General features: G+C 37.8%; 1 long non-coding RNA gene across 1 annotated transcript; it reads left to right on the top strand.

The window, feature by feature from the left end:
- Positions 1-41,541: 41,541 nt before the first annotated feature.
- Positions 41,542-62,166, top strand: LOC122230499. The gene is made up of 3 exons (XR_006207485.1): positions 41,542-41,929; positions 57,001-57,051; positions 61,900-62,166. It is a non-coding gene; the product is annotated as an uncharacterized LOC122230499 (long non-coding RNA).
- Positions 62,167-72,089: the final 9,923 nt, after the last annotated feature.

Raw genomic sequence — 72,089 nt, 5'->3', positions numbered from 1 at the left:
GGTATTGGACTTCACCTAGGTGGTTTCTCAGAAGGTGATGGGCAGAAGACAGTGAAGGATGCTGGTGAGAGATTAGTTCATATGGTTAACCTTGAGGTATACACACTATGAAAGGGAAAGAAGCAATGATAGTGCCCATGGTCTAGAAGAACTTGAAGGAGTCACGGCACTGAAAGCATTGGTAAGTTGGAAGTAAAAAAGGTATTTATCTTGAAGTCATGAGTGAGTTGGAAGTCATTAAAAATTTGGGGTCAGAAGCTAAGATGGAGTAGATGGACCAGAAGCTTCCGTGGAACCAGTTATTTGCTACCAAACCTTACTAGCACTTTCAGATATGGCATAATGAAGAACATTCAGTTTAATGGATTATAGGGGAAACTGGAATATCCATGTGATTAAAAAGAGTCATAACAGACAGTGGAATCAAGTTCTAGAATTTGATTACTTAGGTTTTACTTCCTGTTTTCCTTTCACAAATTGGTAAAAATTACAAAAACAAATAAAGAGCCAAACAGTTTATTCTCCAGCCTCATAGTTAACTGTATAGTCTTCCTCTTTGACCTATCAGGGAGGATGCAATGGCCTATTGCACCCCTTGGGATCTATTTCTTTGACCCCCATGGCTCTTACTGCAGTGGGCACCCTGGAAATGAGAAACTGTGAAAATAAGATTTGGACCATGATGAAATGATTAATCTTGTTAGGAATTTTGACAAGATAGCCATTTAAAAAAATAAAATGTCTTAGAATAGCATAACTTGAAGAGATTATTTTAGTATTCCGCCCCTCAAAAGTGTTTCTTTTTTAAAAGCTGGCTCATTGTAAGTAGTATTTGGCATCCAAATAAGTAGTTAATTTAATCCATTTGACTCAATTGTTTATCATCAAGACCTCTCCCCCGGCTCTATTTTTTATCATTCAACAAGCTGTCATAGCATGAATAGGTATAGCTGTGGGAGGGGGGACAGATAGGTCTCCTGTACTATATACTTGGTGTTTAATTCATTTTCTACACTTGTTGTTGGTTCTTCTAGCCAAGGGAATCTGTAAGAAGGTATATGAAGCAAAGTTGTAGAACTAACAGGTGATTTTTTTTTTCCTTAGAAAAAATACTTGGTTTGTCATTTACGAGCTTGATCAATGGCTCCATAATGAATTCAGGCTTTAGAAATTTTGATTCTGATTATTTGAGTTTTTAGAAAAAAATTTTAAAAAATTTAAATTAAAAATTTTTAAATCTGTTTTTTAAATGATTTTTATGGCAACTAGTTTAATTATGGATCATTAATTATCTCACTTCCATTCTAGTTTCATCAGAGTTTCTTTATTTTTCATTTGGGACATTTTCAAAGGGAACAAACGTCTCTTGAGAGATTCTCACTGTACCCATCATGGCTTCTGATGGTGGGACTGAAGAGTAACCACAAAAGCTGACCATGAAGTGTCAATTATTTATTTACTTACTTATTTATTCATCTCTTTACCTCTTTAACAACTGATGAAATAGTTTCATAAAAAAAGTATGTTTTCTAAGGCATCCATTTAAAAATAATTAAATTACTTATTATTTACACACCCGAGCACGCACACGCACACACACAGGCACACGCACACACACCATAAAAGTCATGGATGTTTTGTAAGAGAATAATTAAAATTTTCATTTTGTTAGTTTGAAGCATGTATTTGCAAGACTGCAGTGAAAATGGAGCTTCAAAAGTGTGTGTGTTTGTGTACATTTAATTAACACTTAGAATTATATGAACCATATCCTTCCACCCTTAAGTAGAAGATTTCTTAATCATCCTCATCTCAGAAACATCATTTCTTAGTTCATTATCATGTGGAATTTTGATGCCATTTGCTTACCTCCATAATTGCCAGATTCAAGGATAACATTTCTTCCTAGTGTTAGAAATTCAAACTCAAATAAGACACGTACTAGCAGTTCAAACTTCTATTTTTGTGATAAAGAAGTAATTCTCTATTTCATAAGCTCCATGGCTTGGTGCAGTCAGCCCCAGGACCATCCTTGGTGATCCTTACCCCAGGAAGCCCTTAGTAATGGACCTGCCAATCTGCCCTACACGTGCTAGCCCAAGGATTGTGGAAGGCAACATCAATATCTTGCCCTTGAAATCATCTTCCCTCAGTCTCTTCCCAGATCTTTTTAATTAATGTGTAAACTTCTTATTTTGTGCTGTGCCCTATCAATCTTGGAATGATTTACAACTTCCCCATGTAATTTTCATTGTGGTTCTTTCCAGCAGTGAAATTCCTGTCTCTCCTTAGGGAAACAACTTCTCCACTCCTCATTTTTAACCTTGAGAAATGTACTGACTTCTATATGCTTTTGCTGTGTTTGAGGAGACCTGTCTCATAGTTTTCATACTTTCTTAACCTGATTGAATGCATTTCAATTCTATTTTATTCTGTAACCGTAATCGGGGGGTACCAACAGGATGCAGGCTATGGAGAGAATCTTTCTCACTAATATGTTTCACTGTGGACAATGAGACTTTTAAATGTACATAGATAACTTATTTTATTTAGATTTATTTTTCAGGATATTCACAGTGACTGTGGTAGATAAATATTCCCTTCAGGATAGTGTCTCTCTGTACTTTGTGTGGAGCTTCAAGGAGAGATAAAGATGGGTTATTCCTATCATTAACAAAGAAAGGCCCCTTCCGTAGAGTGCTAAGTAAGAATACCGGGATTTGATTTGAGAGAAATGCATATTACCTAGTTCAGATTACAAGAAGAAAACAGACATGTTGCCTAAGATTTTCCTTCAGTCAAGAGCTCTTTCTTCTGCAAAATAGCGGGATTGGATTTGATCCATGATTTTTTTTTAAATTTTGGTTTGAACTTTGGAACCATTTCCTAAATGTAAATACTCTCCTTGAACTTAATGGGTATGTGGAAGTTTTAAAATATTGCCTCAAATTCTTTGATAATGTTTCCATTAAGGTTAGGGTCTATGTTCCTTCCCCTTGGGTCTAGGTAGGTTTGTGACTGTTTCAGCTGATAGGGTATAGTGGAATAGACACTAACTTCTAAGGTTGAGTTGTAAAAGGCCATAAAACTTCTGCCTTGTCTGGAACACTTACTCTGAAGGCTGGGAACTTACCAAAGTAAGCAGTTTGACTACCCCGAAGCCACCAGACTGAGGGAAAGTCCAAACCACAAGGAGAGGCCATGTATCAAGATTCTGGTCAACAGTCTCAGTCAGATATCCCAGTCCAAACTCTGGGATTTCATTCCTCATCCACTTGAATTGCCCTCTAGCTGTGTGAGACTTCTCAGCAGAGGCTTCAAACGTCAGAGACCAGAGACAAACCATGCCTTCTATGCCTTATCTGAATTTCTGAGACTCACAGAATTTGTGAGAATAATAAAATGAGTGCTTAAAAATACCATTGGGGTTTGGAGTAGGTAGTTAAGCAACAATATATGACCAGAACAAAATTATAAAGAGAATATTGGAGTTACTTAAGCTGAAGTAAAGGATCTATGGAATTCTGGCAATTACCATTCTGAAAACAGCTTATGATACCTGGCAACCATAAGAAATAGTGGGCCAATGATGGTCTTTTGCCGATGAGAGACCTACTACAAATCTTTCAAAATGTTCATTCTTAATAGTAAACACTCCATGGAAATATAGCGTGGCTGTAAAAGACCTTTGATGAGAAAGGTCACCATTTAAAATTACTTCCTGTGATCTGAGGTTATGGAGGATCCACTTCTGAAAATGACATTTCTTTTGAAAATGTGGGTGTTATGAACCAGGTGGATACCGATTATTTTATTTTATATAAAAATTCAAGGTAGTAGCTCTATGCAGACACAATCTGAAAATTTGCGTGGCACTTTTCCTTTAGCTATGTATTTCACGATCAAGAGCATTCTTCCCAGGTAATTAAAAAAAATTGGTTATGCTTCTTCCTGACTAATTATATTTTGAAAGTTAAGTCATCGATTTAAAAATTCAGTACAGACATAGTTTTAAATTTTTATTTTCGAAGATAATTCAAAGTGGCAGATACCATCCTTGGATGGACTATCAAAGGAATATTCACCCAATAAAATCTTCCAATGTGGTAAAACTATAAGCTTACATAAAGGTTTGTAGATCATAGAAATAGTGTTCTGAACCAGTGTAATTTTTTTCTTCCTCAAAGAAGGTGAGGTGTGTTTGACAATTTTGATTGATAGAATATGAATGGATAGCATTTGAAAAGTAGTTATATTTCATAGATGCTTATTTTTTTTCTGAAACACAATGATTAAAGGGATGTGAAATAGGATTTTGATAATCTAATTTCCAGAAAAGTTAGTATGCATGCTAGCAAAATAGTGGGTTTTTTTGTTTATTATTTTTCATGAATCTACACATGCATGCACTGCATATAATCTTTGTAACAGGAGGTGGAAGGAGAATGATTAAAAAAATTAAATGTCTGAAATGTCTGGGGTGTTGAGCAACAAATGAGTCCCACAGCTAACCTGCTTTCTGAAATAATCTCATGTAGTTAAGCAAGGCTCTAATTAATAGTTACAGATGTTTTTGATGTCTTTGAACTCTCTTTCAGAGACACAGTTACAGCCCATTAATAATGTACCTGTAGATAAAAATATTTTAGATAGTTATCTGTGTAGTGTGACAAGTTGGGGAAAGGGACAAATTGGTTTAAGAACTGATGCTGCGTTACATCTCCAGCTGTGACTCTAAGGCTAATCTCACACTTTATTACTGAAAAGAGAAGGGAAGTAATAGGGTTCACAAAAGGCTGCCACACAGGATGCCGATGGCCACAGAATCACCACCAATAGGCATCTGCCCTAACACTGCCCTGCAGCAGGTAGCAGGGGGATTAATGGGATAATGTATGTAGAGGGCTTTGATTCTTTGGGAGAAGTGGCTGTACAAACCCAAAGCTTTATATTATTGTTATGACTTTTCCTCTAACCTATGATTTTTCCACATTATGCAGGCTTGTCAGTTACCCACCTGTGCCCTGTTCATGCCACCATGATTTTATTTCTCATTTTTAAGGTTTATGATTCTAATTGAGAGACATTGATGTTTCCATATTCATCCTGGCAGATTAATACCCAGCAAGAAAGACCTGCTGTCAATGGGCATTTTGAATTATGTGTTTAAAATTGCTTTTTATAGCAAGGATGTCAAATTATGCGCTTCACTAAAACGGTTTTGTGCTTCTTTGCTAGGTATGTGATTGAAAATCGCAGATGTTTGATATCACATTTTACTGCATTTGTTTGGTAAGTGAAATCTTAAACATATTATACTTCTTTGAAATCCATCTTCTGATGCCATTTAGAGAACATTAAGAGAAAATTAAAAAAAAAAGACTTCATATCTCTGAGATTTAGCTTCTAGAAAAGTCAACCTTTTAAGTCCCACTCTGTTTTGGAGTACTTGTTTAGGATGCAGAACATTCTAATGTCATAGCAGGAGCAGATGACAGAGTGGAGCTGTATCATGCATTCGTGGGGAGTCCTTTGCCCCCTCAAGCATTCTTTTACTGAAAAGGTTTACCAGATGATGAATCAGATCAGAAGCTCCCAATAGAACACACAGCATTTTTCTTTCTGGGGTTATTAATGACTTCAAAAATGAAAGTCTGCCTGTTTCTTGAGTTTCTTCTTAAAATGGCTAGAATGGTTCAGTGGATAATGGTCTTTGATGAAGAATGTTCCAGTGTTAATTTCTTACTATGGATTATTCACAGTTTTAGATGCAGATGTAACAGGCATACCTTTCACAGTTCTCTCCGCTTATGGAAAAGCAATAGGGACAAAGAAGTAAGAATGAATAAATACCTGGAACTGTCAGATCCGGATTCAAGGAACATACTTGAAATGTGAATTGCTCTGGGTCATAGTCTTCTGTATGCATTTTCCTCTCGAAACTCTTGATATCTCTGAGGCAGGGTTATTATCCCAACATCAAATGAGGAGAGAGGTGCTAATAGTAAGTGATCTACATCCACACAGTAATGAATGATGAAGCTTCAGTTCAAATTCTTAGATCTTCCAACTTAGAAATCTAGGACATTTAACAATGTAACATAACTGTTAGAAAAACTGGTATTTAACACTGTATTCTGGCTGTTTATTTCTGTATAACCACCCCAGAATTCTGTGGCTTAAAACAACAGTAACAGTTTTGTTCATAATTCTCCAATTTGGGTTGAGTTAGTTTGGTGGGAACAACCTGTTTCTCCTCCATTCAGCATCACTTGAGCTTCAATCATCTAGACTCCTTCACTAACATGTCTCATGATGGGTTCTTGCTGCTGGCTGACATCTCAGCTAGGACTGTTAGCTGGGACACCTACACATGGCCTCTCTGACTCTATGACTTTGGAGAGTCAGTAGACACACACACACACACACACACACACACACGTGTGCAGTTAGGAGGTGGGTCTCCATCTGGAAGGGAGTTACATCACCTTTCCTTCTAAACTAGCCTTGGAAGTCCACAGAGTCCCTTGTGTGACATTATTTTTTTATTAGAACTGAGTCACTGTGATAGAACCATATTCAAGAGGAGAGGAATTAGACTTGACCTTTTGATGGAAGATACTGTGAATTGAATGTTTGTGATCTCTCAAAACTCCTATGTTGAGATCCTAACCCCCATTGCAATGGGTTTTGGAGATTGGGCCTTCAGGAGGTGATTTAATGAGCGAGGCTTTCATGAACGATTTTGCACTCTTATTAAAGAGGTGCCAGAGAGTTCTCTCACCCTTCTACCATGTGAGGACACAGTGAAAAGATGCTGCCTATGAACCAAGAAGCAGGCTTTCCCTAGACACTGAATACGCCAGCCCCTTGATCTTGGATTTTCGAGGCTTTTTCTGCGGGTGTAGCATGTTTTAATTTTCAAATATTTAGATACATGGTACACAGCCCTTCATTTGTGTGCTTACTTTGGACTCCACATGCTAAATGTGAGCCTGATGTAAAACAAAACCACGCCCAAGAGGAATCAAATGGAACCATTCTAGCCATAGAAGTTTAGGTTTATCACTAACTCTGTAGTAATGGGGAACTGAAGATTTGAGTCCTGCTGCATATTCTTTAGAATTTGTTAGAAATACTTCATACTTCAAACTTGTCCTCAATACAAAATAAATAATTCTCAATTAATGGTTTTTTAATGTGAATTCCCAAGGTAAATAACCCCTCTAGGTATTTGTATGCTTTCATGCTTTTGGATCACACCTGACTATTAAAGTTAGTATCTTAAATCTTGAAGTAGGGGAAACCAGACAAGTAAATTCATTGCAAAAAAAAAAACAAAAAAACAAAAAAAAACAGTGCCTCCAAAAGGCACAATGATATTCCCGTGTCTGAATATCCTATGCTTTATAGTAATTTCTACCAAGTGTTTACTCATGCAATGATGGAGAGACCTGTCTACAATACTGCTTCTTACTGATTATGTGGAAACATTTTTCATATCAAAATTTCTTATAGTGTTCTTCAGTGAAAAACCTACTTCATGATAACAAAGCAAAACAAAATGAAAACAAGTTTTCAGGAAATGCTTTGATAAGAAATTCTGAACGAATAGCTTCAAGCAGATACTTCTCTGACGTCTTGTGTGTTATCTTAAAAAATATTGAATATTTTTGATCTATCCAATAAAATAACTGTGGTTGATAGATATATGTATATTGATATACATATGATATACATTGATATATCTATCAGTGTATGTACATGATATACATATGTATATATATGGATACATATATGTTATGTATGTATATCAATATACATATGTATGTACATATGTATGTATATTGATATATATTGATATATAATTAAATATATTTATACTAAAATATATTTATATTTTATATTTATGTAAAAACATTTATATTTATAAAATGTATCTATATTTTATTATAGATGTATCTTATATGATCTTCTGTGTTAAATATATTTATTACATAAATATATTGGATATGTGACATGCATATAATAAATATATATTTATTATAATATATACATATATAAATAAATAAAATAATAAAATAGAAGTATTAGCTCAGGAGTTAGACTCAGGGTTAAATTCCATTTTTGCCATCTACCATTGTGAAGAGAAAGTTTCAAAGTCGCTCTTTGCCTCAGTTTCCTACCTTGAAATAGAATAAATGTACTTACCTCATGGGTTTTTGAAAGAATTAAGTGAATTAATACAAGAAATTTTCTTTAAACATTACCTGGCACATGAATATTATATGCTTGATAAATAAAATATGTACTCAATATTATTATAGCTCAATAAATACTTGCTTTTAGCTATTACTGTGTAACAAGGCACTGCAAAACCTAGTGACTTAGAATAACAACCACCATTTCACTTTCTCACGTAGTTTCTGTAGGCCATGGATTTGGGAAGGGTTCGGTTGATTGGTTCTGGTTTGAGGGGTTGTAGCTGAAACAATAAAGGGCTGGAGTAAACTGGGAGTTGACTGGACAGTTCTTTTCAAGAAGTCATGAGTTGTCCTTTTGTTCTCACGTGTGGGCTATTTTGGGCTTCCTCACAGCATGGCTGCTTCAGGGCAGTTAGCTTACAAGCATAGAGACTCAGGGCTCCAATTGTGATTATTCAGCAGCAAGGTGGAAACTAAATTGTCCTTCATTACCTGGTCTCCAAAGTCAGGCAGCATCACTTCCACTGTACTCTTTTTGTTGAACCTGTCACAAAAGCCCAGCTGGTTTCAAAGGGAAGGGTTATAAATTTTACCTTTCAATAGATAAAGTTGCATTGTAAAAGGATTATGTGGGTTAGGAGACACTATCTAGGCCATCTTTAGAAGACACAATCTGCCACAGCTATTACTATTATCTAGTGCTTTCTTGACAGTCACAAACCTCAAGAGGCTATAAACAATTGAAGAAACATAGTTCGAGCATATTTCTCTCATGAAATGAAATGAAAATTGCCTCAATAAGGCTATTGCCTGGTGCTAAGGAGCAGTCAACTCCGTGGAATTTTCTCACAAATGGAGATAATTCTATGTTGTTGTTGAAAGAAGATAACATAGTTTGTCGATATCAGATGCAAATGTGTCCTACTTCATATTCTGGTAATATTGGAGTCTAATGTGAATTATTGTTTAAAAGGAGAGTCATTTTTCCTTCCTAAGATGGTATGCTCTGGAAATGTCTTTGGACATTGTATTCATCTACAAAGAAGGAAATGCATTTTCTTCCAACATTAAAGACCCAAAACTATCATTTCTTCTGGATGCCAGACATTCAAGAAATCTGGCACTTTTAACCCAAGAAATCTCTCTATAGAATGAAGTTATTAGTTTTCCCAAAGTCAACTGAAGAATCTGAACACAGACATTATTCATGAATACTGAGCACAAAGAAATTTCTAGGGAAAAAAAAATTTCTATACATTGTCATGTCTTTCTAATTCTCCTCTTTCCAAGCTCAGATAAGTGATATAGTTTTGAGGCAGTAAAGGTTTATTAGTGCTCTGATAATTTTTGTTGCCAATAAGCTGTTGATGACTGTCAATATAAGAGCTTTACCCTTTCAGCATCATTTTTTCTTAATTAAAGACTATTGGGAAACAGTTGACCTTGAACAATATAGGTTTGAACTGTGCGGGTTCCAATTAGATGCAGATTTTTTTCCATATAGACAGTACAGTACTGTAAATGTATTTTCTCTTCCTTATGATTTTCTTAATATTTTTTCTCTAGTTTACCTTATAAAAATACAGTAGATAACATACAAAATATGTGTTAATTGGCTGTTCTGGTAAACAGTAGGCTATTAATAGTTAAGTTTTGCGGGAGTCAAAAGTTATACACTTAATTCTGACTGCACAGGAGGTTAGTCTCCCAACCTCCATGTTCAAGGATCAACTGTAGTTAAAACAGAAATGTGAAAAATAAGTATTCATGTAATGAAAATGCCTCAGAATCAAAGAAATGAGAAACTGCTCTGTGGGAAAAATAGTCTTCTGTGTCTCGTAAACTCTTGTCGTTATACAGTATGCTTAAATCAAAGGACGGAAGTAGTTGGTGACACATTCTTGTTGCTAGAGGAGAAATCTAAATTTGAACTTAACAAAAAGAAAACACATATGTAAAAACTAAATCCGTTGATAGTCAGTAATAGCATATTTGTTTCCTCAAAAATGAATTATATGGATTGCAAAATGACATATACAACTGACTCCCATCACATTCAAATATAGAAAATGGCACACATGCACAAACACAAAGATTGCATAGAAAACTCTGGAGGACTAAAACATAGGAAGTTGAAATGTCCTCAGTAGTTGCCTTTGGGAGAGGAAGTAGAATTGCAGTCATGAAAGAATCATGAAAGGGAAGTTTTCACTTTTCATTTTCCCATATAAGTTGACCCTTTTGTGGGGGAGGGGTGTAAAAATATATTCATGTTTTATTTTAAAAATAGTAAGAATTTTGTGTGTATTACAGCTTTGGTTTGTGTCAAGATCAGGGCATATTTGAGGCACCTGGGTGGCTCACTCACCTGGTTGAGCATTCCACTCTTGGTTTCACTTCATGATCTCAAGATTTGATTCGTGAGTTTGAGCCCTGCGTTGAGCTACGTGCTTGGATTCTCTCTCATTCCATCCCTCTCTCTGCCCTCCCCCTGTGTGTGCTCTCTCTCTGTCTCTCTCTCTCAAAATGAATAAAGAAACTTTTAAAAATCAGGGTATATTTGTTACTAGGTAAAGATGTCTATTTGGCATTTATTTCACAGGAGAACACAATACTATTTTAAAAGGTAAAAGGATATAATTATTTCTAATTGGAATTCCACAACCGAAAGCAAAACAATGAAACCATTACTTCTCAGGCTATTTCCTCCTCCAAACTCCTTTGTTTTTCTTTTTCTTTCTCTCTTTCTTTCTTTCTTTCTTTCTTTCTTTCTTTCTTTCTTTCCTTCCTTTTTTCCTTCTTTCTTTCCTTCTTTCCTTCTTTCCTTCCTTCCTTTCTTTAAAATTCCGGTGTATCATTTATCTTTTCCTGTGTAAGAACAACTCTCCCCGCTCCTCCCACCCCAGATACTTAGTGGCTGATAATGATAATAAGTTATTTATTATCTGTGATGCATCTGTGAGTTGACTGGACAGTGTTCTGCTCCACATGGTATTAGCTGGGTCACTCACATGGCTGCATTTTGCTGGCACATGGGCTGGGTTGTGAGAAGGTAACTGCCTCACCAAGGTCTGTAGACCATGGTCACTTGAGTCTTTTCCCATGTCGTCTTTCTCCTCTTGGTATCTCATCTTGGAGAGGGCCTCTCCAATTGGCCTCTGTCTGTAGCAGGACAGCCTGTACTTCTTTACAGAGTGGCCACTGGGTTTTATGAAACAAGGTCAAGGCTGTCTGGGCTTTTAAGGGCTACTTTTGGGACTGCTCAAGGTTCCCTGGATTCCATTGGTCAAAACAAGTCACAGGACCAACCAGATTCAAGAAGGTGGCGGGGGATGGGTGGGGAATAAACCTCTTCTTGAAGGGAAGAATGGCTTGTGCACACAGGAAGCAGAAGAACAATTCATGATTGTCTTTGGAGCTATCTGCCACCTCCTCCATATCATCATTGCCTTGCATGAGCAAGCATCACTATGAATCCTGTGAGGGGTACTTTGATAGAAAACTTAAGTTCCTTAAGGTAGTTCTTGCTGTTGTAATAAATTCACCAAATCTTAGAGGCTTAAAACAATGAATTTATTTTTTGTTTACATAACAAGACCTGGTCAAGACAGCTTTTTATATACTTTATATTCAGGGATCCAGACTCCTTTGGTCTTACCACTTTTTCATCTTCAACATGTTTCCAAGTGAGCTGTGCTGGCAGGCAGTGATAGATGAAAAGATAAAGAACATGGAGATTCACACAGGCACGTTTTTATGGGCCGGGGCAGAAATGGTTCCCTTCATTTCTACTCACATTTCACTGACTACAACTCAGTCACATGGCTGCACCTAGTCCCACAAGGGAGCCTGAGAAATATGGGCTGGTGGCTGTGTGTCCAAAAGAAGAGGAAAGGGGCTTGGTGATTAGCTAGCATTCTCTACCACAAACTACTTCCCTACCTCTAAACAAAGGAAAGAAAGAAAGAATAAACTTTTTTGTTTATTTTTATTTATTTTGAGAGAGAGAGAGAGAGAGAGAGAGAGAGAACGAACATGGAAAAGGGCAGGGAGAGAGAGAATCCCAAGCAGTCTCCACACTGCCAGAGTGGAGCCTGACATGGGGCTTGGACCCACAAGCTTTGAGATCATGACCTAAGCTGAAACCAAAAGTCAGATGCTCAACTGACTGAGCCACTCAGGCGCCCGAAGAAAGAACTTCTTTCTGGTTATCAGTCATATTTGCCTCAGCAGTGGGAGAAACTTGTTCTTTTATTGGAATTTTAAAATAAACTGAACATGCTTTTTGAATGTTACGAGGCAAGATGTCTGTGTTAGAGATCAGGGAGATTGGTACAACGGTGTTGAACTTGAAAGAAAGCTGAATAAATAGAAATCTGAGTTTACCAAACATAAATTAGGGCATAAATACAGGCAAAAAAAGAAGATTCTCTTGTTTGATTTATGTATTTATCCAGTGATTTTTAAATGTGCTTGTTGACAAAAATATATAGCTGTCACAATTTTATTTTGTGGAGAGTACAGGCGTAGGGCACAGCTGTCTGAGCAGCAGGCACCAGAGTAGGATTCCATGAGAAGAGACTTACTGAGGAAAGTGCCAGTGAGGGAATGTGTGAGATAACCAGAGGTACCCGAAGGGCTTTCACACTCTGGTGCAGGTCTGACCCCCCTGAGGGTGAGAGGGATAGAAAGAAAGGGAGGATAGAAGGAAGGAAGAAGGAAGGTATTAGACTGCAGTGCAGTTTTAAGAGTTTCAGCAAGGCCGACAGGGAGCCCTCTGGCCAAAGTACTCCCAGCAGTGAATTTGCAGGAATGGGTTCAGGCAGCGGCTGAAGTGTGGCCCCATCACAGACTCAGTGAGGGACTTCAGAATGCAGCACCCTGGGCTGTTGCTAATTACGCTCCTAAGTTGGAGATCTGAGAGGTGCATGTTCATGGTTGCCATAGTATGTCTTTATGCCTTTATTCCTGTGGTCCAATTAGAAATTAGAGAGTGGTATCAAGATAGCTATTTAGCAGTTATTACAAAAGACATTTATGTTCACTTACTCCTTATCTATTTCCTGACTGGACCAGAGCAATAGTTTCAAAAATTCTAGTCGGATGTGATTAAATTAATTTTTGCTTTTAGCCTAGCAGCATGCTTCTATACTGTTGATGCCATAGGAGAATGTCTGATGTTCACCTCACTTCAAAAGTACTAAGAGAAAAAACACCCTAAATTTGCATCCGTCCCTTTCCATTCTCTGCTTAACCACTGTCAACACCAGTATCCTATTTGATAGGAAAAGCCTAATTTCTCAGACTAAGCTTCAACTCTACCTTCCTTTGCCTCTTTCATATTTTTGTTGTTTGTTTCATCACAACAGGGTGCTGGCAGTAACAAATATTCTCAAATATAAATGATAGTTTCTTACCAGAAATCATTAAAGGACATGGAAAATTAAGCTACATTTTGAGCAATGGCACATGTAAAAGTGCTCAGTGACTTTGGGCTAATATGCTGTTTTCTTTTGAATTGTTTTAGAACAGGCTATTGAGGAGGGAAAATTCAGAACGCTGTGTCCTTGAATTACAGTCTTATTCAATTTTATTTTAATTCACGCGATGCAAAAGAATTTGAAATTAAAAAATATAGAAAAGGTTTTGGTATGTCTTTTCAAATGGATATTTCTTTTTTTCCCCTTAAACTATTGGATGGATAGAGGTAATGATCATAATCCAATCTGATTAACAGATAAACCTCTGCAGCGATTTGGATCTTAAGCAAATATATAATTGATTATAGGGTAGACTTATGGTAAAACTGTACTGTAGAATCAGTTGGCTGCCTCTGTGTAACTGAGCTGCCTTTCCTAATTTAATGTATTGGTCTGTCACTCCATCATCCTTTATGCAGAAGAAAAGCACAGTGCACTTAGTAATCTTAGAGAATTGAGGTAGATCAGTTTGCCTGCTATTATTACTTATCTTCCCAGTCATCTTTGTGCTCATGACAGAGATGATAAATGGTTTTAGTAGGAACACATTGGCAGTAGGGGGAAAATAGCTCACTTAAAATGTCAAATGTAACAGCTATCTCTGTATGTGAAGACTAGTGTTCTCGTATAGGCTGAGAAGAAATGGAGAGCACATCACTGATTCAGCATAAAGAATGCAAGATTCCATGAAAGTAGATGGGAAAGAAATGAACATAAAATGCAGTAGTGCTAAAACATATTATTTGATCATTCATTCATTCATTTGGCTTTTGCTATTCCAGGTGCTGGACAGATAGCAGAGAACACATAGCAAGATAAAGATTTCAGGGAGAAAAAAAATTGTATTCTTGATATCCAGGCATATATGGTTTCATCATAATATACACTTAAAAACTGAACTCCTGAAAAGTCAAGATGGTAATGACAACAACAGTGACCATTTTGAAGGTTCTGTGCTAAACATTTATGTAGATGATTTTGACAATGACTTTATTCAGTAAGGAGTTGTGGTTACTCTCATTTTACTGGCTGAAGAGATTGGAGCTTTGAGACATCTGAAGACATTTCCAGTTCCATTTGCTTTCAGAGAACGTCATGGCTATTGCTGCTGGTCTTCATTCTGAGTTAGAAAGAACGTGCCTTTGGTGAACTCTTACTCATGTTTATTTGAAGAGCCAATTCAAGTGTCTTTGGCACCTTGCTTTGGCCAGTCCTTAGTGTCCAGACCCCTATATTCAGATCTTCAGAGATTTCTCAGCAATGAATTGTCTTAGACTGAGTTAAGGAGCTCTGCCCCCTTCAGAACAGAACTCGGTAAATGTGGTGAGTTCTAGATAGACGCCACAGTTCTCATTTTGTCCAATCTGCATCTGTGGTATGCAGAGCTGCAAGTTCTGAGGCTCTGTAGGGAGTCATTTCTGGTTTCCCATCGAGATACCATTGGAAAAGAGAGGACAGAAAAGTGGGACGATGTCAGTGCAGGAGTTCTATGCGGTGGAAGCATGGCTAGGACTTTCAAAGTAAAATATGTAAACAGAACTGTTTGAAGAAGACTACCAAGTGACGCTGAACAAGTCACACATGGTATTTGGTTTTCTGCAGCTACGAAAACCAAGTCCAGTCTTTGAGAATCCCTGGGGTAAATGTTCACAGGGCGAACACAGAAATCCCTTTTACTTACATGATGAGAGCCCATTACCTGCTGCCTAAGGCCACGGTTACAGGGATGAAGGTTACTAAGGAGTACATCAGCCTTTTATTCATAGTTGATGTAAAAACAGCAACAGCAATAACCCATCATCACTTCTGAGTTAACATATTAAAGGGAAGAATATATGGAGATTTAGGGGAAAAATTGTATATGTATATGTATATATATATATATATATATATAGAGAGAGAGAGAGAGAGAGAGAGAGATAATTTAATTATCATGTATGGATTTAAAGTTTAAAAAAGAAGAGCAAAATGTGAGTAGGTATGTATATGTGAGCAGTATACATACTGAACCTATAAAGGAGTTTCTTTGCTTAGGGAATTAGAATTCAATACTGTTGGTGAGATGACAATAAAGGTTTTTACATATACATATGTGTTGATTGTGATTGTTTTAAGGATAAACTCTTGTACTCACTACATAATAAAAGAAAAAATAAATATAAAATTATTTCACAAGTAAGATAGTAGCCCAAGATGTATTTAGTTTTGGGTGGTTAAATAATTTGCAGATTATGCATTTTGGCATCCTCCCCAGTGGTGGTTTTTTTCTTGTGAGCAGTTTTTTTTATTTTTTATTTTTATTTTTTTATTTTTTTAAATTTTTTTTTTCAACGTTTTTTTATTTATTTTTGGGACAGAGAGAGACAAAGCATGAACGGGGGAGGGGCAGAGAGAGAGGGAGACACAGAATCGGAAACAGGCTCCAGGCTCCGAGCCATCAGCCTAGAGCCTGACGCGGGGCTCGAACTCACGGACCGCGAGATCGTGACCTGGCTGAAGTCGGACGCTTAACCGACTGCGCCACCCAGGCGCCCCTCTTGTGAGCAGTTTTATTTTATATAGTAATTGTCGGGGGGTTTTAGTGCCATGATTGATAGCTTGGGGTAAAAAAAAGAAGTTGTTTCTGAATGACAGAAAGTAACATTAAATATGATGAAAACTTCTCTGAATATTAGTAAATAGGGTACCAGTGAAATGACATTTTGGAAAATATTTTGATTTCAAGTCAATTAAGGATAATGCTAATCTACATAAAATAAATGAATTACATTTTGATTATAAAAATTATTGCTCGATATGTCATTTAATGTATCTTGCCATATTTTATCTGAAATAAAATGCATCCAAGATGTAGGCTGGTAATTTCAGACATCTAATTAGTTTAAACACCTATTTGGCCATATAATGGTTGATTATTAGAGCATCTTTGAATGGCTCATTTATCTGAGCACATTAATAGATACTCTAATTCCATTTCAAAGTGCCTGATGATAAGGAAATGGTGTAAGACAGATTCTGTGTTAGGTGTTCATTTTTTTTTAATGCTTATTTATTTTTGAGAGACAGAGAGAGAGATCAAGTGGGGGAGGGACAGAGAGAGAGGGAGACATAGAATATAAAGCAGTCTCCAGGCTCTGAGCTGTGAGCACAGAGCAGACTTGGGGCTCAAACCCACGAACCATGAGATCATGACCTGACCTGAGCCGAAGCTGGATGCCTAACCAACTGAGCCACTCAGGTGCCCCTGGGTGTTCATTTTTTGAAAATCTGCAATTGTGGGAGACTTCTATGCTCTACAGCTGGTAGTCAGTTGGAGGATCACCTTCTATTTAGTGGGTATTGATTTGTCTGGATAAGTAGTATTAAAAGTTTCACTTTCTTCCTTCCATTAATAAAACATTAATAAATGTTTTCACAATTCTAGCGTTTGAACAGTGTAGAAAGTTTTGGTATTCTGAATAAAGTTATATGTGCCTTAGGAGGGTCATTTCCTGTTTGCTTAAAATTCTTACAGAACAGTTTATGAAAATGTGGGAGAATGGAACTAATACCCCGACATTAATTTTCCTCTCCTGAAGTTGCTTAATGACCAGAAAGATTCCCAAACACTTAGAATTTGAGCTCGGGACTTTTGTTTTTTTGACACAACTGTTTGTAAATATTTAAAAACAATAATTTTTTTTGCATGATTAATAAAGTATTCTTTGGGTTTCTACTATGATCAAGGCACTTTGTATTATATGGACATCCACAAAACAAAGAGATGTGGTTCAAACATTAATATTCTCTTGGAGATTATTAGTTAATTGGGTGTCTTTTATGTTTTCTCTTTAAATAGGTACATTTAAAATAATTTATAACTCAAGAATTAGTAAAATTAGGAACAAATTTTTAATTAATACCATTCTAGTCTTTTTCTTAATTGAACGGACTAATTTTCTTGATGAGTCTAATGTGAATGGGGGAGAACTTTTGGGAAAGCTGATTAGGTGTAAGATTAAAAATGTTTAGAGCTTTAATCTTAGATCCTGCAGTGTCTATAAGTAGTAACCATCATGCATCGTAAAATGGTAATACAAACTGATTGATGAATTATAGTTTCAGGTATGTTCAGACATACAATGGAAATTGCCAAGGCATGTGAAAGCATTACTATTCTGTAATTTTGTGCCTCATTCTTTTAAGGATATTTTATTATTTTTCAAGGTTATGTTTTTGAGGGAGATCTGAATATAACATAAATGAGACGTGTAGATGGGTACTGTAACCAGAGAGGCAAGGATTGAGTTGGGATTGAAAAGAGATTAGGCACAACTATAGGATTTTGTTCAGTTTGATGTCTCCTTTGCTCTCTCTTTCTGATCAGATGCTTTGGGCCCTCAGTGATATTCTGAAAAAAACACGATTCCCAAAAATTGGCCACTATAACTCATGTGGACAGAGAACCAATGACAAATGTTAAAAGTCTCCAAAAGGGTAATTGAAAGAAGAAAAGATGTAAAGATAGGAAGCAAGATACAGAGAGATTAAGATCCTGGAATTTGGAGCCATATATACTCATTTCTTAGCTTTATCATTTATAAACGTGACCTTGGCTAACTTATTTAACCTCTTTGAACTTGGTTTTATTATTTGTAATCTGTGGCTAATAATAGTAATGACTTTATTGTGAGGATTAAATTAAATAATCCAGAGACTGTGTAGCACATAGTAATCACTAGATATATGTAAAATGTTATTACTATTTATTATTATGTACTTAAAGGATGGCAGAAGAATAAGGGAAGGCTGGTAAAAGCAGGAAGAAGAAGGGAAATTGAAATGAGAGGTAGCGGGGCGCCTGGCTGGCTCAGTCGGTTAAGTGTCCGACTTCAGCTCAGGTCACGCTCTCGCGGTCCGTGAGTTGGAGCCCAGTGTCGGGCTCTGTGCTGACCGCTCAGAGTCTGGAGCCTGTTTCGGATTCTGTGTCTCCCTCTCTCTCTGACCCTCCCCTGTTCATGTTCTGTCTCTCTCTGTCTCAAAAATAAGTAAACGTTAAAAAAAAATTAAAAAAAAAAAAAAAAAGAAATGAGAGGTAGCACTATATACCTTGGAGCCATTTTTGAAAGTGTAGTCAGGTTAGAAAGTTATTATTGACTCCTTGCTGTTCCATAGGAATTGTTTTGTAAGCAATACTTAGAGTGTTTGTCCTGTGGGGCTTAAGGTTATTAATGGATTTCACTGCCTGTCGCCTGTTCTTTTGTACTAAAGAGCTCTTGAGGCATAAATGGCTTCTCTGCCCTTGTGCCATGGATATAGATCTTTGTCTATTTCATTGATAATGGGAATCAGGATCCCCAGAGGAGTAGATATTTTGACATAAGGAAGACTGAGGGGGAATATTTGGGGACAGTTCACTGCAGCTTTAATTAAAGATTTTTGAAAAAAATTCCAAAAGCATGCTCTAGGATAGATCTAAGGAGAAGGAAGAGAGAAAGCAGATCTGAAGACGGACTACCTGATAAGGGGGAAGGCCATGGCCCTTGACAAGGACAAGATGAAAGAAGAGGAAATAAGATAGTGGAGCTGAGACAGAGGAAGTTGATTATGTATTATATTTGGACGTCAGAGAAGATTTTTCTTTACAGTGTCCAAAGGCCAGTACCTTATTTTTAAAATTTAAATCAACCTTTAATTTTAGAATAGTTGTGGATTTACAGAAAAGTTGCAGATGTGAAACAGGGGGTTCCCATACACTCCTCACTGAGCCTTCCCTATTGTTTGCATGTTACATTACTATGCAACCTTTGTCGCGACTAAGAAACCAATATTGGTACATTATTGTTAACAACACTTGTGTTCAGATATCACTAGTCTGTTTTCTGCTCCAGGATCCCGTACAGGATGTCACATTACATTTACTTGTCATATCTCCTGAGACTCCTCTGGTCTGTGACAGTTTCTCAGAGTTTCTTGGTTTTGAGGACTTTCACAATTTTGAGGGGGTATTGGTCAGGCATTTTGTAATCTCCTTCAGTGGGGATTTATTTGAAGTTTTTCTCCTGATTAGACTGGGTTTATATGTTTTGGGGAGGAAAATCATGAGGTAAAGTGGTACTCTCATCACATCCTGTCGAGGAGACATGCTATCAACATGACTTACCATGAAGGATGTTGACCTTGCTCACCTGGCTGACGTAGTGTTTGTTAGGTTTCTACGCTGTAGAGTTTTCTTTCCCCTTTCCATAGGTGAGCCCTTATGCTCCACCTCCATGAGGGCAGAGTATATACATAAATTATTTAGAATAGTTGATTATAAGAGATTTGTCTCTCCTCTATTTTATTTTATCCAATCATTTCTTTAAATCAGCATAGACTTAGGGATATTTATTTTATACTTTAGGTTATAATGCAGGGCTTAGTTATTTATTTTGTTGTTCAAATTTTTCCAGTTTGGCCACTGGGAGGTGTTTCAGTTGGCCACTGTGTTCTTTTGACATGCCCTATGTTGCGGTTTTTTGTTTTTTGTTTTTTGTTTTTTTTTTTTAACATTTCCTTACCTTCTAGTACTACAAGATGCTCCAGGATTATCATTTTTATTTCACGCTCCAGCCCTGGAATCAGTCATTTCTCCGAAGAACCCTTGTGCCTTTCATTGAAGTATTTCTTTACCCATGTTGTGAGAAACAACTTTGTTGAGTAGAGTAAAATGTTTATGTGAAGTTAATTTTGTCTTTAGTCTTGTAGTTTCTGGTCAAAGTATCATTCTCTAAAGTTACTTAGATTAGCACTTTTTACCCATTCTCTTCAGTGAGGTTATGTATATATGTGTGTGTGTGTGTGTGTGTGTGTATGTATGTATATGTATATATATATGTATATATGTATTCTTTTGTCACAGTCTGCATTCCATGTTAGGATCCTCCAATTCCCTGGTTGAGTTTTAAGAAAATTTGCATACATTGGCTCTCTGTGTTACAAATTTCTGCAGGTTTTTGATGTATGCACGGTGTTATATATCTAGCATATAGATGAGTTCTGCCAGCCCTAAAAAATTCTTTGTGTTTTCCCTGGTCAAATAGGCCTCCCTTCCCAAACTTCTGGCCACTACTGATCTGTTTTCTATCCCTATAGTGGTGAGAGAGGGCATTGCTGCCTTGTTCCTGATCTTAAGGGAAAGGATCTAGCCTCTCACAATTAAGTATGATATTAGTTCTGGGTTAATTATGTATGTATGCATGTACAGGAGGCCCACAGAGATATGAAACTCGAAGTAACCAGAGAAGGAAGCTTTTATACCTTTAAGGTAAAGAAACAATAAGTTTGCGAAGAATTGACAAGACAAAGGAGTTTGGGCTAGGAGTGGTAAGATGGTGAAGAAGTAACAAGATACATTTATATAGCCTTCTTCGCCCTGAATTACCTGTCTTTAGTGATAAGGATGTCTTCTACTCTCCTGGTACAGGGAGGGTAAGTTTCACATGGGAGACTTATCTCCTGCTTTCAGTGTGAGGAAGAAGGGGCAAAGCATCCTTGGTCTGGCTGTTTCTCAAGTACCTTTAATTCGAAATAATCAATATGCCAAAATGGCATGTTTTGGGGTGACATATTTTAAATTTTTTTATTGTTTATTATTTTTGAGAGAGAGAGAGAGCGCGCACAAGCAGGGAAGGGGCAGAGAGAGAGGGAGATACAGAATCGGAAGCAGGCTCCGGGTTCTGAAAGCTCAGGACAGAGCCTGACATGGGGCTTGAACTCAGAGACTACGAGATCATGACCTGAGCTGTAGTTGGCTGCCCAAATGAATGAGCCACCCAGGCGCCCCTGGGGTGACATTTGAACCCCCTACACTGATTTGTGTTAAATGGCCTTCTATGGTGGGCTCTCTGACTCACAGATTTCACATGACTTCTAACCTTATTTCAAATGGTGCCAATGAGATTTTGGATCAGATCTGTATAGTTTCTTTGAATATGTTTTCTCAAATACTTAGAGTTCAATGAACTTAAATTTGAAGTCATTTTTACAGATAATTAAAAAAAAGTTTCATCCAAGTTTGTTTTCCATTGTGCCTTCCTCTTCTCCAGTCAACTTATTTGAAGTTGAGCAAAATGTATATCAGTTGTCCATTTTCCTCCTTAATGCAGTGCTTATAGGCTGTTTATCTGGAAAGAAGAGACAGATGTCACCCAGGGTGGCCTCTGCTATTTCACTTGTAGCTTCTGGTCATGTCCCCATTCCTTGATTTCAAGCAGCAATGGCTTAGTTTAGGGTTTCCATTGTGTGACCTATATCATGGGTACACCTTTAATTCCTTGAGTTTTATTTTTTTTATGTTACAAAAGCCAATTTCCTTTGAAAATGATGACTCTGTTTTCTCAAGATTGTCTCTGCTGCTGAATTAATAACGTTTACAAGCTTTCCATTTGATTTCCTTTCTGGAAGAGTCCAACATGCTTATCTCCTTAGAAATAGTACTTGGAGCTCCAAAGACATTTCTTTGACTGGTGTTTCCTTTGAACTTAAAGAATTTTTTTTCTCAAAAATATCTTCCAGTTAAATAATGGCAATGTCTCTGAATATTAATTAGTTTTCACAATTCTGTTATATCTCATCATTACATGTACATTTTAGTGTTGTATTGCATATATTTTGAGGTATGACTTATATAGGGAAAATAACTAATAATATATTAAGTATTACATGTTCAGTCCCTCTCATAAAATGTTATGTTGAGCCAGCAAAAAAGACATGTATTGTCATATTATTTTAATGTTAATGGGGTGGTATGGTGAAAATAACAAAATCTATTTTAATATGGAGGGTCTGTTCATACTGAGTAACTTCATAATGTACAACAATATTTCACATAAATATATAATTCTTTAATTTAGAATTTACAAGTTAATTATTTTTTTAAACGGTGCCTGTGTAGTTTGGGTAAGTCTTTTGTTATCCAATTGAAATTGAGATTTTTTTTCTGTAGTTGATTTATATAGCTCAGATTTTGGCTGTAGAAAGAGCTGAATCAGATGAGCCCAAATACCAAATCAGATGAGCTCAAGTACCAAATTTTCCATGCTACAGTGCAGTATTTTTAAACCTGCTTACAGATGACCAATAAAACATTACCTTGCTTCCATTTTGAAATCACTAGTTTTTCCTAATATTGCTCCATTTTGCTCCATTTCAAGATCATTTTAGTGTATAAAAATTAAGTTTCGTTCTACTGTGCATGATGTAGGTATTTGGTGCCCTGGAGGATATTTTTTTAAATTGGCATTTCATTTTTAGCAGATCCAAAATAAAACAATTAAAGTCTTCTCCTTGATGTTCGGAATGAGCTGGCATGAGACAAAAACAAAAGAAGGTTGGCCGGCGTCATTGCTGCATTTGAAAGCCTCATCTGAACACGCTTTTATAGGCTCTTGGCTACTCTGTACTACTGGCTGGGAACCACTCTGGCAATTATCAAAGTTGTGAATTAGAAATTATGCAAAGCTCTCTCAGACAATCTAGGACACCAATGTACTTTATTTTTAACAAATGACACATAAGTGTAAATTATTTATGATAAATCTTCACATTACACTAGTAGGTGTCTCCTGTACCTTTATTAGGACATCTCAGTACTGTGAAATTTCCTTTCAGTTGGTTATATTTAATTCTGCTGATGTCTGGCATGAGAATGTCTGCTTTTATTATAATTATTAGGCTTTATTTTAACTTGCTAGAAGGGGTTTAGACAAGTAAAACAGTACATGTTTTACATTGCTCAGGGAGTTGTTAGGTTACTTCTAAAATACTTTCTTAAAAAAAGTATTGGAAATGAAAATAATTGCAAAATAGTTTTTAAAAAAGTATCATAAAATAGCAAATGTGGGGTTCATTTTGAAAGGTACACTAATTGATGGAAAATAATATATTCTTTTAAAATAAATTATCTGTCATCTATATATATGACTGTTTTTATAATGACTATCACTGTTGGATTTGGCATTTTGGTCAGTTGCTATTTTGGCACCAAGAAATAATTAGGAAGAGGGAATGATATCTTATTTAAGCATCATTCTATTCTGGGATCTTGCCTGTTGAAATCTGAATGTGTCAATTTCTGTTTACTATCTAATGTATAAATTTCATTTCAGAATTGCTGTCGTATTGTTGTTTCTTTTAAAGCTCTGAGCATATCTCTTCCTTGATCAAAGACTTGCTTTCCATGTCCCTCATTGCACATAGAATAAAGTTCAAAACCCTTACCCCTGGCCCTTTAACGCCTTGGATCCTAACTCATGGCCTGTTTTCTGCTCAGACTACTCTGTCTGCTTGGAATGCTTTTACCCATCTCTGTATGTTCAAATTTTATCTATCTCTTTAGGGATCCATTTAAATGCAAACCTTCCATTATGGTCTCTTTCAATCTCAGCACTGGACTCAAGACTCCACTTGCTCTTCTAGGCACTTTACATATGTGACACAGATATTTTAAATACATTAGACTGTTGAATTTCATTTCTTCTTCAATCATGTTGGCTTGTAGTCTTCCATTTCAAGGCTGAGCCATGAGCCCGTGGTGCCACTGGTACAGAACCCAAGTATTGGCCCGATTTAAACCTCAAAGGTGACTTCTTGTACTGATACAATGGTCTTTAAATCCACGCCTTGTGGAGATTTCTTAATTTCAAAGATCCTCTTTTACCTAATCAAGAGCCATGTCTGGGCCTCCAAATCATGGAGGCTTTTCATGTTAGGGTTTTTCATATGAGGGAACTCTTGATGTGATATAGGAGAGAAAAGCTTATCTCACTTGTTTGGGGGCATAAAGATGAAAGGTGGGAGGAGAGACAGAACATAAGTAAGAAATAGGCATTTATATTTTTCTGCCTTTCAGGGTAGAACCCAGAGGGTGGAAATATCCACATAATTATGAAGGAGCATGAAAAATTAGGGGAAGAGTCTAGTGGTATGTTTCCTTAATAAGCCTCTAGGAAAGGCTCCATTCTCAGCATCGCATAGTCTAGATGAAATGACATGGACAGAGAAAAAAGGCTTCCTAGATGAGACAGAAGAAGCCCTCCTGCCTTCCCATGGTCTTTGGGGTACACAGAGGATTCATGGGTTTAGAGGAAGAAACAGGTGTGGAGAGGCTACCAAAGGCAGGAACCTCTGAGCAGAAGAAAATGGCGGGGACAAGGATTTCAGCCAAAGGTAAATCATGGTACCACAAAAGCTCAAATGGGGCCATTGCATCTCAGTGTCATTAATGCAGGGAGCAGGCTTACTCAACCACTTCACAGAAGGGACCATTAATTTAATTTAATTTAATTTAATTTATTTTGAGAGAGACAGAGACAAAGTGAGCAGTGGGAGCGGCAGGCGCAGAGAGAAAGGGAGAATCCCAAGCACGCTCTGCCGTGTTAGTGCAGAGCCTGTTGCAGGCTGGAATTCACGGAACTTTAAGATAATGACCTGAGCTGAAATCAAAAGTCTGATGCTTAACTGACTGAGCCACCTAGCGCCCCACAAAAGGAACCATTAAAGGGGGTGCCTGGGTGGTTCAGTCAGTTGAGCATCTGACTCTTGATTTTGGCTCAGGTCATGATCTCATGGTGGTGGGGTCGAGCCATGCCATGAGCCTGGTTGGCATTCTCTCTTTCCCTCTCTCTCTCTGCCACCTCCCAGGCTCACATTTGCATTCTCCCCCCCACCCCCCTCTCAAAACAAGACAACAAACAAATAAACAAAACAACAACAACAAAACAACCTGAAAGGAACCATTAAAGCTTTCAAGGCTCCCTTCTACACATCTACTACAGGGACATACTTAGCATACCCCATCCAATGTTCACTGATGCCATTTTGGTAAATAGAAACAAGGGGGAAAAAACTGGAAGGATGGACTATAGTTTGAATCTTAAATGTCTTTTTCTTTTATCAGCCAATAAAAATTGATTATTAATTGTTAGTATTTTTTTAAGGCTTCTAGATTCTCCTTCCACTATTGTCTAGCATTAGAGGCTTGTGAGAAGATTAGAATAATTAGAGTGTAAAGCAGCTACATACATTGTTTCATTTTGTTTGGCCAATCTGCATTTACTGGGAGTGAAATGCTGAACTTGTTACAATGTCATGGTAACAATAATCTTGAGTCTAGGAGATCTCAAGACAAGAATTTCAGAGCAAGTCATTTATTGGGGGAGGTGAATCCAGAGAACCACAGGAGAAAAGTAAGACAGGGAAGAGCAGGAAACCAATTAGGTATAATTAAGCAAGTTAATATTATGGGTAGGTCTTAAAAAAAGTTATGGGTGGCTCTTAGGTTGGTGAGCTCAAGACTGATTACTAGTGAGTGAGCCTAGCATTTGCAATTAAGTCAGTAATTCTCACCTAATATGGTCTCTTGGTTTTGGTGTGGATCATGTAGCCTGACATCAAGCAACTGACTTATTGTTTACTATCAAGGCTTTTGCCTTGTCAATTTAGAAATATATTTTAATAATGATTAGGAATTAAGTAGGAAATATAGGGGTAATGCTGTTACTTGACTTAGCTATAGAAGCTAGGGAGGAGCTATTCTAGATATTCTAAATTATTCCTAACCCACTTAGATCACCAGAAGCTTTCTTGTTGGAACATATTATCTCAGTTCTTTTTAGAACCACCTTCACTAAACTGTATTTTATGACTATTCCTTTAAGGTTTTTGAAAAAAAATGGCTATACAATTATACTAATGGTTACCATTTATAGAAGTCTTATGTTTTGGGCACCTTGTTAGGCATTTTAAATTGAGTTCTGGCAAACCTATCAGCATAAATTGTGGTCAGTAACACTTAAACTCATTGAATCGTTTTAAGATTAAAAAGCTCATGCATCTAAAGTGCTTGGCAGTAAGTAAGAAGTCAATATTTAGCATGGTAGTGATTATTGTCATTGTTGTTATTATTATATCTTATAATAATACATCTCTGTAGGTATTGCTCATTAAAAACTGTAGTTGGAAGCCCCAGAAATTCAAAATGCAATACTATGAATTCTTCTTTTTAAAAAAAATTTTTTAATGTTTATTTATTTTTGAGAGACAGAGAGAGATAGAGTGTGAGCAGGGGAGGGGCAGAGAGAGAGAGAGAGAGAGAGATTCTGAAGAGGTTCCAGGCTCTGAGCTGTCAGCACAGAGCCCGATGTGGGGCTTGAACTCACAAGCCGTAAGATCATGACCTGAGCCAAAGTCAGACACTTAACTGACTGAGCCACCCAGGTGCCCCTGTGAATTCTTCTTAATAAACAGAACCGAATATTGCATATGACATTTTTCCAAAAAGACAGTTGTGGAGAATAATGGTAGAGCTGTAGTTAATTAACTATATGTGAAATTGGATTTGTCTCACCAAAACAGGCTTGTTGGAGAAAAAAAGCAAGTATAAGAGTTACCCTATTTTTTGTGGCCTTCCCTAAAGATTCTGTTTGTTGATGGACCTCTTTAACTGTTGTAATAAGTTTGAATGCTTCATTGTACTAAATTTATTTATGATGGTGGCTATAATGAGAAGGAAGAAATGGCCAGAACCATTACCTTGTTGCTATTCACAGTGTTTAATCTTGGCATCTTCTTTGGAGGTAAAGGGAGTAAAAGAAATTAATTGGGTGTTTCTAATCAAAGAATGTCCCCTCCTTCAAATGTTCACATGAGGCTTTCTTCTAGGAACAATAAGCGGAGTTAGCAAACTTCCTTTTTTACTTTTCTCTTCCTCCTCCTCCTCCTCCTTCTCCTCCTCCTTTTTTTTTCTTCTTCTTTTTAGCAAATTTGATTCTGAATGTGAAATAATGAGGTAAATAAAATCTGTAAAACAGGCAATTAGTGTAATAAGTGTTTTCTTTTATTTAAGAATGTTAGGGACTTTGGTAAACTTGGAACTCAGGAGGTTAAAAGTTACCCAAGGGTTTCCTCATAAATGGAGATAATGAGGGATTGGTATATTTATAAGTGGCTTCATATTTTCACTCATCTATAATTAGAGATAATAATGAATGTATACATATATGCCTGGATTGATACAGGTTCAGAGCCTAGGGGAATTAGATTGTTTTTTAAAAAGGTTGGCTTTGATTTTTTTTCTTCCTGAAAAACCGCCTTTATCAACATTGGGGGAAAAAAGAAAACAACAAACTCACACGCACACACAATAAGCCAAACTCATCCCCTCATATTTATTTCTTCTCCAATCCTCCCTTTTACTTCAAGGTATCACAGAAGTACTTGTGTGGTACACTGTAAATGACCTTTGTAATTTTATTTTATTTAAAAAAATTTTAATGTTTATTTTTGAGAGACAGAGAGCAAGCAGGGGAGAGGCAGAGAGAGAGAGGGAGACACTGAATCCAATGCAGTTTCTAGGCTCTGACCTGTCAGCACAAAGCCTGATATGAGGCTTGAACTCACAAACTGTGAGAACAGGATCTGAGCCTAAGTCTGATACTTCACCAGCTGAGCCACCCAGGCACCCCAACCTTTGTTATTTTAAAATCTCAGTTATCTGATGGGGCTGGGAAAGTTAGCCCTACTTCCATTCTGAGGGTGATGACCCTGTGGCCTCCATAAGGAAGAGGGTTGTCACGGGGAAATAGAAATGGAGCTTGTGAGTACACACCGATAGCAATTCTGCCAAATGTATGGGACTCTTGGGGGTAAATGGTAGTGGAGGGGGAAAGCTCACCTCCAGATTCACCTCTCAAATTCCTTCTTTAATCTATCTACTCATGCACTTCAACAAATAATTGAGTACCTATGTGCCTGGCTTTGTGTTAGGTGCTAAGTTTATGGTGGTGGGCAAGAGAAACACATTGGTGCTATCATGGAGCTTACATTCTATTGGATTCTTTTAGGAAGGCTTCCTGTCATTTTGACTTTTATTCACTTTCCTCTTAATGATTTTCTCATTCATCTTTAATTAAGAATACTTAGTAAGTGCATATTAAGTGCCAGAAAGTCAGATATTGCTAATTCTTAATGAGACCAAGGCAAATTAGGTACCAACTCTATCCTCATGAAAAAGTTGAACAAATAAACCAATTTGGCACAGTGAGAAAAGTGAAATGAGAGAGACATTCAAGGTGCTATGGGGCTGAAGACTAGGAGAATTAATTCTGCCTGAGTAGATCCAAAAGATTTGTAAAGGAGGAATATTGCTTCACTATCATCACAGTGCTCCATAAGAAATTACCCCAAAAGTCTGTGGCTTAAGCAGCCACCATTTATTATTGTTTGTGAATATCAGGGTTGGCTGGATGGTTCTACTGATATTGGCTTAACTTGCTCATGTGTCTACCATCAGCTGAGGGTTTAGGTAGGCAGTGTGGCTCTTATTGACTGAGGGTTATCACATATTTGGGGGTCAGCTGGCTGTCAGCTTCTGTAGGATGATCTTACCTCTTTGTCTTGTGTCTGTCACATCTCTTTATATTTTATTTTATTTTATTTTATTTTATTTTATTTTATTTTATTTTATTTTATTTTATTTTTTACAGGGGGGAAGAGTGGCAGAGAGAGAGAGAGAGGAAGGGAGGGAGAGTGAATCTTAAAGAGGCTCCACGCTCAGTGTGGACCCTGTTGTGGGCTCGATCCCATGATCCTGGGATCATGACCTGAGACAGAATCAAGAGTTGGATGTTCAACTGACTGAGCCACCCAAGTACCCGATTTCTGTCACATCTCTTTACCAGGCTGCCTCAACATGATCTTACAGTGGAGGCAGAGGTGTAAGAATAAGCAAGAGAACAGGCCTTTCAAAGCCTTTGCTTGCATCACATAGGGGCACTTGTACCCCAATGTTTATGGCAGCACTTTCAACAATAGCCAAATTTTGGAAAGAGTCTAAATGTCCATCAACTGACGAATGGATAAAGAAGATGTGGTTTATATATACAATGGAATACTACTTGGCAATGAAAAAGAATGAAATCTGGCCATTTGTAGCAACGTGGATGGAACTGGAGAGTGTTATGCTAAGTGAAATAAGTCAGGCAGAGAAAGACAGATACCATATGTTTTCACTCATATGTGGATCCTGAGAAACTTAACAGAAGACCAGAGGGGAGGGGAGGAGGGAAAAACAGTTACAGAGAGGGAAGGAGACAAACCATAAGAGACTCTTAAATACTGAGAACAAACTGAGGGTTGATGGGGATGTGGGGGAGAAGGGAAAGTGGTGATGGGGATTGAGGAGGACACCTGTTGGGATGAGCACTGGGTGTTGTGTGGAAACCAATTTGACAATAAGTCTATATATATATATATATATATATACACACACACACACACACACACACACACACACACATAGCGCCTTTGCTATATATAAAGCCTTTGCTTGCATTATATGTGCTAACATTCCCCAGGCCAAAGAAAACTACCTGCATGAGAATAGAATTAAACTCAGCATGAATTGAACACGCTGCCCGTAATGGGGAGAGTGAAGACGCAGCACCATCTACATCATCATTTTACTACAGGAAGTAGCAAATGGGCTGAACTTGGAAAGGTGAACAGACATCAGGTGAACATTCCAGGGTTATTAGGTATTAGCACAGGTGATGACACTGATTTCTAGTTTAGGGAGCCCCAAGGAAATTGATAGGATTGGAGGAAAGAATGCCTGTGTGAAATGGTATTTTAGGAATGGCAAGTTCTTTGCACTATCAAACCTTTCTTGATGGTGTCTTTTGGAGTATTTTCCTTTGAGTACTAACTCCTGGTCATCCTTTAGGTTTTAGCTCAAATGTCACTTCTGGAGACTGATAAACCCTGACCATGCCACAATTTGTATTATGTTTCTCCCTAAGCAGGTTATTTTAGGTCATGGCACCCCATATTTACCATGCAATGCTTTTATCACAGTTTGTAATTATATGAATATAGGCATCTATCCATCTAATATCTGTCTTTTCACAGAAGAAGCTCCATCAAAAGCTCCATCAGCACACGTATTCTTTATTTACTGTTATAATTTCAGTGTTTGCCGGTGAATACCTAGGTATTCAATAATGGATAAGAGAGGCATCTGGGTGGCTCAGTTGGTTAAGCATCTGACTTTGGCTCAGGTCATGATCTCACAGCTCGTGAGTTCAAGCTCCACATCGGGTTCTGTGCTGATAGCTCAAAACCTGGAGCCTGCTTCAGATTCCGTGTCTCCCTCCCTCTTTGCCCCTCCCCTGATCAGACTCTGTATCTCTCTCTCTCAAAAATAAACATTAAAATTTTTTTGGATTTTTTTGGATAAGAGAGTGAATGAAAGACTGTAACTAGAGTGTTAGACAAGTGTTAAGCCAATCGTAAACAGCTTTTGTGCTGAGTAGAGGAGTTTGAACTTTGTCTTGGAAGGAGAGTTTTAAACAAGATGCTAACATGGTAATTCTGAAATTGAAAGAGACTGAATTATTAAAAGAATGGTTGGCACAAAATCTAACTGTAGGAAGGGAGACCAGTTAGGAGGCTACTACAAACTCCACATGAGAAGTGACAAAAGTCTGGGCAAAGTATGTGGAGATAGAAGATTACACGGAGAAGAGAGGGAATCTATAGGACATGTTTTCTCATTGTTTGTTTGTCTCGTGTTCTGGATTTCTTACTTTCACAAATCATCATAAAGTAACAGAAAAGAACTAAAAACATGCAAATACATGTTTGATGAAACTAAAGTCTTGGAAACTCCAAACCATTAGATGTGAATAAGCACTGCCAAATGGTGTGAAATTAAAGAAGAAAAGTGTCAGAATATACTGGAGACAGGGGCACCAGGTTGGCTCAGTTAATTAAGCTTTTGACTCTTGATTTTGGCGCAGGTCATGATCTAACGGTTTGAGAGATCGAGACCTACATTGAGCTCCATGCTGACTGCACAGAGTCTGCTCAGGAATCTCTGTCTCCCTCTCTCTCTCTGCCCCTCCCCTGCTTGGGCTCTCTCTCTTTTTCTCAAAATAAATAAATAAACATTTAAAAAAAAGAAAGAGGATGGCTGTGGATGTAGACCTCAGACAACATTGAACATTGGCATATCAGTTCTTCATAGTAGTGGCATATCTGAGATTCAAAACCGATAATCCTCTCTTTCTCAAGTGGGAAGCAGATCGGAAGGTTAATGCAAGACTTTCTCTGGATTCAGTTTTACTTGGAGTCGGCAGAGAAGGCATGGTTCAGGGAGATGCAAACATCAAGCCCTCTTTGCAGCAAATTATTGGAGGGACTGAGGGGAGGGAAGAGGGTCTATCTTGTGATCAGATCTACAGTGTTAATCCCTACTGGCTGCAAGAAATAAATATTAAGGCACTCACACCCAAACCTTTGTCATAAGAAAAATCATTGCTAGGAAGGAATATTGACTTTAGCTCCTCTCTGACAAGACAACATCCTCCATCCAATAGCCCAAGAGGAATTCATCTCATCGAAGATTAACAATAATGAAAAGAATGTATGCAATGATGCTATAAGACAAAAAGAGGGAAAATCAATGAAAGAATAAAAACACTTACCAGAAAATTGTTTCCCCAGAGTAGATGAAATATGTGACTAAACATATCAGTGTGAATTTAAAAAAATGATAAAGGGGCACCTGGGTGGCTCGGTTGGTCAAGTGTCCAACTTCAGCTCAGGTCATGATTTCATGGTTTGTGAGTTGGAGTCCTGCATCGGGCTGTCTGCCATCCGCGTAGGGCCTGCTTCAGATCCTCTGTCCTCATCTCTCTCTCTGTCCCTCCCCCGTTTGCACTCTCAAAGTAAATTAAAAAAAAACATTAAAAAAATTTAAAAAATGATGATGATGCAGTCACCTTCATAACACCAAGGGTCAAAGTAGAGGTCAGACACAAATATAGGGGGAAATGCTTTCACTTGCCTTGATCTCCCCTTTCCCTGTCATTTCTAAGTCATGATTATTTGTTCAGATTCATTTTAAATCACATCTACACCTGAAACTTCATCTCATTCCTCCAGACCAGGAGTTCTGAACTGGTTATGAAGCCAGTGTCTGATTCTGGGGGTCTTTAGTGGGAGCCAGGAATTTGTATTTCCGAAATGCTTCCAAGTAATGGGTACTGAAACTCCTGGTCCTAGTGCACTTTGAGAATCATTCCTTTGTTTCCTTTCTTGCTACTTGAGATAAATATTCCTTTACCATGACTTGTTCTGCCATCTTGAAGCTCTGGCATCAATCCTGCTCTGGCTGGTAGCCCACCTGGTCTTTGAGAAATTCCTGCAGGTGGGGCGGAAGGACAAGAATCCACAGGGAACCATAATTATGCAGGTTCTGGTATGGCTCTCTTGTTTCTGAGACACTTACAGGAGGATTTAGTCATTGAGATAGATCAAGGCTTCTTTCCCTTGAATTCCTGAGAAAGGGTAAGGAATTACTGTGGCTAGATGCTATTCAAAACATAAGTCTTGCTTTAAGATATTTCCCCATTGAAAATACATGATCCCAGTTCTGGAATTGTTTAGATACAGTTCTTAGAATGATAGGTCTTCACCATTAGGTTATGAAGGTGCTATTATTATGCTAATTTTTTAAAAAAAGTCTATTTATTTATTTTGAGAGAGACAGAGGCAGCATGAAGCGGGGAGGAGCACAGAGAGAGGGAGAGGGAATCCCAAGCAAGCTCTGCACTGACATCATGGAGCCCGATGAGGGACTCGAATCCACGAACCGTGAGTCATGACATGAGCTGAAGTCAAGAGTCAGATGCTTAACTGATTGAGCCACCCAGACACCCCACCCCTATGCTATTTGTAAGTAAAGATTACTGAGGTGATCTATTTTCAGATCCCTAGAAAGAAAGATATATTCATAGAAAAAAAGATATAGTTGTATATTATTCACCATTGCTTGACTTCTCTTTTCCTCTACCTTTTCATTCATTTTGTTTACCACAAAGCATTTGAAGTGAAAATGATGTCAGAGAAAAGGACTCAAGGGCAGTAATGGCAGCAGGAAGAAATAGAGGATTAGCAGAGGAGGAAGGATGAAAGACAGCTAATGGGAAACCCAGGAGCAAGGAAGGGGAGAAGAGAGAACAGCTGGTGGGAGGAGCAGGGAGGGGAGAAGGCAGAGAGGCAAGGGACCAGAAAGGAAGCGGTCAGCTTCTTTATGAGAGCCAGAGCTTGCTGACTCAACGTGCTTTTCTCCTTCAGTGCCGCCATTTCTGGTTGAGATCACAGTCAGTGCACAGGCAAATACCATCAGCATGGAGAGCAGGCTAATGTGGCAGGGGAGGGAATCTGATGGTGCCAAAATGGAGTAAAAAGGCAAGGAGCAAATGACAACACATAGGTCAAGAGGACTCAGGGAAGGCAGAAACCAGTGTCCATTCACCTGATGGATTCCCTGAGCTGTAGGCTGCCCCCCACTCCTCATTGCTTCCTCTTCCCCTCTTCCAAGGTGGCATGCCAGTGGGTGCTCCAGCTTCCTGGAGTCTTTCCAGGAACGCTTTTGGCCACATCAGGCAGATCTACGCTGACTTTAATAACTGCTGGGGCTACTACTGGCAAAGTTTGATTCCTATACAGGCAGAAAGAGGGGTGGTATGTCCATTGTGCTATGATTCGAAGATGAAAAGTCTACCTGCCTAGCTAATTGCCTGCAATGAAATAATTTGTTCAGCGAATTAAAACTTTGCATTTCCAAAAAGGTACATGTTAACCAAAATACATTAGAGTACAGGGAATAATAAGTTTAGCCAGTGGTAGCCATAAATAGATGCGTGAGAATGAATTGCTGGTATTTATTGAACCACTACTATTTGCTAGACAAAACTCAAGAGTTATTTTGTCCCAGACACTGCACTTGGCATATTTAAATATATAATAGGTTAATCTCCATAACAACTCTGTAGAGGTTAGAGGTAAATGAATAGAGTCTCCCTTTGGTATTTTATTCATTCAACATATATTGACTGTTTATACCAGCATAGTGCCAGGCCCTGGGGAATGTTAAGTGTGAATAAAATGTTCATCTCTCCTGCCTCCTTGGGTTTGAGAGCTGGTGAGAGAAAGTGAATTTTAAAGAAGATAATTACCATGTGTGGTAAGTGCACTTATGAGGGAAGTGGAGAGTGTTGAGGGATCACATACAAGGGCAGTGAATGCAGACTTAGGGACTAAGGCAAGAACTCCTTGGGGAGGGATCATCAAAGTAAGAGTAAGGCAGGGACAGGGGGCAGTGTCAGGAGTGATCCTTGCAGATGGGAAAAACATGGGCAAAGCCCTGGAGATGTAGAGCTGCTGTAGGACAACTGAAAAGGATTCTTTATAATAAAATGTAGGGAAAGATCCTCTGTGCTCAAGGCAGAGCAGGTCTCAAAGTGGGCAAGTCTTGCCCCTGAATCTAAGGGGGCCAGTCTTGTTTCTCCAAGACAGATTTTTTTTCCTGCCCAAGAGATGAGTCCAGTTCCTGGTTCCCAGGCTAAAGAGTAGAGGGGAAGTATCTCTAAGGTTGAACATCCCCAGGAGCTGACCTGGAGCCTTCAGATGGGCAATTGTGGATCTCCAGACAAAAATGTCTTCCTCTTATTTTCTCTTCCCCTAAATATATGTCTCCCTCCTTTACATTTATTTTCCTTATGAAATCTAAGACTCATAGACCAAAAGGGCATGATACAAATGCACAGGTAACAAATACTCATCAATGGATCACCAGAGTAGGACATGGAATGCTAGCAGCCACCCCAGAGTCCATAGAACTCTGGCATAGAACTTGGCATATTCCAAGCTTAACCCATCCAACCCCACTGTTCTGAGTTTTATGGGGAAATGTTTTCCTTGCTTTTCTAGATGGTTCACTCCCTACAACACATCCTAAACAATATTATAGTTTTTCTGGTTTCTGAATGTTATGTAAGTGTAATCATACTCTATGTATTTGGCTTCTTGCATTGGGCTTCTCTGCAACTGTCATCCATGTAATTGTGGGTATCTGTACTCCTTTATTGCTGTATGGTATTCCATAGCATAATATACCACTGTTTATTTATCTGCTATATTGATGATGGATGTCTTATTCTGTTCTGGCTGCTATAACAAAATACCACAGATTAAGTGATTTATAAACACTAGAAATTTATTGCTCACAGTTCTGGAAGCCAGAAGTAAGAAAAAAAAAAGGAGTAGGGAATGAGGAAAGAGTGATATACTTAGTATCATAGGGCCTTTATGTAGCAGACATGGAGCATGAGCTCAGTATTCCAGGTTCAGTAACCCTGCTTTTTGTGTTCTCCATGTTCCTTTTACCTCACCAACTTAGTGGGGGAAATTGATGGCAGGGACCTGAAGGATGGGACTAAAAAGGGCCTTTGGGATGAATATTGATAAAGAAAGGAATAGAGCTAATTCCAGAGATACCCAAATAATACAGGTGTATGTGGAGTAAACCTTACATCTGGTTGACTTTGATGGTGGTGGTTTTCAGCAGGATGAGAATAAAGGCAAGAAAAGGAGGGTGATGGGGGGGTACCCAAAAGAAAAATTTCGTATTTTTTTAAGTCCTATTTAGATAATGTTGCATCTGCTATGATACCCCTGGTAGTGTTTTGTTTTGTTTTTTTTTCTTTAGAACTGGATGGTAGCTAAAGCCATCTAGTTTTTGGCTTGTCATATTAACACATTCATATACACATCGACAGGTAAGAGGATAGCAGTTAGCTAGTCTGATCTCCAACCCAGCAGTGTGAAGCTGCTGACATGGGAAGAAGCATGGCATGTATAGGGGACTAAGGAAAGGCCAGTGTGTTCAGAAAGCAGTGAAAGAAAGCTGCATTATATAACAAACTGATAAAGGGTGGGCTCATGTTGAGCTTCTCAGACAAATTAAGGATTGAAATTTATCAAAGAGAACAATAGGAAGGCATAGACAGGCATTAAGTAGGGCAAGGCTGGTTCCAGATCTTTACTTAAGAACAGTATGGGTGGGGGATGCCTGGGTAGCTCTGTTAAGCAACCAACTCTTGCTCAGCCATGATCTCATGGTTCCTGAGATCAAGCCCCACATACACTGACAGCAGGGAGCCTACTTGGGATACTCTCTCTCCCTCTGTCTCTATCCCTCCCCTTCTCTCTCTCTCTCTCTCTTTCTCTCTCAAAATAAATAAATATTGGGAAAAAAAGAACACTGTGGGTATTGTGTGGAATGTAGATTGGAGGGAAGCAAGAGAGGATGAGGGTAGACAAGATAGATTATTGGAGTGATCTAGATGATGATAGCTTGAAGTAGGGGGGGTGATAGCATGGATGGACTGGGGAGATGTCCCAGAGGTAGAATTGGCTGGTCTTGGTGACAGACTGGATGTGTTAATAGGATGGTGAGGAGGAAGAGAGGAAGGTTAAGGACAGCTCCAGGTATTCTGACTTTTATAGTGGAATACATCTTCATGCCATTACCAACACCGAGAACACTGCTTTGGTTTTGGATTTGTGGCAATGGAAGAAGCATTTGTGACGGAATCAGGTTTATTGTCAACACATTTTAAGTGTTAAACATTCCTTCTTCTTTCCCAGGAGTCTGATTTCTTATAGTTTTTCTGTTTTTAATTCTAGTTCTGCTCTCTGAATCATGAATGGTACTGCCATGAGATTCTGTTTGTTCAAGGAACTCAGTAGATGTCTTCCTCTCATCTCACTGTAAATGCCTGTTTGCTTTTGTGGGAGAACTTGCTGGATCTTGAGCAAAGTTTTGTCTGTGTTTTATGCAACATCGTCTGTTGAGTTTCCAGCCACAGCACTGAGTTTGGCACTATGGCTTTTGAAAAGATGCCAGTGTGTATGGTCCTGGCTTTCAAAGGAATTTTTTATATTATTGTGGATCCAAGAGAAAAAAATAATCAGAAAAGTTTATGGGTTTTCTGTGCATGATTTAAGAAAAGGGGGCATGGAGAGCCATGTGGAAGTGCTATGTCTTTTTTTGTACATAGAGGACACAGTAATCTTTCATGAATAAAATTGGAGATGTGAAGAGAAAAGATATTTAGAGCAGGAACTATATGGCATGTGCTAGGAAATCAATAGGAGATTTAAAAAACATCATGAAGAAGTCCAGCTTTCTCTACTAAAATTGAACTCTGAAAGTGAACTTTTTAAATTGTCTATGATAAATCCCTGGGATGAGGGAAAGAAAGGGCACAGGAGAGAAGCTCTATATTAGAATGTAGTTTTGTTTCATTTCTAGCACCTAGTAATACATGTGAAAAGAAAATGAATAATGGAGGCATGGATGAATGGATGAGCAAATGGTGGATGGATGAATGGATGAATAAATGAATGAATGAATTGTAGTTCACTCCAGGCAAGGACTTACATATGGGACCAATCAAGTAAGAGGGGTAGAAGGATGAGTTCCTGAGGATGACAAGATTACCCATGGGGTGTGTTGAGAGGTTGTCAGGGAAGAAAACTGTGAACATTAAAATGTCATGGAGGCTACCTTCCTTAATTGAATACCCAATTTCAGAGGAAATCAGGGGAAAGTAATTGTAATAAAAATTCCAAAGACAAGGACCTGGAGATTTTGGCACTCCTGGCAGTCTATCCTTATTTCAAGTAGCAATATAATTTAGACTCTGCTCTTAACTGAGGTGAATAACCACACCTGACTCTGCAGTTTGTGGTAAACGCTGGACCTTTTAATGGGACAATAAATGTATACCTTTTTGATTCACATGATCATTTTTGTGCTGCTTTCAATCCGTGCAATTTTTTCCCCACAGGAATGAGGTTTCTGAGCTGTTAATAAAGGCCAAGACCTAGATTCTGGCACTTTGCTTCACTTCTTCATTTTGAAAGACTTTCATCTTTTATTTATCCCTCCTCCCTCTGTGATAAGAATAAGAGTACGAGTAAAGTCAGCCAGTGGACTAATAGAATGCCAAAGAATTAACGTCGATGTATGACTTGCAATATGACATTTTAATTCTAGAGTCAGGATTTATTCAAAACCTATTTTCTTTAAAGTAGAAAGAGCAAAATTTTAAGAAGACATCTCCTTGACTTGTGGCATTTCTCTGGGCTCCCTAAAAGCCCTACTTACAGCAGTAAATGGGTCAGATGCCACTTTGGAACAATTTTCCAAATCCTTCATGAGCTCTCTCACTCTGCTAGAAAAGTAAATACAAAATGTCAAAGTGAATTTGCTGTCTTAAGAAATGCAAAATACTGCTGACTAACGATTAATGACTTCCTTTGTTTCTGGAAAGACTTGGAACCTCTTGAGAAGGGGGGGGGGGGTTGTACACTCTGGGTCCCAGAAGCATGCTAGTTTAATCTGAGTTACACTCATTCTTGTCAAGGGGCAGGTTGAGTGCTTGTATTAATCTGAAGTTTCCCCATGAGAAATAGAACTTGGGAAATAGCAAAACCATGCATTAGAATACTTCTTTTTTATTTTTTCCCACAAATCTCTCACATAAACTATCTACTTTTATATCAATAATCCATGTGAGATAACTGTGAAAATAATCAGCCTCATTAAAGTGATCAGGCAAGTAAAAACATTTTTATGTTGTTTGAAAATTTATGCAGTACCGTCGTATATATAACCTTGTATAATCCTTGCAACAACGCTGAGGGACTTGGGGCGCCTGGGTGCCTCAGTCGGTTAAGCATCTGACTCTTGGTTTTGGTTCAGGCCATGATCTCACAATTCGTGAGTGTGGGCCCCACATCAGGCTCTGTGCTGACAGTGTAGATCCTACTTGGGAATCTCTCTCCCTCTCGCTGCCCCTCTTCCACTTGCACTGTCTCTGTCTCTCTTGCAAAAAAAACCACCAAAAACCAACTTTGTAAAAGCTGAGGGAAGTGGATGTCAGATAACAACCAAGGAACCGGCTAACAAAATGGTTTGCTCATAGTTTCAGGTGACCGTCTCTGTGTCTGCTGGCTTTCCACACCGACATTTGTGGAGAGCCTGTCATGTGCCAGGCACTGTGAGAAGCGCTTTACACACACCGGCTTATTTCTATCCTCCCAGCAACTGATCACACTCCCTTTTTACTACCACGAAAACTGGAGCTTTGTGAGAGTAAATAACTTGTCTATGTCACACAAAGTCTTGGAACCCAGAGTTGGTATCCTTGGTCCCAAAGTTCGAATCGGTGTCACTACTGTTTTGATGCCTCCTTGCCCCAGATTCCATGGCTAATACAATTAGTGCATCACTAGGATTTTGCTTTCTGTCCGTCCTATCACTGCATGTCTTCTGGGTGATGTGGTAGGCTCTGCAAGGACAATAGCGTGAGCTTCTCTATTTGGGAGAGGCAGTGAAGAAATCATTAGCTCTTGAGAAATATTTATGGGCATTCATCTTTATTGACATAATCACCAAAGCTGCCTAAACCCAGAAAGCTCAACGCTTATTTTTAGTCATTTGCAATACTGAGCTGCTGCCCTGGAGATCTAGCTTCACAACTGCATCCCACAGGCACATCAAACTTTTGATAGATTTGCTATCACTTTAGGGAAATGTTGTGCAGTAGGACTCCCTATGACGATGACGACGTTGTATGTCTACACTGTTCCATAAGGTGGTCTCTTGCTATATGTGGGTCGTCAGCCCTTGAAATGTGGCTAGTATAACTGAGGAGCTGATTTTTATATTTAATTAATGAAAATCTGCATTGAAATAGCCATACGTGTCTGGTTGCTATGATATGGGATGATGCAGCTTTAGAAGAAATGACCGTGAGACAAGTGTTAAGTCTGGCCTTATACCTAATCATCACAGTAGTCCGGTCAGAAAAAAATGTATCTTTTCTCCTTATTCTTTGAAACATGGTGGCATAGAATAGGACATCGTATTCTCACCTCTGGATGAAGAACTCGAGTTTCACTGGCCTTTCAGAAGGCAAGAGTGAGGGAGATTCATTCCTTACAGAGGCAACAATGTTAAGGGAAATACCGAAGTGTAAAATTGTTGGAAGGTAGAGATGATGTTTTAGTTTCCATTGTATCTTCTACAAATAATCATATAAATATTATTTAAATTTTTTAAAATATTTATTTATTTTTGAGACAGAGAAAGCAATCACAAGTCAGGGAGAGACAGAGAGTGGGAGACAGAGGATGTGACACAGGCTCTGCCCTGTGAGTGCAGAGCCTGACACGGGACTGGAACTCACGAACTGCGAGGTCATGACCTGAGCTGAAATCAAGCGTTGGCTGATCAACCAACTGATCCACCCAGATGCCCCAATCACATAAATATTATTAATGAATTAACTAGTACTTACTGGGTACTTATTGTGTGACAGGCATTTTTCTAGGTGTTTACATGTGTTATTAACTCACTTAATCCCCACAATCACCCTCAAAGTAGATACACTTACTGTCTTCATTTCACACGGTAGACTCACAGACTATTAAATGAACTTTTTTCAAGTTTCTCTTTTCCTCTTTGGTACTAACACATCATCGCCAGCAGTCAATGTTTGTGAAGCACCTAGGAAGTTCTCATTTCTGGCATAAGTCAGAGCCATCACCCTGCACAACTCCAGGGGTACCATTCACATGGTGATCCATATAAGTGCTGCCCCCTGAAAATAGTGCAGTGGACAGGCTGGGCTCTCCAAAAACCTTAGCTAAGGACAGTTTTACTCCTTCAGAGTTTCTATATTCTATGGTCATATTGAAGCTCACCCAAATGGAGAATATCATACCCTGTAAAGTTCATTGTAAGGAACTACTTTCTAAAAAATAAAGTTTCCCATTAATCATATGGGCTGTTTGAGAGATGATCCCCATTTCCAGAGATATTCATGATAACATGTGGGTCACCCTTTGGCTCTATAATTCTCTGACATCACAGTGGTGAAGCACCATGGGAACAGCCTGGGTTTGGGGCTTGAGGAACCAGAGTTAAATCTTAGCTCTACTATATTACCGAGTCTGACTGTGAGGGTCTGTTTCCTAGTTGCAAATGGCATTAATTTTTTTTCATAGGGTTTTCATAGAATTCAATGAAACTGAGTAAATCCTTGATAAGTAAGTGATGGGGGTTTAATAAGTAGTAGCTATTATTTCTATTAGCAATAGTATTTTCCAACAGGTATGTGAGGCTGTAGATCCTGTCCTCACGAATATGAATAGGGGAAAGTGACATAAACACAAACAACTGCATTACAATGGGACGGTTACAGGTGATGGATATTCAGTAGCAAGAAAGAGATTACCTCCAAAGAATCATCAGGAAGAATTCCTCAGAAAGCAGTGATGGTCTACAGAGCAGAAGCCTTTTAAATGGTAACTTTTGTCAAATAAATAAAGTAGATGCAAATAATGTTCTGGGCCTTGGAAGTTGGAAATTAGCATTATTACTGCCCTTCTAAGCTTTCTGTTTGAAATTCTTGCCGTGTGGAGGACTTCCTATCCTCTGCTCTTATCATCGCTCTCCCCAAATTTTGTAAGCCCCCTTGTTGAATTTCTTTCTACTGGAGTCAATTTTGTTCCCCTGACGGACGCATTGTGTGTGTGGGGAGCGAAGTTGGGGATTCCAACATCAGTGTTCCTTGGGCAGACCATGGATGTGAGGCTCTCTCTCCAACTTTTAGAAATGTTTGTAGAGGATGTTGGGGTGCTGTGGGTCACAGCTTCTGCAGAGTGTCATGAGGTGCTAGCAAGAAATTTTTATCACTTAAAAAAAAGACTCACAGTGTCCTTCAGTCAGTTTCCCACATTCATACTCAAACTGTGTACAAACTCTGTGCCTAAGTTGTGCTTACTTGGAACTAGGATGTTTGCCCTCCCATAAATGTTAAGTTTATATTTACTGAGTACCGCTAATGTATTCAATAGAAAAATAGCAACTATTTATAGATGTAGCAAACAAAACCCAGCAGTGTTTCCATCCAGGAAGCACAAGACACGTTTTCCTGCCTAGATACATCCGATGAATGCACCGGGTAACAGCACAGCTGGTGCTGACGTCAGATTATGCAGCCTTCAGTGTTTGCAGCAATGACAATGAACTTCATGGTCTCTTTTGAAAAAAGCAGTTCAATCCAATAACTGCTGAAATGCCTGCTACCTGTTTATTATGGTCTCTTTTGTCCCCTGGGACCTTCGGCAGCATATTTAAAAAGCCAAAGTCGAGATCACTGTGCAATACCCACTGCTAACAATATGTGTTCTTTTTCAGACAGTGATTAATAAACATAAAGAATTGTTAGCCGGGGAAAAAGTTGAACATTCTTTATGGATTTTCAAAAAGTATTTTCCCAAGCCTGGCAGATCAACCCTAAATGGAATTGGTGAAAAAAAAAATCAAAGCTGGATATGAATCACTGTATCAATCCATCAAACATTTCATAAAGAGGCAGTAGGCATAAAGAAAAAAAATAACAAAGGCAAGTGGTAGGCCTCTCTTGCCTTTTAAAATGAATACAATAGAAGTTATTTATTTGCAGGAATAACATAAAGATCCAGATCTTTCAGTCTACACATTTTCCTCCATCACTTAGATCCGTAGAATATGGCTTTCAGCAGTCAGTACAGAATTACTATATTATAACACAGTAGTTCAAAAGTTAACCGCAATTTAAAATTAATTAAGACAAAACTGGGGTGCCTGGGTGTCTCAGGCGGTTAAGCATTCAACTTCGGCTCGGCTCAGGTCATGATCTCATGGTTCTTGAGTTCGAGCCCCGCGTTGGGCTCCGTGCTGACATCTTGGAGGCTGGAGCCTGCTCCGGATTCTTTGTCTCCCTCTCTCTGCCCCTTCCCCGCTCGTGATCTGTCTCTCTCTCTGTCAAAAATAAATAAACATTAAAAAAATTAATTAATTAAGATAGAACTTCTTTTACATGTTGCTCCACGATGAAATACATACTTCATCTATATGATTCTTTTTTTTTTAATTTTTAAAAATTTTTTTAATGTTTGTTTATTTTTGAAGGAGAGAGAGTGGGGGAGGGGCAGTGAGAGAGGGAGACACAGAATCGGAAGCAGGCTCCATCCAAGGCTCTGAGCTGTCAGCACAGAGCCTGACCAGGGCTCGAACTCACGAACTGCGAGGTGATGACCTGAACCGAAGTCGGTCACTCAACTGACTGAGCCACCCAGGCGCCCCTCGTCTAGATGATTCTTAAAGACTTTAAAAAATCTATCATCCCCAGGATGTCACTGATGCTTAGTAATCTTCCAAATGAGCACAGACTTTGAAAGGCATTACCTCCAGATGAATGTGATTCTTAAATATATGGCCCTAGGAGCCTTATTGTCAATTAGATCTTTAGACACGATGCTAAGGTGTCCAGACCTAGATTTGGGGATTTCTCAGTCCATGAACAGCTAATAAAATGGGTAACTCTTGAATACTATACACACCTGAGGCTTATCCAATCACCAGATAGTCATTAATGCCCTACTCTGAAAGTATTGTAATTTTCCTATGTGTAAAGTCCCAGAATACAGAATACTCTGTTGACTTTAGTCCATAGTTCTGCAAGAAAAATGAGTCTTGAACAAGGGTACGTAACTTTTCTTTTTCTTTAAATTTATTTATTTATTTTGAAAGAGTGTATGTGTACACACACATGGGGGGGCGCAGAGAGGGAGAAAGAATCCCATGAGGGCTCCACACTGTTACAGCAGGGCCCCGTGTGGGACTTGAACCCACAAACTGTGAGACCATGACCTGAACCAAAATCAAGAGTCAGACACTTATGTGACTGAGCCACTCAAGCACCCCATAAGCTTCCTTTTAATAAATGCTAAAAACTGTTCTTTCTGTTAATTGTTACACAGAGACAAATTCTCAAATGCAGTTATGAAAAGCATATGTTATAGCACAACCCACTAGTGAGTATTTCCTGTGTCAAGTCCAAATACTCCCTTTTCCTTTTGTTCTTTCTCTCACAGATATCAGGGATTTAGTCCTTCCATCCAATTATCATTTAAAAAGATTTTGTTTCCCTTAAGTGTGAATTTAGAATGAGACACAGTAACATTGTGTACATTCCCCATCTCCTTGCTACTCCCAAAGGTATGCACTATTTTCAGAGAATTGCTTTTGAGAGGTGGCCACAATGTAACTGCCGGATTACAGAGTGATGAGGAAAAGACTAGCCCAGGAATATCATACTCAGCCAAGCTGATATTCTTATATAAAGGAAATAGGCAGACATTTTCAAACATGAAAATGTTTGAAATGCATGAAAATGCAAACATGCATTCAGATAATATAGCTCCCTTGGTTTTCTTAAAACATACCACACACACACACACACACACACACACACACACACACACACACAGAGAGAGAGAGAGAAAGAGAGAGAGAGAGAGAGAGAGAGAGAGAGAGAGAGAGAGAGTAATAGAATAACTCCAAAGCAGTCATACGTGAGGAAAGTTGAACAAAGGGTTTGGTAGTAAGGACTGAATCCATAAAAAAGGAGATATAAGTCTGTTACATCTTTCTCTTTTTACTTAGCATGATTCTTACTCTACAAATTTAGCTGTGTAGAAATGTTATATTACTCAGTTTTTCTAATTAAACCTGACTGCAAGAAGCTTTGTTGCCTGGATGGGGGGAAATTCAATGTCTTTTTATTTTATTATTTTATTTTAGTTGCTTTGTTTAATTATACAATATGAGCATGCTGTGTACAGTGTTCTGCACCTTCCTTTATTCTTTTTTTATTAAGACTATATTTTTAGAGCAGTTTTAGGTTCATATCAAAATCAAGAGGAAGGTACAGAGATTTTCCATATACTCCCTGCCCCCACACATGCACAGCTTCCTCCATGATCCATATCCCCCACCAGAGTGGTACATATGTTACAATTCTGGAATCTGCAGTGACTCAGCATAGTCAAAGTTCAAGGTTTACATTAGGTTCACTCTTGTTCTACATTCTAAAGGTTTGAACAAATACATAGTGACATGTATCCATCATTATATATTATGATCTCCCACAGAATATTTTTACTGCCGTAAAAATCCTCAGTGCTCTGCCAGTTCATCTTGCCCTGCCACCCAGGAACCACTGATCTTTTACTGTTTCCATAGTTTTGTCTTTTCTAGAATATCATAGAGTTGGGATCATACAGTATGTAGCCCTTTCAGATTAGCTTCTTTCTCTTAGTAATGTGATGTAAGTTTCCTTCATGTCTTTTCATGGCTTCATAACTCTTTTTCTTTTTAAGTGCTGAATAATATTTCATTGCCTGGATACACCACAGTTTATTCATTCACCCACTGAAGGATATTTTAGTTGCTTCCAAGTTTGGCCAATTATGAATAAAGCTGTAAACATCCATGTGCAGGTTTTAGTGTGGGAGTCATTTTATTTTAATTTTATAGATTAGGCACAGGCATACTGCAAGATTATGCAGTGATTACAGAATTGCTCTCTCAGTTTAAATTTATCTGATTCACCAGTGATCCCCATATTATCCAAGCCTACTTAGTTTTTCTGAAGTCAGAACTCCAGGTAAGCTCAGGGATGAGAATCTTTGTAAGGGCTATGAGCTTATAAAAGCACCCCCATGCAGTTCTGAGGTCTTAACCAGCTAACTTCAAGTGTATGCTCTGTAAGTATGTAAACATATATATATATATATATATATATATATATATATATATATACATATATATATACATATATATATACACACACACACACACACACATATATACACACACACATATATATACATACACATATATATATATGTATATATTTATTTCTATATTTATATATATTTTTTAATTGACCTCTTTCCAACACCTCGACCAGTGCTTGGCTCATAGTATGTGCTAATAAATCAACATGACTTCATGTATGAGTCAATGCATGTCAGGAAGACATGATGGCATTTTTGCTACTCACTTCCCAAGAGCCCTGAGGAATCTCCCCCTGCACTCTCTTTTCTTGGTCTCATCCTACCTTTTCTCTCCCAGTCCTCCTCCTGACTTTGACTATTCTGTATTTTCAGTTTTTTTCAATGAACATATATTACTTTTGTAATTGGAAATAACTAGGTAAACGTGGAGAATATATACATACCCACACACATATATATTAGAGGGAGAGGATAGAATCTGGTGTAATTCATAATTACCCTATATTTTCATTTGAAGAGTAAGCCATGATTGAGAGAGTGGGGCAGTAAATTTGTAACCTCCCCTAGGTTATAGGTTGGGCAAGTGGGAATATTCATGTTAGTGTGTTAAAAAACAAAACAAAACAAAACAAAACAAAACAAAACTCTCACCTTGGGTCTTAACAAAAATAAGTCTTTGTTCTCACTCAAGTTATAGTCTCCTTAGATTGATGGTGTGCTCTACCATTCAGTCATCTAGGCTCCTTTTCCCTCAAGGGCCAAGATGAAGTTGGAGGAGTTACAAGGGAGAAGGCGGTGTCAAGGACAACCATCATATCATTTGGCTTGTGCATGTCAGTGAATGTCATTTGTTGCCATTGGTACCTGCGAGCATACAAGTGAAACTGTCAAGGAGACAGCTAGTAGGATTTCCCAATGGAGCTCAGATCCCAGGAAACCCAGATCTGGCACGAGCCTGTCCAGCTTACTCCAGTCCAAAACTGAGGATGGTCCCATGAGCCATGTGCTGGGCTGGGCAGTTTCTCAGCTGCTTTCTCATGCTTTAGTTGTAGAAAAGAAGAAGAGGAATATTTCTCTCTCTCTATCTTCTATCTGTGTCTATCTATCTATCATCTATCTATCTATCTATCTATCTATCTATCTATCTATCTATCTATCCAGCCAGCCAGCCAGCCAGCCAGCTAGGTATCTAGGTGCTGGGAAATCAGACTTGTGATATAAAACTAGACCTAGAGTAGTGGTTGTTCACCATGTGAACATAGAGTGGTTTGCTGGAACAGCAGCAACAGCAGCAACCGGGACCTTGTTACAAAGGCCAACTCCTGGGCTCCACCCAGACCTGCTGAATCAGAGACTCCAGGAGAGGGGGCCCAGGAATCTATTTTAACAAGTCCTCCAGGTGGTTCTGAGGTGGTTAAAGTTTGAAAAATGCTGTCCTAGCTGATCTGTGGGGAAGGGTATGATGAGCCCCTTTCTGATTTCTTCTTGTGTCCGTTCATTCCTTTAAACGCAGTTCTCTCAGTGCCAGCTGTGTAACCAACCACTGCTGGGTTATTCAGGGGCAGAAGTGTCACTATTTGCTCACAGTCTCCACTCCTCAGTATCCTCCAGGCACAATTTCCATAATCATCCAGGGGAGTCATGCTTGTGGAATGTAAATCAGGTTGAATACTTGCTGAAATTTAACAGGTTTAGGAAAATAAATCTGCTACAGAACATGCATGGAACACATTTCAAATAAAATACAATGAATTCTGCATTACTCACTATTTGTTTTTATTATCCTCACTAATATTCTCCCACATTTGCCTTAGTAATTAAATGTTGCCTGAATATCAAATGTTTACATCTCAGATTCTGTGAAAGCAGATGTCTTCCTTTAATTTTGCAAACTCATAGAAGTTATGTAAGTTAAATTGATATTAACTGTGAAAAGAAAATGAACTGAGCAAAACTATTCTTACAAGCTTTTCCCACCTCCTCTTCCAATTAGTTGGTAAAATGGCAATAAATGTATAAAAATAAAAATGTATAAAATGAGCTCTTGAGAAATGAATGGGCACCTTGTCTTCTAAAGAACTGTTACTCTCTCTTCCTCACAGAAAAGTCAGCCCGCATGTAGACTTCTTGATTTCTGGGCTTACTTGGTACAAGGGTAGCTAGCAGTTTTTAGTGTTTCCAGGGGGAAAAAAAGAAATTGCCACACTTTGGAGACAACCTAAACAGCATTTTTACAGACTATTCTTGCAAAGTATGTTCTGTAGAACACCTGCTTCTCAAACAATTGAAGAATCTGTGTTTTAACACACTTCTTGAGGTTTGAGAACATTCGGTCTGCACCAACAGAGATTGGATTGTTTGAAAAAGTTGGGGGTAAGTTGAGTGCTTTCAGGGGAATAGGGACTGATCTGACTGCAGAGCAGGAGAAATTCCAGTGACTGAGAGAATGGGGCGTGCCAAGAGTGGTTGACAGCCGCAAACTTTAGAACTAAGTACCCTAGATCTTTGAACAAGGGTGACTTGATGAATGGCTGTGGACTAACAACTTTGCCTAGGATTTGAGACTTCTAGAAAAGGTGTCTGTGGCAAAGTTTGGGAAAGAAGGAATAGATGATTCCAGGCAGGTGCCTTCAAATGGACCAAAATTGCTTGGACAAAGATCAGTTTTCTGTTAAGACAAAATGGGATTATAATCAAGTATCTCCTACATTTTTGTTACATTGCACGAGCCCTGAGGTCTTGGTAAAACCTATGAATGAGAGAGTAAGCTTGGAAAAGTGAGTAACTTTGAACTTCACATTAACTTTTGAGTAGGGCCTGAAACTTAGCTTTGATTTGATTTATAGGGGGAAAAAAAAGTATCTCTTGTATTTTATCTTACAGCACTTAATGAATTTGCTCAAAACATTTATTTTTATTCTGCCTCCTGGGATTTTTTTCATTAGGGTTCTATTATATTTGGCAAAATCATTTCATCCTATTTTCTGCTCTCTATGATGCCTTTTATACTTTAATTTTGCATTATGGTTTCCTCAGTGAAATATTAAGTTCAGGTCTTTCCACAGCAATACAGCACTATAGATACAGGGAAGGAAGCAGTGGAGATGGCCAGGCTATTTTTAGAGTCCAAATTATGTAGACTGGCCTTCTGTATTTAGCAGACTCTTGATGCCCCATTGATATCCCTTATCTGTATTTAGGACCAACTTCTAAAGACCAGCACTTGCTTTTAAAAAAAATTAGGGCCTGAGGGCTTTCTCTGCCACAGGATCCTGCTTCCTCCATGTCTAAGGCAAGATGGAAGTGTGAGTAATCAACACCTCCTCCTGCCCCAGCAGCTCTCACGCAAGACCAGTGGGAGCTGTTGTGTGAATACCCCTGCTCCCTCACTCTGTAGGTAGGATAAGTCTACTGCACATACTGCACATTGGCTCTTAGAGTTGCCCAGCATGGTTAAGTTCCAGTTAAGTACATTGATAACCTATTCAATAATGGGCACTCTGTTGGCTCCCTTCCTTTCCCACTTCCCTACTGGCTTTTTCTCAAATCACCTCCTAAATGAACTATTTGCACTCAAATTCTTGTCTTAGGGTCTTTTCCTGGGAGCACCTAAACTATGAAACTATGTGCCCTAAGTTTAAGGCTATTTAACTACCAGGCTTCTTTGGCTTGTGTCCAAAACATCAAAAATGAAAACAAGTGTTCAGTCCTTGTCACTTTTGTGAGGATAAACATGAAGTCGTATAGGAAGAATAATTTTTTTAATGTTTATTTATTTTGAGAGACAGAGTGGGAGAAAGAGAGCATCCCAGGTAGGCTCCCCCACTGTCAGTGCAGAGCTCAATGCAAGGCTCTATCTCATGAACCATGAGATCATGACCTGAGCCAAAATCAAGAGTCAGACCCTTAACGAACTGAACCACCCAGGTGCCCCAAGGAAGAATAATTTTTAAGTAATTTGATCTTCAGTTTCATTTTTTAAATTTACTAATTTGTAATGAAACAGGGAGAAATAAACATTTTCTTTTCTTAAATACAAACATTGAGTGTCTGCTGAATATATAAAATTGCCCTAGGCAACATGGAAGATACAGAAACATTCACCTAGAAGTTCACCTTGCCCCCACCAGGAAAAAGGATGGATGCTTCAGATGACATACGACTGTGAACTGCTGTGTAGACACAATGTCATAATCTCTGATGTCTGGCTTTAGTCATGGAAGGATCTCAGAACAGGTTAGTAGTTTAGGAAAGGAGTTGAAAAAATGGTCAGGATGGTGAAATGTAAACACCATGAGCAATTTTTGTCTCAACAAATGTCAGTGTAAGGGACTAAAATTGATATAAAAACAATTCTCCTAAAACAATAGTGTCTTGTTTTTATATTTAACCAGATTAGAAAGTAAGTGCTACTCAGACCTTTAAAATCCAGCAGTAAGAAAACTAGCAGTGTGTAATGTCTTTGTACCAGGTTAAACAATGCCAGTGTATTCAAATGAGATTAATGCATTTAACAATGGGTAAGAGAACAGTTGATTCAGAACTCTAAGCATTCATCATTTTTTCTCTAGAGGAGAACAATTGAGATGGTGTATTGTGGAGCAGGCAGAACAAATATCTCCCACTTCTTTGTTTTACTAAATTAATCCTCTTTGTGAGCAATGAGTTGGCTCCCTGAGTTGTTAATGGGATGCAACACATTTCCCATCCCTGTCCCTGGATGAGAGCAAGTCTGCTCAACAGTGACCAAAAGTCATCCCGTTGATTGATTTTACTAATTGAAGAATGTATCTGCTTTTAGATGCTTTGGACTGAAGGATAAGCTATTAATTTGTTTTTTAATCACAAAAATGGTTTCCAGTTAAGGTAGAATGGTACCTTTTCATCTTTTTCTTTTCTTTCTTCAGTCCTTGCCATTTTTGTAGGAAACATTGCATGGATCCAGGCATGAGATCTTTATGCAAATGCAAACAACAAACGAATTGAGACTTTATAGTGTTGACACCTAGGGATTTTGAAATTGGCACTGGCATTTTGGGCTCTGTGGCTTGAAAGTAAGACAATCTAGTTTTTTTTGTTTTGTTTTGTTTTGTTTTTGGATTTGTCACAGGGTTATTGTGAGAGAGTCGGTTATCCCCCACTCTGTTCCCAGGCCTGATTCCTGAATTTTTATGTTACTGAATTCATATGTTTGAAAGTATTAAAAATCTAAATTCATCTAGGACCTAAACTTATGGTTTGTAATTTAATATACCTTGTTAGCATTAAATTGCCATCCATATATACAGATTTATAGGATGCCACCTTCTAGATATGAATAGATCTTATTTTAAAAGCCTCCCAGAGAATTAAATTCATCCCAAGAAAAATAAATCTTTGTTTAGTTACCACTACATTTAGCAAATGGTCTCATTTTACTTCCCAACCTGCAGAGAATGAAAGAAGAAAGGAAGAGGCAAGGTAAACCCTGACTGCAGAGGGCTGTTCTCTGGGGGTGGGGGGTGGGGGGGGTGGGGAGGAGGTGGAGGCTTGTTGGGGATGACCAGAAGTAACAAGTAACATCAGTTACTGAAATTGATATTAAAGCCTGCCAAAATTCAAAATCAACATTTCCACCAGTCAGGTTCCAAATTTTGACTCCCACCAAGACCCAAATGGACCCATATGGCAATGTGGCAATTCTAGGGTAGGTCTAAAAGAGGAAGAAGCAGATATAAGCAACTGATGAATGGCACAGGTCCAGTCCTAGATTATGCTGCAGAAATGTTAAATAGTGAGGCCATACTGAGGGTATTAAAATCTCAAAATAATCCTACCTGTGGTCTACCTCCAGTGACTGATGGGTATGTGGTGTAAAGGTATTTAAGGTTAGCTTTTGTTTAATAAACACTGGACTCTCCAAGATTGTAAGGATATCTCTCATACTTAGTTATAAAATTTTTAAGTTTTATTTTTAATTTATGTGGAATTGATTTTGTATAGTGTGAGGTATGGATTAATTTCTTTGTATGCCCCATATGGATAATCAGTTGTTCCAGCCCTCTTCATTGCCTAACTGAAAGGCAAGGCTGTATGTATTATATATCAAGTGTCAAACAAGCATGAATCAGTTTTGGGTTTTGTGGGTGTTTTTCTCAATGACCTGTCAGATCTTTCTTCATTCTAATACCACACTGTCTTAATTATTATAGCTTTGAATGAGCCTTGATGTGGAGCAGGTGTGTTGGCCCCTCTTTCCCCTTCTTCACTGGTTTCATGATTATTCTGTGTTTACACTTACAAATAAAATTTAGAATGAGCTTGTCAAATTCCATTAAAAATTCTATTGGGATTTGACAGGAATTAATTTAGACCTCAAAATACAGCTGGGGAGAATCGACAACTTTATAATGTTGTCTTCTGTTAATTCACACATGATATGTCTCTTCAATTAGTTAGGTCTTCTATCAATGTCTTTTAATCAATTTTATAATTTTTTTCTTAAAAATCCTGTACATTTGTTAGATTTATTCTTTTGTTACTTATGTTTTTTGAGTTACTATTAATGACTATGTTTATTATCATATTCTTCTTATTACTGATGTCTGGTAATAAAACTGATTTTATATTTACCTTGCTGAGCTCATTATTAATCTTCGTAATATTTCTGTAAGGTATTTTTTTATTTTTTTTTAATTTTTATTTTTTTAAAACTACTATTATTCTGTACTACTTTCTGGCCTTTCTTTTTAAAGTTTATTTATTGTTTTAGTAATCTCTACATTCAACATGGGGCTTGAACTCATGACCCTGAAATCAAGAGGCATATGCTTTTCCACGTGAGCCAGCCAAGCACCTTCTCTTTTTTTCTAATACACAAGAATCTTATCTGTGGATACCATCAGTTTTTCTTTTCAATTCTTCTATCTTTTATGTGAGATAAAAACTAGCACAATATTTAATAGAGGTGGTAATAATGTGTACTCTTGTTTTATTGTTTCTGATTTTAAGGCAAATGCTTTGAATAATTTTCCATTCAGTAGGTATTTTCTACATATTGTAGGTTTTTTTCTACATATTGTTTAACATAGTAGGAAAATTCCCTCTACTTATAAATCAGTAGGAGATTATAGCTTGAATGGATGTTGAATTTTATCAAAGGCTTTTTTAGTAGCTCTTTGAATAGTTATTTGTTTTTCTTCTTTTATTGGCTAAAGCAATAAATTATATTAATTGATGTCAGACCAACTTTGAATTTAGTTCCTGGAATAAACCCATTTGGTCATGATAAATTGTCTTTTTATAAGCATTGTTGTTAAATTTTAGCTTAGGGTTTTTTTTTTTAATTTTTTTAACATTTATTTATTTTTGAGACAGAGAGAGACAGAGCATGAACAGGGGAGGGGCAGAGAGAGAGGGAGGCACAGAATCTGAAACAGGATCCAGGCTCCGAGCTGTCAGCACAGAGCCCGACGCGGGGATCGAACTCAGGGACCGTGAGATCATGACCTGAGCTGAAGTCCGACGCCCAACTGACCAAGCCACCAAGGCGCCCCTAGCTTACGTTTTTTAATATGTATGCTTTGAAATCACCTGCAGAAATAGCATGACCTCGCACTAAAGTTTGGTTGAGCAGCAAAGACTAATGATGCCAAGTTTCAGATATCAATCGGGAGTGAATTATAATAGAAATTTGAATCCATCTTTCGCTGTTTGTTATTTGACTTGTGATAGCATTTAAGTCTCAGCTTTTCTTCCTCCCTTTCTGCTCTGCATATGGGCAATCTGATATGAAAGCCTGAGTGCGCCTTCCTTTGGACCAGGTAGGAGATTCAAACCACAAAGCCTTTGCCTCTGCATTAGAACTCTCCCTCTGGAACCACATCAACCCCAAGCTGGTCTCTTTTCCTAGCTTCTTCAAGCCATTTTTGGACCAGCTGGGGAAGCCCGTCTTGCCCTCCCTCAAAAGCTTCATAGGTGAATAATAAATCTTTTCATACATTGTTGTTGTATGTGGCGTATCACCTATATTCATATTTGAAACAAGTTTTGAGTAGGGGTTCATCCTGCATCTGTAGTTTGGCCACAAAGCAACACGCTTTTGCTACCTTTGCCTGGTTTGAATATCAAAGTTATACTAGATTTATTAAATGAGTTGAAAAATGAAAAAATTCAAAATTTTTTAATAGCAAAGAGTTTACGTAAGATTACACTCACCTGTTCCTTGATTTTTGGTAGAACTCATCTGTAAAACCTGAGCAAGAATATTTTATGGATACTTTTTATAAACTATAGATTTAATTAATGATTTTGAAGTGATTCAGGTTTTCTATTATTTTTCAGTCTGAAAAAAAAAAGAAAATATCCAGTTTTCCTGGGTTGTAATGTCAGGTGTTAGTGGTGGTATGGGATAGAGACAGAAGGAGCAAGAGAGCTTTCTGGGTTCTTTTTTGTAAGGTATAAATTCCATTCATGATGGCTCCACCCTCATGATCTAATCACTTCCCAAATACCCTAGCTTTTTTCAAAGATGTTTAATAATTTTTGGTGTACAGGTCATACATCTTATGTTAAATTTATTCCTACACATTTATTTTTTGTTGCTATTATAAATAGAATTTATATTTTTAAATTTCATTTTTGGATTATTCATGGCTAGTGCATAGAAATGATCAATTTTTGTATATTGATGTTATGTCCTGCAACCTTGCTTCTTATTGGTTTCCTTAGGGTTTTCTACATACAATATAATGTTATCTGAGAACAAGAATAGTGTTTTTCAATACAGGTAGCTTTTCTGTCTTTTGAGAAGCTATTAATTTTTTATTTAGTTTCTTTGATACAAGCTATTCAGATAACTTATTTCTCCCTGTGTTTTGGTAGTGTGTATCTTTCAAGAAATTGCCACAATTCATCCAAGTTATCAAATTTGTGGGCATAGAATTGTTCATAGTAGTACTTCCTTATCTTTTAATATTCATGGAATCAATGGTGATGACTATTTTTTAATTTCTTATATGTAAATCTCCCTTTATTCTTGGTATCTTCTTGGCATCTTCTCTATTTCTTGGTTGGGCTGCCTAGAGGCAATTTTCTCTAGTGGTTTTGACTTCATTTTTTTTACTTAATTTTAATTAGTTCTTATCTTTTGCTTTAGATTTATTTGAGCGCTTTATGGGATTTCATTTTGTCTCTTCTTTTAGCATATCAATTATACTTCCTTAAAAGTGGTTTTAGTTTTTGCTCTGTGCTTTCTGGAAAGTTTCTAGAAACTTTCTTTCCAGCTGGCAAGCGAGGGCAGTTTTAGGGCAAATATTTTTAACTTCTCATCACTGGATACCAGTATCCTTCTTTGCTTAATGTCCTATGTCTGGAAACTTTCGGCATATTTTTTTTTCTGGTATATCTTAAAAAATTGTTTTAGATAGGAAAGTAAATCCAGTACCTGCTATATCGTCTTGGGTAGAAGTGGAAGTTTGTTAGGAATATAGATCAACTTCAGGGCACCTGGGTGGCTCAGTCAATTAAACATCTGACTCTTGATTTCAGCTCAGGTCATGATCTCACAGTTCGTGAGTTCAAGCCCCACATTGGGTTCTGTGCTGACAGTGCAGAGCCTGCTTGGGATTCTCTCTCTCCCATTTCTCTCTCTGCCTCTACCCCATTTGCTCTCTCTTTCAAAATAAATAAACTTAAAAAATTTTTAAAGAATATCGATCAGCTTCAACTTAACACATTTTTACTACTTACACCTTAGTAAACTTCATCTTCTACATGGAAATGAATTTGAGAGACTCCTAATTATACATCATCTTCTGACACACATGGACGTAACTCTGTGTATTTATTTCAAGAGTAAGTTCACAATGATTTGAAACCATTTAAGCTTGCTTTTAGGTGCAGCTGAAGTTCCAAAATCTGTGATAATAAGTTTTCCTGTATTTAAACAATAGATTGAAAATAAACCATGATAGCACAGAGATTATAAGGATGAAGAAACAGAACTTAAATTACTTCAATTATGTTATTTGACATGGTAGTTTGGACTTTTTGTCTGTGTTCAGAATTTCGAAGATTCAAATGGAGTAGGAACTGTAAAAGGATAACATTTTTGTTTGGCGAGTGCATATTTTAGTTCATAAATAAAATATTTTACTTATTTTGACTAGTATATTTTAAATTTAAATGTATATTTATTCTTTTTAAACTAAGAAGCAAATATAAATATTATTGCTTATTGTCCCATGATTATTAGTGAAAAGAACTATCATTTCAAAGAGGGAAATATTTGGTCTTTTTTTCTTTTTTTAATTTTTTTTTAACGTTTATTTATTTTTGAGACAGAGAGAGACAGAGCATGAATGGGGGAGGGTCAGAGAGAGAGGGAGACACAGAATCGGAAGCAGGCTCCAGGCTCTGAGCTGTCAGCACAGAGCCCGACACGGGGCTCGAACTCACGGACTGTGAGATCATGACCTGAGCCAAAGTCGGATGCCCAACCGACCAAGCCACCCAGGCGCCCCGAAGGAAATATTTGAAATATAATACACTGTGGTTGTCAAAAATACTCGTAGGCCACTGTGCAAAAGATACGTTCACTTGAATCACCTCACTCAAGGAAGTCCAAAGCCATGACTTCCCATTAAGTATTTATAGTTTATTTAAAACCTTATAAGTAATAAAATATTATATCAATAGGGAGACATTTCTGCCATAACCAATATTAACTGGTGACAAATCTGACATTCTATCTTTATCATGTTTCCAAGGAACCCACCTAAAAAGTTACTTCAAGATCAAATACATCCATAAAATAAAAGGTAATGTTATATTTATTCTTTACTCAGATGTGTGTATAAAAATTATATATGTATAATTTTATGAAAATACATGTAAGGTATAAAATTACTATGGAACTTGCAGAGTGGTGATTAATTCCAACTGGAATGATGGGAGAAGGCTTCCTGGGGACTATGAATTTCAGCTCATAAAAATGATCAGTAATATTTCCAAGGGTAAAATAGAGAGCCCTTAGAGGAAAGTGTATTCCAGGCTGAGGAGGAGGCCTGCCTCGTTACTACTAATAAATGAGTTTCTTTTGAAAGCTATATTGACTCTTCAAGTGTTCTTGGGCTTTCCTATGGGAATGGAATACAAGGAACAGAGGTTATTAGATATTCTTTTAAGGTTTGTGGTCTACTTCTAGGCTTTTTCTTTTTAAGTTCAGAATCTAGTAAAATATTCCATGAGATGTAAAGAATCATCCAAAAATAGACCATTCCTTTTTCTGAAATTGTTTTTCAACTTGAACTGTTATTAAGGAAGAAATCATGAGGCATTCTTCTCTAGCACAATTAGGACCCACTTCTGTTTTGTGCAGTTTCTACATTCTAGGCCATGTAAAATCACCACAGACCTATTTCCTAGTAAATATTCAATGAAATGGCAACATAAATTCTTTTTGTTTTTGTCCTAAAAGAAGGGTGAAAGTTTTGCAGATTATTTTTCTTCCCTCCTTCCTTAATGGAAGTTTGAATTACATAAGAGAATATGATGGCTTTAGAAATCTAAAACCATGAAATTAAATGTAATTACTTTGTTCCTTTTTACTTTTAAAGCCATTTGTGTTCAAATGTTAGAAATTAAATTAAATTACTCTAAATTAAAAGGCATACTTTTGGCATTTTGAAAGATGAACGAAAATGCTTACTAGAAATAAATGCTAGTTGCGTGGACAGTACGGAATGAGAAGGCTTTTGGCACTCTCTGTCAGTGTCTGTTTTCACTGGTATTTCCTTTGCATTTTAGTCACTAACTCAAAGTTTTGGACAGCTGTACAATGTACGGCTGATACTAAATGGGCCACCTACCGATGTTTAGTGATTGGAGCACAATTATTTAGACATAACTGCAGACTAGCACACTCTTCTACTTGAAAATGGACTCTTAGTGAAGATAAAATTGAACAGATTTTCTACGTTTAAAAAAAATCAGGAAATTCACACATATTTTTACAAACAGCGAATTTCTCTACTCAGTATTTCCAAACAACAGTGATACAAGGTGAGAAGCTACAGTGAGGAACTGTGAAAGTGGTATGGTTTTGAATTGAATCTAATTCTTAGGTATTGGAAGAAAAACAAACGTGTATAGGGCTGTCCTAATGAAAGCTTTAATTACGTTACTTGATCAACAATCTGCTTCTCATTATTACAGACAAAGGAGAAATTCCCCTGTGGAAGCCCTTTCTCCATTAGAGCCATGGTGAATGCCAAAATAATTGCAGTATTATAGAAGAGAAATGTGTGTATGGTATCTGAACAGATATTAAGTGAAGAAGGTCTACTTTAGTTAATTGGCATGTAAAGCCCACAGAAATATCAGAAACTCTAAAAACAAATTGCAAATGATTTCATTAAGATGAAAGCTTATGTGTTTGTAGGTTACATGCAAGTTTCTTCACTATTTTGATGATAATTAAAAATTCTGTTGGATTTTATCATGGTGTGATTTTCATTAGCAAATGTTCTTATTTTGTAAAGGGGTGATTATTCTCTTTACTATTAGTTAGAAATCTTTAAAACTTAGAAAATACTCTAAACTACCTACTGGCTACAGGTTGCTTCTTAAGAATATATAATGGGGCATACCTTTTTTTTTATGTTGTTATTATTATTATTATCATGATTGTTTTTTTTAACATTTTTTTTTTTATTTATTTTTGGGACAGAGAGAGACAGAGCATGAACGGGGGAGGGGCAGAGAGAGAGGGAGACACAGAATCGGAAACAGGCTCCAGGCTCTGAGCCATCAGCCCAGAGCCTGACGCGGGGCTCGAACTCACCGCGAGATCGTGACCTGGCTGAAGTCAGACGCTTAACTGACTGCGCCACCCAGGCGCCCCTATCATGATTGTTTTATTTTAGAGAGAAAGAGAGAGTGCTTGAGCAGGGGAAAAGGGGGAGAGGGAGGGAGGTAGAGAGAGAGAGAGAGAGGGAGAGAGAGAGAATCTTAAGCACGATCCATGCTCAGTGCGGATCAACAGTTGGATGCTCATCTGACTGAGCCACCCAGGCGCCCCTTTATGTTATTCCTGAAATGTGCACAGAAGTCAGGGCCTACTAGAATACTACCTCCCAGATACATGTGCTCAAAGGATAATACATATTCTATTGAAAAGTCTATTATATCTGTGTAAATGTAAGAAGCAGCAATATATTGTAGTATTTAAATACACATCTCTTGAAATGTAAGACCTGAGTTTCTTATTATATGAATTTGGCCTAGTTAATTAATGAACTAATGCAACTAGTCCATCACCAAGTATCTGTGAGATACAGTAGGATTTACCTCATGAAAGTAATAGTCCAAGCATTTCCTAACAAACAATACAGACAAACAAACAAAAATTCCAAATAACAAAATGAAATCCACAGTTAGGGCAGTATTTGTGCTTTGAAGAAAGTATACGTGATGACGTGAGAGTGTATAAAAGGGAGGCTTATTTATTTATTTTTTATTTTTTGAAGAGTCAGGACAAATGTTTCTGAGGAAACAATTCATATTATAACTGAAGAATGAGAGGGATTTACCAGTTTTAAAGGAGTGCAGGTGGGGACTTTCTATTCAGAGTGAAAAGCAGGTAAACCACTGTGGTAGAAGGCAGTGTGACACAAAGTACAACTTGTCTGGTAAGACAAAAGAGAAGAGAAGACAATATGAGATGAACTTTGAGAGCCAGGTTGGGCCCAGAGCAGTGAATGTCTAATTGACAAGGTATCCAACTTGCCTGGGACAGTCCTATTTGTATTTTCCCTGGAATAATTTTTAGTACCTCCTTTCCCCAAACACACACACACACACACACACACACACACACACACACACACACACGTCCTCCTCTTAAAAGTATCCTGGTTTTGACCATATATTTTAAGAGCATTTTACCTAGAGTTCATGTTAAGGATTTTAGCCTTTAAGAACTAAATGCTCTTTTTCTTTGTTTTGAAGCAGGGGAGTATTATGTTTATATTTGTGTTTGATAAAGGAAATGGTAAATAGTTTGAAAAGGAATTAATTAATTGTTAATTGGCAAAGTGGATGATAGCATTCCAAGGGAGAGCTAGATGGAATCTTGGAAGAGAAGGGAAGATGCTATTAGTGGAGATCACAAGACACAAATGAACCAAAGACATGATCAGAAATTCAAAAATCATTAGCTCATGGTGATGGACTGCACAGGTTGGAAGAAAGAGAAGACTTGGGATGGCTCCCGAGTTTCTGGAAGAGTAGAATTTGATAAGATATAATATCAAGTGAGAGAATCAAATGTGGAAGAAAATTCACAAGTTTGTGTTAGGATACTCTGAATTTGAAGGACCTTTGAAGCACTTGAGAAGGAGAAGTCAAATTTGGTTTATGTGTCATATGCATCAGGAACTCACATGAAGGCTAGAGATTCAAATCTGGTGCCAATGGCATGGAGCCTAGACTTCGGATGCGATTGCAGAGAACAGGGTTTCTCTATCTTTGCACGGTCAGCATTTTGGGCTGGGTAAGTTTGTTGTGGGACCTTCTCCTGTGCATTTAGGGTGAAGTACTAGAGGCAGTAATTCAGCCTTTCACATTTGGTGGCAGAGAGGCCAAGCGAAGAGTATGTTTTAGACAGAGGGGCGTGGTCCTCATTGTTGAGCAAAACTGAGAAGGCCAAGTAAGATGACTGCAGATGCCCACTGGATTTAGCAACAAGGTGGTAACTAATAAATTTAAGGAAGGCTTTGTTGTTCTTGTTGTTGTTGTTGTTGTTGTTGTTGTTGTTGTGGAATCATGGGGGAGGAAGCGTTAGCTAAAACCAGGATTCAATTGTCAAATTAGATTCATACGTATCAGTTATAAGACTAGCGTCCTTCTTGTAAAATATTTCAAGAATATAGGCAATCATGTGGCAAAAAAATAAGGGCAGCCTGTGACCTGCATAGTTACCCTGGCCCTTTCTTCCGTGTGCTTTTTGATTCAGAGTAAGAGATGAAGGCACCAAGTGAGTTTTTGAGAGTTATTACATTACCCAGAAGAGAAGTAAATATATAATGTTGATTATTTTCTGATGCTGATAGTTATACAAGTTGCTTGACATTCTCCAGACAGCTGTGCTTCACAGATAAATTAATTTTAGATTTACTTACTGTAAGTAATCTTTAATAATTCTGATAAGGCCACTGTATATATAAAGGTTCATTCTAACAAAATACAATTAGTCTATTTACCCAGAAGTCCAGTTGAAAGGAATTCAGGCCATTTCACCTAACTTCTTTTACCAGTTCACTTACCAAGAACACTTGTCCTGTAAGCAAATATGAGGTGGAGAGTAGGACTGTGATGGATGTCAAAATCCTCTCTGAATGATGCACAATGAACTAAAAGTGTGTGATGACTGCAGCTAGGTGGGTAAGGAGGTAATCAAGTCACATTATGTCCTTAATATCCCTGGAGCTTAAACATATCTTGGCATACAACAAGAGTTCTGTATTTTCTGATTGAGTTAAGGAATGATTGAATGAATGAGTCTCAGAGGGACAGAATTTTGAACAAGAGTGTGAAGAATGGTGTGGAGCAACAGTTGGAAGGGAGGAGGATACTGATGCCCCTTCTGATCACTGAAATGTATGTAGTACACAGAATGAAGATTCACTGTTTATCAGAGCTTTGGAAGAAGCCACATGGTCAGGAGAGAGCCGAGCTTCAGTCAAAGACCAGAGAAGAGGCTGAACATAGGAGTGGTGTTGCAAAGGGCAGAGTGGAGTGCTTGGAAGGTGGGAAGCAACAGAGTACTGAGTCAGGTGCAGGAAAGTGCAGCACACACATGGATGAAATGGTCAAGAATCAACTTTCTGGAGAAAGATGGGCTCAGGATATTCATCCTGAGGTGTACTAATGAAAATAGGAATGCTGACTCAATAAATTCATTTTCATTTTTTAGAAAGATTTTTGTTGCTCTTCCTCAGTTCCTAATACTAGATCTTTATTTACCTACATTGAGAGAAAGAAAATATGGTCATGTTTCAACAGAGTAGAATGATTTAGTATTTTGATAATGTCTTTTTACTTAAGGCAGATTATTAGAGCAAGTATATCTTCTCTGATCCATGATTATATAAAATTCCATAGTGCTAGGCTTAGCTTAATTAAAAAATCCTTTCCCACATCTAAAGATGTAGCCACATAAGCTTCCTTATTTATATATTAAAAATCCTACCCATCCATTTTAGTAGCTGTATGTTACTGGGTTATCATTTAACCCCTCTGAACTTCAGCCTCCTTGTTTTCAGAATAAGGTTTTAAAATAGGCTCTCTCATTTAACTGATAAAATTTGGGAAGGAATATAAAGGAATTGCAAACATAAAGTAGCTAATGCTGCACCTGGTGTAAAATTAGTACTTTTCTACCTTTAGAAAGGTTTGATATTTAGCAAATATATCTGAAGTTCCCTCAAAGCCATTTCTTTACATGTCTTTTTGGAGGTGGCAGCAATAGAGGGGTGGGTCTTAAGTACCTTTATGATTAAAGACTTTACCTTCAAGTTCAGTTTTATAGAGCAATCAGGAGAAAGAGAGGAAGGCACTCATGATAGAAATCATCAATTTCTGTAATATTCTCTCTTCTTAGGGGTTTAATGGATGACTTTCTCCACTAAGCTAATAACTCTTTGAAGGGACTCAGGCTATCAAGGACAACACAAGAAGCCCTCTGTTCTTTTCTGTTAGCCACAAAGAATGTGGTTATTTAATAGGAAGCAATAATGACTTCTTTCATGTTCTTAATGAAAGAACACATTTTATATCTGCAGGTATCCCTGTTTTACTCTCCATGGCACTCTAAGAGTTGATAAGTGAAATTCAACTTTTGAAGACTTAACGAGAAAAATAGCTGTATGTCAATGTATCATTGCTTCACACTCTATACTAACTCTATACACTTTATGAGGATAATAAGCTTTCATGGGCTTCAAGTTACCAAGGAGAACATCATGTAGCAATTTTCTCCTACTGTTACCTAAGATACATTTGGATTATAGAGCAATTTCCTGCTACTTTTAGTAAAAAATCAGGTTATAGTTAATTTCATTAGAGTAAGTGGTAGTTATGGACTGCCCTCTCTCCTGCAGCTAATGCAGTCACAGGAGGTACTAAATTTAATTCCAGTCCTTAAAGGATACATAATATTCACAGCATTAATGGCCATAGTTATTCTGAAGCTGTGTTTCACCCAGTTAAGTTACATAAAAGCATGGAAGGGATGTGTGTGTGTGTGTTTGTGTGTGCGCGCGCGTGTGTGTGTGTGATCTCCATGGTTAATATGATGCCCAAAACACCATTTCTCAGACAGAGCTTTGGAACACTTAATGAATGCAAGAAGTTTTAAGGTAGTTGTGCAGTAATGAAACTGTAATTACGAAAAAGTGGAAATTAGTTCTTAAAGTGTTGCCTAAATTTTCTATTCCCTTTTATTATTTTTTAAAAATTTTTATTAAAAATTTCCCTTTAATGTTTATTTATTCTTGAGAGAGAGAGAGAGAGACAGAGCACGAGTCGGGGAGGACCAGAGAGAGAGAGAGACATACACACACAGAATCTGAAGCAGGCTCCAGACTTTGAGCTGTCAGCACAGAGCCGGACACGGGACTCGAATTCATGAACCACGAGATCATGACCTGAGCCTCAGTCAGAGGCTTAACCAACTGAGCCACCTAGTTGCCCCTCTATTCTGTTTTAAATACAAGCCAAACATGGGGCGCCTGGGTGGCTCAGACTGTTAAGCGTCTGACTTCAACTCAGGTCATGATCTCGCAGTCTATGAGTTCGAGCCCCGCGTCAGGCTCTGGGTTGATGGCTTGGAGCCTGCTTCCGATTCTGTGGCTCTCTCTCTGCCCCTCTGCCGTTCATGCTCTGTCTCTCTCTGTCTCAAATATAAATACATGTTAAAAAAAATTTAAATACAAGCCAAACAGGTTTTAGTTTCCAACCCCTTTCCCAAACAGCTCTCTTCCAAATCCCTGGTAACTGGGATATTGATAAATCCAAGGGCCTATTTGTGATCCTTCTCTTATTTGAGTTCTCAACACCATTTGATCCAGTTGATTGAACATGTTCTTGAACATTCATGTTCTCTAGTTGCTTCTGGTCACCAACCCCCTTTGTTTTCCTTTTGTCTCACTGCTTGCTTATTATCACTTTCTCTTGCTAGTTTTCTTCCTCATCCTCCCATCCATTTCCTTTTCTTAATGTTGGCTTAACTAAGGGCTCATCCTTTGAACTGCTTTTCTTTTCAATCAACTTCAGGTAATCTCATCTGATCCTTCGGGCTTCTAATATGACGGATATGATGATAGCAGCCTATTTATATATTCAGCCTGAATCTCTCTGAAATGCAAATTCAAAACCCAATTGCTCATGAACATCTCCATCTGTCTAATAGTCTCAAATTTAATGTATCCAAACAGAACTCTTTTCTTCCACTCAATTCTACTTTTCCTTCAGACTTCTCAAATACTTAAATGGCAACGTTAGCCTGCCAATTACATAAGCCAACATTTGGAGTCATCTTGACTTTTCTCTTTTTCTCATACTCTACATTTAATCCATTGGCAAATCTAGCCCACTCTACCTTGAAGATATACTCAGAGTTCTACCATTTTCACCACCACCACCACTGCTACCACCCTGGCTCAAATCACCTTCATCTCACCACGGATTTTTATCATATCCTTCTAATTAGTCTCTGCTTCTGATATTGTTCACATTTAGTCTATATCCTACATTTCTGCCAGAGTAATCCTATTCAGATATGTCAGATTATGTCACCCTCTGGATAAAAACCTCCCAACAACTCCCTATGCCAATCAGAATAAAATCCAAAGTCCTTTTGATGGCCAGTGGGGTTTTGTGTGATCTGGCCCCTGCTGCTTCTCTGATCCTATCTCTATCTAGTTTCTCCTTTTCTTACCACTCTAGTCACATTGGCCTCCTGTGCTGTTCCTCAGTCACCAAACACAGGCTTTCCTCAGGACCTTGGTCCTTGCTCTTTCCTCTGCTAGAAACTCTTTCTGCCAATGTCTACATGATTTGCTCCCTCATGTCCCTCAAGTGCTTGTGCATATGTCCTGTCATCACTGAGCCTCCTCTGACCGTCCTATGTGAAATTCAGCCCTTCTCACATCCCCACTCTTTCCCTTGCCACTCCTTTTACCTTCTTTTCTTCATAGCACCATCACATTGAGTGTTGCTCATTTAATTTCCTATTATTTATCTCCCTTATTAGAATGCAAACTTGTTGAGAACAGGGAACTTTGTCTCTTTTGTTCATTGTTCTAACCTTGTGCCTAGTGTAGTATCTCATTTATAGAAAGTATTTCGTTCATATCTGTAGAATGAATGAGATTGAGTAAGAGGGAGTTTTTGTTATGTGTGTGATGGTTAACTATATCCTCATGACTTTCACTTCCCAGAGTCTTTCTCTGATTATTAATTATCCTGGTCCCCAGGATCAGCTGCACCATTGGGCTCTAGAGCTTATAAGGGTTGGATGGGAGATTTTTTTTGTTATAATTATTAAAGGGCCATGCTAGGGATGATTGGCCCCAGAGATTGAATGGACCCAAGTGAACAGACCAGGGGTTGGGATAGGACCCAGAAGTAGTTGGTGGGGAAAAGCTCAGGAAGATAGTTCATCTCAGAAATTCACAAACAGGCAAGCAGAGATGTCCCTGATTAGAGGGAGAGCACAGCATGGGAAGGGGAATCATTTGGGAACAAGCAGATAGTTTGAGTCAGGAAGTTCCTGATGCAGGTGGGCTTGAGCCAAATCTCTTAGGGTCAGAAGCAAGCCTCTAGTTGCACAGCAGTAAAGACATGTAGCAGATATGCAGACTAATAGATGAGAGTTTTTCTGAATTGAGAAAAAAATAGTCCTCATATTGAAGGAGTATATAGAGTTTTTGGGTGACATAAATAAATAAGACAGAGGACTAGAAAGTAAAGGAATAGACATTTATGTTTGTCAAAATGTCAAAGACCCATTTCTTTCCGAATCATGCAGGCTGTTTACTAAACGTTTAGAATCCTGTGCCCACCTCCATTTATCAAGTCAGAATGAACGGGAGTAAGCTCTGGGCTGCTGTGATGGCTCCATGATGGATCACCTAATAGCCATTCAATAAAGAGAAGGACAGAGGGGAAAGGCACAATGGACACAACAAGCTATTACAAGATTGTGATCAGAAATTTGGGGAACATGATATACCCTATGAACTCTCTTGAACATGAAGAGGTTTTTGGAAGGTTTATTGATAGTGTGTTAAGTACCAGATTTACTTTTATGGGGAGCACACTCTCAATTCCGGCTGAGACTAGGGAAAGGATTACATACGTCTATCCATATAACACATATATGCCTGTATGCATGTACAATTATTCTTCATATGAAATAGGTTATTTATGATGACTTATTTTCTGTGAGTCATAGAGGTAGGTATTGTTGAAAATATATGAGTTCACATTGTGCACTGGCAAAGACCCTTCTGGTTGCTCCTTAAGTTGTATCCATCTGATTCTAAAAAAGATACAAAAACAGGTGGACTGATTGGCAAATCCCTATAATTCATTTATTTAGGTGACAATGTCATGGTTTTAGAAATTAAAAATTCATTGACAACTTTTAAAATTTGGAGATTTTGCTTAAAAATAAGATTTTCAGCTTGTGATACATCTAAATTCATGGCAAAGTTAGTCTCCCACTTCACAAAAGGATTAGAATGGTGGTTGTCTCCTTGTATGAAACCTCCTTCTTTAATTTGCCAGTTTCCTCTTTCTCTACAGTTCATTCATTGGAGTGAGTCACTTCACTCATATGAGTTCCTTGCCTGGTCCATTCATGTAGTAAAATAATTTAATTCAGTGAATTGATTAATTCTTCAAACAACTAATTGGTCTACTCAATCAAAACAGATGATTAAGTAGACCAATATAGAAATATTGTGTGACTCACGTTCTTGACAATTTTTCAGTTCAACCTTCTATTGATTATTCTGCCCTTGAGCCTTTAAATAAATTAAGTCCAACTTCTGGGGAAAAGATGTTGGCTTTAAGAGTGAATATATCAACTTCCTCCTGTTAAACAGGAGGAATGTCTAAAGAGAAAAAAGTATAGTGAGTGGTAATGTTTATGACGTTTTTTCAGATACAGCATAGATGTATCAATATGAAGGAGGACACAAGAAGCTAACAGATAATTCACCTTTTTGAAGAGAATAGAAATTCACTTCATTCTTTAAACCTTTATGCATTCTGTAAATTTTTTCAGTTATTATAAGTCTTCAGATCCCACAAACTGGGAAGGGTGGAAAAGAACTTGGACATAGCTTGGTTAGCATAGAGGAAGAGCTTTTCACTGATGTAATTCAAATGCATTCATATGCAGAAAAGGTGTCCCAAAGATGTAGCAAACAGTAGTTAATCCTGCTAATTGAAATGCTGCCATTACATCAGGCTTAGACTTAATATGTCTAAGGCATATTAAAATAAAAAAAGGACCTCTTTAAATAGTGCAGCAAAGCCAAGAACGTAGATGAGCCAAAACTCTTTCCTTGGTAGGAGGCGCTCACAAGGAGTGGGTTGTGATGCCTCCCCCTGTGTGGTGGCTAGACTTCTCACCTTCTCTGTGAAGCTCTGGGGACAGGAACTGATTTCAAAATTGTAAGAAAGAGTGTGCTGAACTTCAGAGTCAGAGAAGTTGGGGTTAGTTTAGCAAGACCCAAATCTAGGGTTAGGAACCAAAGATACGAATTAAGGAAAGTTACAGGATTAAAACAGTAAAGTGGATCTAGCCAAGTACAGGATGGACAAAGGAGAGTTGCTGAGGATGAATTTATTTTATTTCCCAAATTATGAGTTATATATAGGATAAATATATATATATATATATATATATATATATATATATATATATATATATATATATATTATTTCCCAAAATATGAGTTATATATAGGAAATGTGATAATGAACACGTATACAGTATATTTTATTGGTCTAACACAAAGCCACTTATCAGAGTGTTTAACATCACTTATAAATGAAGCCCTTGCCTTTAAATGTCTTTGTTAAAAATAATTGGTATTTTCCCCCAAACATGGACAAAATAATTCTTTTTAGTATAAAATTAATAAACTTAGTAATTTAAAATGGATAGTATATGAAACTACAGTGGCATAATCAAACTGAAACTCCTCATAACATCAGGTGAAAAGTACATCAATTTTAGAGATGATAATAAACCAGACTGGAATTAAATGATTAAATATCACGTTCAAAGGAAAAGTAGAAGAGGCATTGGAAAAATTCCTCTTTCAAGTCACACTATTAGCTGTTACATAATATAAAATTGTAGTCAATATGAAGGTACAGTTAGTCTTGTGTTTGTATTAACAGATATTTATGGGGAGCCGAAACCACAGTGGTAGATAGTACAGATCAGCTTCTGACTCACAGTGCTGCCTTTTTGTTCTGTTATACAGTGAAGCACTGTGCTCCCAGAAGTTGATGTGTTTTTTTGTGTTTTTTTTTTTTAAAGTTATGTTGTAAATAAGAAAATTGTTTTGGGAGTAGTAAAGAGTGCTAGCTGTGTGCAGAGGAGGATGGCATAACTACATAAATAAAGGCAGATGACATGGATGTCCATTGATAGGCCAGTTTGCTTACCCAGAACATCTGGCAATGAAAATACTTTTTCTAATCTTGAGGCAGCCTTGGAGGAAATGTGTATGTATGTATGTATGTGTGTGTGTGTGTGTGTGTGTGTGTGTGTGTGTGTATTTTTTTTTAATAAGTTCATTTTGTATCCAATGTGACTGTATCAATATTCCAGCTTGGAGAGGAAAAGAGCACACATGAGGTTTTACAATGAGGGATGATTTTCTAAAAGTTTCATAATGATGGTAATGCTGGTAAAACCATGTTGGATTTATTTATTTATTTATCACTTTTTAAAGTTATATCCAAGTTCGTTAGCATATAGTGCAATGATGATTTCAGGAGTAGAATCCAATGATTCACCCCCTACATATAACACCCAATGTTCATTCCAACAAGTGTCCTCCCTAATGCCCCTTGCCCATTTAGTCTATCTCCCTACCCACAACCTCTAGCAACTCTCAGTTTGTTCTCTATATTTAAGAGTCTCTTATGTTTTGTTCCCCTCCGTGTTTTTGTATTATTTTTGCTTCCTTTGTCTTATGTTCATCTGTTTCGTAACTTAAATTCCACACATGAGTGAAGTCGTGTGATACTTGTCTTTCTCTGACTTATTTTGGTTAGCATAATACCCTCTAGTTCCATCCACGTTGTTGCAAATGGCAAGATTTCATTCTTTTTGATTGCCGAATAATACTCCATTGTGTGTGTGTGTGTGTGTGTGTGTGTGTGTGTGTGTGTGTGTGTGTACCACATCTTCTTTATCCATTCATCTGTCCATGGACATTTGGGCTCTTTCCATACTTGGGCTATTGTCAATAGTGTTGCTATAAATATTGGGGTCCATGTGCTCCTTCAAAATAGCACACCTGTATCCTTTGGATAAATACCTAGTAATGCAGTTGCTGGGTTGTAGGGTAGTTCTGTTATTAATTTTTTGAGGAATCCCCATACTGTTTTCCAGACTGGCTGCACCAGTTTGCATTCCCACCAGCAGTGCAAAGGGGTTCCTCTTTCTCCACATCCTCGCCAACATCTTTTGTTACTTGAGTCATTAATTTTAGCCATTCTAATTGGTGTGAGGTGGTATCTCGTTGTGGTTTTGATTTGTATTTCCTTGATTCTGAATGATGTTGAGCATTTTTTCATGTATCTGTTAGCCATCTGGATGTCTTCTTTGGAAAAGTGTCTATTTGTATCTTTTGCCTGTTTTTTTCACTGGATTATTTGCTTTTTGAATGTTGAGTTTGATAAGTTACTTATAGATTTTGGATACTGACCCTTTATCTGATATGTCATTTGTAAATATCTTCTCCCATTCCCTCAGTTGTCTTTTAGTTTGGCTGATTGTTTCCTTCACCATGCAGAAGCTTTTTATCTTGATGAGGTCCCAGTAGTTCATTTTTGCTTTTGTTTCCCTTGCCTCTGGAGACATGTCTAGTAAGAAATTGTTGTGGCCGAGGTCAAAGAGATTGTTATCTATTTTCTCCTCTAGGATTTTGAAGACTCCCTGTCTTAGTTTAGGTCTTTCAACCATTTTGAGTTTATTTTTGTGGATGGTGTAAGAAAGTGCTCTAGGTTCATTTTTCTGTGTGTCGCTGTGCAGTTTTCCCAACACCATTTGCTAAAGATACTGTCTTTATTTCATTGGATATTCTTTCCTGTTTTGTCAAAGATTAGTTGGCTATACGTTTTTGGGTCCATTTCTGGGTTCTCTATTCTGTTCCATTGATCTGCGTGTCTGTTTTTGTGCCAGTACCATACTGTCTTGATGATTATAGCTTTGTAATACAGCTTGAAGTCTGGGATTATGATGCCTTCAGCTTTGGCTTTCTTTTACAGGATTGCTTTGGCTATTCGGGTTCCATATGAATTTTAGGATTGTTTATTCTAGCTCTGTGAGGAATACTAATGTTATTTTGATAGAGATTGCTTTGGTTATATAGCTTGCATTGGGTAGTATTAACATTTTAACAATATTTGTTCTTCCAATCCATGAGCATGGAATGTTTTTCCATATGTGTGTGTGTGTGTGTGTGTGTCTTCTTCAATTTCTTTCATAAGCCTTCTACAGTTGTCAGTGTATAGGTTTTTTCGTCTCTTTGGTTAGGTTTGTTCCTAGTATTTTATGGGTTTTGGTGCAATTGTAAATGGGATTGATTCTTTGATTTCTCTTTCTGCTGCTTCATTATTAGTAATGTAACCAATTTCCATGCATTGATTTTATATCCTGCAACTTTGCTGAATTCATGGAGTATTGTGTCACCTGTGAAGAGTGAAAATTTGACTTTCTCCTTGCCGACTTGGATGTCTTTGTGTTGTCTGATTGCTAAAGCTAGGACTTCCAATACTGTGTTGAATAACAGTGGTGAGAGTGGACATCCCTGTCACAATCCTGACATTAGGAGGAAGCTCTCAGTTTTTCCCCATTGAGGATGATATTACTGGTGCCTCTTTCATATATGGCTTTTATGATCTTGAGGTATGATTCTTCTATCCCTACTTTCTTGAGGGTTTTTATCAAGAAAGGATGCTGTATTTTGTCAAATGCTTTCTCTGCATGTATTGAGAGGATCATATGATTCTTGTCCTTTCTTTTATTAATGTGGTGTATCACATTGCTGGATTTGTGGATATTGAACCAGCCCCACATCCCAGGTATAAATCCCACTTGATCGTGGTGAATAATTATTTTAATGCATTGTTGGATACAGGTGGCTAGTATCTTGTTGAGAATTTTTGCATCCATGTTCATCAGGCAGATTGGTCTATAGGTCTCTTTTTAGCGGGATCTTTGTCTGGTTTTGGAATCAAGGTACTGCTAACCATGCAGAATGAGTTTGGAAGTTTTCCTTCCATTTCTATTTTTGGAACAGCTTCAAAAGAATAGGTGTTAAATCTTCTTTAAATGTTTGGTAGAAGTCCCCTGGAAAATCGTCCAGTCCTGGACTCTTTTTGGGAGATTTTTGATTACTAACTCAATTTCTTTACTGGTTATGGGTCTGTTCAAATTTTCGATTTCTTCCTGTCAGTTTTGGTATTTTATATGTTTCTAGGAATTTGTCCATTTCTTCCAGAATGCCCAATTTATTGGAATATAATTGCTCATATTATT

This window comes from Panthera tigris, chromosome C2 (assembly GCF_018350195.1).
Source record: "Panthera tigris isolate Pti1 chromosome C2, P.tigris_Pti1_mat1.1, whole genome shotgun sequence".
In the NCBI taxonomy this organism is placed as follows: Eukaryota; Metazoa; Chordata; class Mammalia; order Carnivora; family Felidae; genus Panthera; species Panthera tigris.
Note: the sequence above shows the minus strand (reverse complement) of the source record. Positions and strands in the feature narration are given on the sequence as shown.